This window comes from Vicia villosa, linkage group LG6, assembly GCF_029867415.1.
Source record: "Vicia villosa cultivar HV-30 ecotype Madison, WI linkage group LG6, Vvil1.0, whole genome shotgun sequence".
Classification (NCBI taxonomy): domain Eukaryota; kingdom Viridiplantae; phylum Streptophyta; class Magnoliopsida; order Fabales; family Fabaceae; genus Vicia; species Vicia villosa.
In genome coordinates, this window is record NC_081185.1 from 4,249,806 (window position 1) to 4,321,894 (window position 72,089).

Here is a 72,089-nt window from a genome sequence, read left to right on the forward strand (position 1 = left end):
TATCACTTATTCTTAAGAGTTATATCAATTGAAACATGAAAAAGTAGCTCGGAAGACTAAATTATCTGTTAGAAAACTTCATCACTTAGTATAAGGTAAGGTTCAAAAGGGTTGATCAAACCATAGGTGTGTTACGTGTTAGACAAGCGAGAATGTCAAATTTTCCACTTTGTTTAGGGTTTGCCAAATGTTAAACTCTATTAGTAATTAATACTATAAACTAATAATACCTAAATAACTCTATAATAAAATTAATTAGATATGAAATATGTTGCATATGTTATATATATAATTGAGAGTGTTATGTGATATGAGTGTAGAAATTAATGATGTTGTTTCCTTTTAATTGTTATATTTAATTAATGGTTAAATATGGTTGTCATCTCTCCAAATATTCTAACAATCATTTTTAGTCTAAAAAAATTTCTTTGAAAAACGGTTTTTTTAAACTTTTTCGTCTCCAATTTTAGACTAAATTGTTAACTTTCTATGACAAAATTTGTGGCTGTCGCTACCGCGAAAAATAACAGAGTCGCCACTAATATATTTATCCCATCAAGAGAAAGAATATCACTAAACCTCAAATGAGCAAGAACAAGGTCTCACAATCAGAGAAAAGGGTACAGAAGTCGGTTACGCGAGGAGAAGGTATTAACATCGCTCACGTCTGTGTTACAAAACTACTTACTTGCTAGAGGAATGAAGTGCATGAATAAACTAAGGTTTTTGATAATTATTGTGCTCTCCAGAGTTTTCTGAACTCTATGCCTACGTACCTCCATGGTGCAATGGAGAAGTCAGAGCGTCGTAGTTGTGACGAACATTTTCTGTTTTTTTTTTATGTTTGTTGTGTGTGTTTTAGTGGAAAATTGTCCTTATGAATTGTTGTTGGTTTGTGTTTTGGTTGGGAGAATAATCTCAAGTGAATCCCTTAAACAAATGAGACTTGAGTCTTTCCTCCCTCTTTATGAAGTTTCAATCGTTATTAGGTATTTTATTATGGATTAGAGATTTTAGTCTTATTATATGCACATGGAGGACATACAAACTAAAGGGACCTCATTCCTATTTGTTGTCATGAAATGATGTACCTAAAGTTGAGATAAAGGGAATCCTACTTAATATAGTCGTGCTTGGATACAACTTTAAATTCTACTTAATTCTTCTTAATCAATAGAGAATCTGGAGCATGGCAATCACCAAGCAAAAGATAGCAAGGAGTAGTCTCAAGTGTTTAATCAAACACCTAAGCACAAGTAAAATCAAACATAGAGGTAATGATCTCATCTTGAGTACTTAACAAGTCTCAAGGAACAAAAGCCAAGGCTTAGAGGTAATGATATCCTCTGGAGTACTTAACAAGCCTCGAGGAACAAACCTAGAGATGATGACCTCCTCTCGAGTAATTAACAAGTCTCGAGGACCAAACATAGAGATAAAGACCTCCTCTTGAGTACTTAACAAGTCTCTAGGAACAAAAGCCAAGGCTTAGAGGTAACGACCTCCTCTCAAGTACTTAACAAGCCTTGAGGAACAAACATAGAGATAATGACCTCCTCTCGAGTACTTAACAAGTCTCGAGGACCAAACATAGAGATAAAGACCTCCTATCGAGTACTTAACAAGTCTCGAGGAACAAAATCCAAGGCTTATAGGTAATGACCTCCTCTCGAGTACTTAACAAGCCTCGAGGAACAAACATAGAGATAATGATCTCCTCTTGAGTACTTAACAAGTCTCGAGGAACAAACATAGAGATAAAGACCTCCTTTCGAGTACTTAACAAGTCTCGAGGAACAAACATAGAGATAAAGACCTTCTCTCGCGTACTTAAGAAGTCTCAAGGCAAAAACATAGAGATAAATACCTCCTCTTGAGTACTTAACGAGTCTTGAGGAATAAATATAGAGATAAAGACCTCCTCTCGAGTACTTAACAAGTATCAAGGACCATCTACTCTTAATCAAGAGAGACCACACAAATGAAACCTAGTCAAACATAATTTAACAATCAAGCATTCATTATATGAAAAAAAGGTTCACATATTCATTAGAACGAGCAATTAGGTAAACACCTAAACAATCATGGCATAACCCAAGTATGTAGCTCAAAGGAGCTCACAACATCCCACATATCATCATGGTGTTCATCATTTACAAGAGGTTAATAAACCCACACCAAGTTTCATATATCATGGAAAAAGAGCACAAACATGTCCATCTTATGACACTAAACATTTAGAGCATCAAATCACATATAACATGACATTAATAAGTGTCCAAAGACAAAACCCCCAAGGCCTCTAGCCATCTCCTAAGAGTATCCACTTAACAAAGCAACATGAAGTTCATCAACTCAAACATACAAGTTAACTAGTTCAAAGGCGTTTAGGTGACAAACAAGCCCTAATCCTTATCATGCAATCAAATTCCCAAGCAAGAGGCACACATTTCATGTCATGGCAGAAACTTGAATACATAATCAGGTTTCAAAGTTTAGCAAAACTTAAAGTATACAACCATTACGCAACCAAGTCAAATAGTGTGAAAAAAATCAAAGATAGATTTTCTAAAGCAGATGTTACCAAGAAATTGCACATCAAAGAGCAGCTGAGAAAGATTGCTTATCCAGAAACCACATATTTGAAACCTCCTTTGGAACTAGTTAAAACCAAATGTTCCCTTAAAAAGGTAAAACCGACACAAGATAAAAATTCAACGAAGTGGCCACCTTCATATTTTGAACATATTGATTCACATTTTCCGGATTCTCCAACTTCAAAATCTTAAAAAAAAATATTCACAAGGGTGCTCGCATTAGCAAACCACCTCTTTCACCAATGACGAAAATAATGTTCATTGAAGAAATGTTGATTTTATGCACAAACACATTGAGCAGATTGTAAATGTTAAGGAGGATGGTAATTGCGGTTATCGAATTGTATCTGACTGCCTCGGTAGAGGAGAGGAGAATCATTGTCTTGTCCGCCAACAACTTTGGAAAGAGTTGACGATGCATAGAGAATTATACACATCGCTATACGGGAAAAAAGAATATTTGGGTGCAATTCACGACGCTCTTACTCCTTGTGTTAGCGGCCCACACCATTTTCAAAATGGATGCGCTTCCCAAAAATGAGTCATCTTATAGCAACTACATATAACAGGGTGTGTATCGATCTGAGAAGATATGGCCCACCTAAAGATCCTTCCGTGCACATGATGTCTATTGGGTGGATTTCAAAATCGCTATATTTTATTGTGGTATATTTGAAACCGAGGTGTCCTATACCAAGTACATCGTTGGAGTGGACGACAGATTCCACAAAAGAGGCAGAAACTTGGTCGAGTCAAGGATTGTAATCGATATTTTTTTTAATGTATTACTGTCAACGATGTAATATTGATAAAATTTAATACACAAATAATATAAATTTAGCAATGATGGCGACAATGTTGATTGTTTCGGTTAATAAATTTTTTATACAACTTCTATTTATGCTCACAAAAATTGTCTATTTTTAATTCAGGGGTGATTTCGGATATGCATATCCAGATAAACTCATACTAATTTTAAAATAAATACATCAGGCCACTTTTAGGATATGCATATCTGAAAACACTTTTTTCGCAAATAGTAGGGTTTATCCAAATATGCACCTCCGAAAAGTGCATGAATGACTGTATAAATTTTCTAAGGCCCAAGGTGATCCAAGACTTGTATAAATAGGATGTCTCTCATCCCATATTTTCTACAAAACACACCACAATTAGAAAATGAATATATTTCCTCACCTTGGATTTGTACATTTCAATGGTGAGAAGTCACCACTTCAATTTAGGGTCACCAAAGACACACCTCTCGCCGCTCTGATATCCAAATTGAATTCTCTCTTGCGATATCAAGAAAATCAAAGAGTTGTCAAGCTCGAGCATCGTTCACCCTCGTTTGACAGTGAAGAAAAGTTACAGTTCACCAACTTCGAACTGAAGACGGATGAAGATTTAGAGGTTATGTGGTGTACTTTTCGCTGTTATGCGACAAAGGGTCCGATTGAAAAGGATGCGAAGATTGCAAGATTCGTTGAAGATATTATCAATATGTTGCAACGTCTTGAACTACTCGTTTATAACAATATGTCATGTTAAATTTATGTTAATGATTATCTATGTAATGTTGAGTGTTTTATTTTAATGTCTAGTTGTTGTGGTTCCTAGATCTTGCTCATACTGACTTTCAAATTCTCAGCTGCCATCTTATTTCCTTTCACTCTTGACTTTTCTGTCCCTCATCCTTAAGGATTCATGACTATTACAATTAAAAACAAATTACAAAACTTACTAATGATTAAGGATAAATTGCTAAGTTGCTTCCCTAATGCCGAATTAATCTATAATATGGAATTGCTTCCCTAGTCAGAAAACTATTGGCTCCTGTTGGAACATACAAATCAAATTAAGGTTTCTTTAATGGGGAAAATGATCAATTGAAGAAGATGAAGATTAAAGAATGAATAGAAAAATAGAGAGAGAGTAATTGAGGGTGAGATAGTGAATTGGCATTAACCACAACACAGGAGTAGTGAGCTCCTTATATAGTACAAGTTACAAAATGATTGGAATGATTTAAAACACCCTAAAACAAACAGAAAAACAGTTGGGCTTCAGTGTAACCGGTTACGGCAAACAGCGTAACCGGTTACGCAAACGCAACATCTACAGTAAATCTGTTTTACGGGTTCGTAACCGATTACGGTAACAGGCGTAACCGGTTACGCCAACTGAAGTGCTAAAAACAGCAGTTTCAACAGCTCCAACTCAAATAATCTCCTCTTGAAACTCGGCCAATAACAAAAACTATAAAGAATCCAAGTCAAGCCAACGAGTTCGAGAACTATTGAACAATAGATTAACTGAATTTCCTAGCTTTTGAATTCTACCAATTCAAACATAACAACTTTGAACATTCAAGTATCTCCACAATGTGTCACAACAGTAGCATCAAACATATAGATACAAACATATAGGTACAAAATATACTTTCATTCATTTCCTTTGAAGAATGTTGAGATAGTACAAAACAAATGTACAATTATACATTGATTCTAATCATGTTACAATCCAAATGCTATATATGTAAACAGAGAAGTTTGCCAAATTCAAAAAAAGAATAAAAACAAAGTTGGTTCCTAAATTAAAAGGAACCAAACATACTAATTAATCTATACCAACTTATAGTAACAATTGTTGGCGGATATCAAAACCTCATAGCCCTTGCTACATGGACACTTGAAAGTAAGACTTAAACATTTTTCAGCCCACTCTACTCTCACAGCTTCTTCAACATCTTCCCCCAATTCATCCTACAAAACACAATAAATTCATCATAAGGCATATGCATAGTTCTAATTTGCTAACACATCGCAACCGCGCATTGCAACTATATTAGTCCATATATCAAGAATCAAACTTCACATATCATGATAACAGCAATTAATTATGCTCATGGAAAAAAGATACTATAACTTTCCTTCGAAAAATGTTCGCAAAATGTGGCAAAAACCACAATTTAAAATCGATTAAAGACCTAAATATATTGAAGATAACTATAGAAGGCCAATCACAATCCGTGATCAAAACATCAATAACATTGCATTGTAGCAAGATAAGCATCAATAACTTGTGATAGTTCTAAGTTGTGTTCTGCGATATAATGATTTCTAAGGCCTCCGCAATGACATTGCAATAGCGATTGCGGCTGCCTTTATCCCCCATTTTACCGCAATTGCGACCCAAGCATAATTTAAAATCGATTAAAGACCTAAATATATCGAAGCTAACAACAGAAGACCAATCAGAAACATATACTTGAGATAGGACTTTGTTCTCTTCAACCACAATAGAAAACAAATTCATCAAAAAACAACACTTAATCTCTCAAGCATATGCATAGTTTTAACTCAAAAACACATCGCAACCGCAATTGCAATTATATTCGTCAATCTCGTTTGAAATTTTCTACTATATATGATAACAGCAATTTATTATGCTTATGGGAAAAATGTACTATAAATTTCCTTCGAAAATTCACAAAATGCAGCAACATAAGCATCAATAACTTGTGATAGTTCTAAACTGTTTTATGAACTCGCGACCACAAATTTATAATCGACAACAGAAGACTAATCACAGCCAAGATCAAAATATTTACCTGAGATAGGACTTTGTCCTCTTCAACCACAGGAGATTGCTCTTTCTCTTCTTGTTCCTCTTCTTGTTGTTGTTGTTCTTCTTCCACTTCTTCATCTTCTTCTTTCATAACCTCATCCCACCATTGTTTCATTTCTTTCAAACGATCCTTCATCCTTTTAAGCCTCTGCAATCAATCACAAAAACAGCGAAAACCCATGATTCCAAATCCAAAAAAATCACATTTTTTCCAAAGAATTAAACCAAACAAAGAAAACCCATGATTCCAAATCCAAAAAAATTGAATTTTTCCATCAAAGAAAACCCTAAAATCCATAAAAGATTAAACTTTCACAAAGAAACATAACAGTTAAACCTACCATTGAATCAGCGGGTGCTGATTCTTCCGAACTCAAAGCACGAGAAACCGATTTAGCATCAGCAGACAAACACCTCCTCAAGTTGGGATGCAGAGGAGGCAAACCAGCCCCTTTCACCATTGGAGTCACAGCAGACTGCTCCGGATTAGAAATGCAGCGGCGGAGAACATTGCCATGGAGACTGAAAGGAAGTGTAATGGCAGAGAAGCCATTACGGGTGAAATCCTCCTGGTCGAAAGAATGCTTCTTGGCGGATCGTTCGAGGGTTGAAGATGAAGGCGGTGAGCGGCGTTTGGTTGAAGAAGAATGCTGTTTGTGATGGTGGTGGTGGGTTGAGGTGGAAGAGCTGTTGGGATTCAGCATTGAGTAAAGATCGTTGTTTTCTTGTTGGTTGTGAGAATTTGGGATCAAAATGTGATCTTCTTGATTCTGAAGATGATGATGAAGATCACCCATTGTTTTGAATTCTGGATTTTTCGTTTTCGCTCTGTGAAGTTTTGATTTTTTTTTTTCTCTGTGAGTGTGAGTGGGAAAGAGGATTGAAAAAAGAGGGAAAATTGGGGTTAAATAAGGGGGGTTTTGATGTGATGGTTTGTGGCGGTTTTCGGTTCTAACGGTTTTTGGTGGGGTAGTTGAAATTTTTGTTTACAATAATATTAAGTAAACGATTTTTTCATGAAACAAAAATTAAATTTGAGCATTTATTAATATTCTCTTAAGGCGTTGTTTGTTTTATGGAGAATATTAAATATTAAATTAAATATATTCTTTTAAAGAGACCACACTTAAGGAGAGTATAAGGTACATGTTGAAGTTAAATCTATCATATGGAAGATTTGGAAAGAAAAAAAAAATACAAATTGGCCTCCAAAGTTTGCAAACAATGAAGGTAGGCATCTCTCTAACAGAAATTCAAGAGAAATAACCTGTCTGACTGTTAGAAAAGAATGTGTATCTATTCACCAAATCCCTTTAGACATGTTGGCACTAACGTCAATATTATTTATCATCGCCTTAGCTCTCGACACCACTGTCAAATTGGTAATACGAAAAAGGAAAAGATAAGAGAAACAAGGAGAATAGCCGCAATGAAAAGGTCAAGAAGCTGAAGGTGGCGAGATTCATAAGCGAGATTAAATATCCCACTCGACTCGTCAATATTGTAAAGGTGAGAAAGTATGTGGGAAAATGGAGAATATGTGTGGATTTCACTGATCTTAACTCGGCTTGCCATAAAGCTCTTTTCCCACTATACATCATAAATATGTTAATTGATGCTTCATAAGGGTATAAGACATTAAGCTTCATATAAACTTACTCGAGTTATAACCATATCAAGCTGCGTTAGTTGGAAGCCCCCAAAACAACCTTCGTGATCAACAATTGTAACTACTTATATGAGGTGATGACATTTGGCCTCAAGAACGTCGATGTACCTATTATAGGTTGATTGAAATAGTATTCGCATAATATATAGGGAGAAACCTTGAAATATACATAGACGACATGATCGTAAATACTTAGCTAAAATTTTGAATTTAGTCCGGAGATATAACATGTGCCTAAACCAAACAAAATGCTCGTTTAACATCCATGCAGGTAAACTCTTAGGTTTTATATTAACATGAAGAGGGATAAAGCCTAACCTTGACATGTTCTGAACTATAATCGACATAAGGATCCCATCCATGATGAAAAGTTTGGTACCTTCAAAAGCATCTAATCACTCTTAAAAGAGCATCAACATTGGTATGAGTTCATCTATCATGATTGGCATCAACATTGGTACTTACAATTGTGAAGAAGATAAATGTCTAAATATATGCTATTATATATTTTCATCTAATCATTGTATCTATCTTGATGCATCTTTCCCTATAGTAATTTGATTTAGATTTATTCTCTTTCTTCTTTTTGATAATGTAAAAAGGGGAATATGAAGTATGGTTGTTTTTGTTCATTTTTATTTCAGGATACCAAAGCTTGAATTGCAAAACAAAGAGGAGAGATATACAAGATAATGGGAGTATCAAATGTCGGAAAAAAAATCCCATCCATATATTTTGTCATCATAAAAAAAAGAATACTATGAAGAAGATATAAATCCTCTATTGAAAGTAATTTTGATGACAACAACAATTATCAAAGAAGATGAAGAATAAAAGTGGGATGCCAAAATATCTTTCAAAGATGAGGATATCCAAGAGAATAATCACGCTAATGGATTATCATTAAGATTCATTACAATTCATGATATAATACTTTAAATGCTCAGAAATCTCATATGACCAATCCATAAAAAACATGCTTGCATCTTCTTACATGATCATATTTGAAGCAATGCATTTTAAAACTCATTTTTTTTAGCAAAATTAATGATGGTATTTAAATACCATATATCATAATTTGATTATTGCTCCCAAGTATCCCTAGCTCAACAAGCTTCTATTCAACTTCTCCTTTGTTTCGCTTCAATTTCGATAGACAATGACTTTATATCCTATACCTCTCCTCATGTGTTTCAATCTCAATCAAATTGTCGTTTGCATCACACTCTCTAGTAAACATGACCATCCAAATGTAAAATGAAAAAGATATGAAAGTATAAGAGGGAACTACGATAAAAATTCGTTGGTAAAATGTTGAATTTGTAAACATAAGCGAATTGGTAGACGAGAATAATTGTTACAAGAAATGATTACTAAGTGAATAAGCAATGAAAATTAGAAAAAATGATCATATATTTATAAACTAAAAATACATCGTTATATATATTGTAAGATCGACTAAACAAACTTTTTAAACTATTAAAGAAAGATTCATTATATTCTTTCTACCAAATTATATTTTTCACATATTTTCATTCATTAAAATTGTCGTGTATCGATTTATTTTTTACTAAACTAAATTGTCGTGGATTGAAATATTCTCTTTAAATATTTCATCATTATCCATAACTTTTTTTAATATCAAAATTTTTTTAATTTAAAATTATTTCAAATTAAAAAAATCTTCGTGTTTTAGCAAACATTAAATATAGTTGACCACCATATTGAAAATATAAAATGTCTTGAAAACTATTATTCGTATATCGCAACTATATTTTGCATTACTGATTTTTCATTTCCTAATTCTATTTTTAAGTTATAGAAAAAAAGTAAACAAATTAACCAAATAAAATCTATTTCTTAATATATAACAAAAAAAAAAAACTGTTTCCTTGACAGAATTAATTAAAATACTTGATTTGTTAAATTGCCTAAGAAATATACTAGTATGTATTTAGTCTATATTATAGATTAATACATTTGTTATTAGTAAATTCCAAAATTTGTTATTTAACAAACCAATTTATTTATTTTTGTTATTAATAAACTTAAAAACTGAAAAATATTTTCATATTTAAAACTGAGTATTTTTAATTTCCAATTACAATTTGAATCCATTTCAGAATTCAGATTCTTCACACAAAAGATAATAGCAAAACCATAACAGTGACTTCACCTAAACCAAAATCAATTAAGTGATTAAACTAATAAGCACTTTTTTTAATTCAATTTTATTCTCAGCTTCTTCTTCATCTTCATTCATTCAATTTCAATTTCCTACCATGGGAATGCGTAGTACTTCTCCTCCTATTTCGTCTTCTTCTTCATCTTCTTCCTGTTGCTCTCGTTTCTGGTCATCGGCGCTCCGATCCAAACGCTTGGTATCTCCGGCGGAGAAGGCAGCTCGCGATAGCTCCGGCCATGGTCTCTCCCGTCGGCTCGGTGTATTCGACCTTATCCTCCTCGGGATCGGAGCTTCCATCGGAGCCGGTATCTTCGTCGTCACCGGCACCGTTGCTCATGACGCCGGACCTGGTATGAGCTGAATTTTGATTGAACACGTGTTGAATTATTTGTCGTTAATATTATTATTACGTGAAATTGTGATTGAATGTAAATATTTATGCAGATTGAAGTATTGGATTATTTATTTTAATTATTTTATGTTGATTTTTAATTTTATTGAATTTTCTTCTGTAATAGTGTATGCAGTATTTTGAGCTGAAAGTGAACTCTACACTAGAAATCACACACATGACACTAGTTATGAAACACAGACACCAGACACGATACTGATACTGACACATTATTGATTGTGATAATAATTTGAGAAAATGAGAGTAGTGTCGGATATTGACATTAGTCGTACACTAGACATGTCTTAAATCTGAAGTGTCGTTGCTGCATAGTATATGAGTCATTTACAACACAAATACCTAGCCCCTAGGGGTTGGTCGGTTGGTGAAGACTTGAGACCTGAGAGTGTGCTCCTCTTAAGGTTTCAGGTTCGAATTCTGGTAAGTGCTAACAATTCCTGTGTTAGGTCAGTCCATACAGAGATTTGCTTTGGCTTTAAACGAGTCCCGGGTTGGTCTTTATCGGATTAGTCGGTTCTATACCGAGTTGGTATTCAAATTCTAAAAGTAGAGGTAAAAGAATTGGAGGATGGGTTGGCTAAAAGGATATTGATTAGAACTTGTAATGGTTATTTTTGTTATTACAGTTCTGAACTTTGTAGCTTATTCATGGTTTTTTTATGTTGTAGGGGTAACAATAAGTTTTATACTTGCTGGAGCATCCTGTGTTATAAATGCACTCTGTTATGCTGAGCTAGCTTCTCGATTCCCTGCTGTTGTTGGAGGAGCGTATCTATACACCTATACGGCTTTTAACGAACTTACTGCCTTTCTTGTTTTTTCACAATTAATGCTTGACTATCATATTGGGGCAGCTAGCATAGCAAGAAGCTTAGCAAGTTATATAATATCGTTTCTTGAAATCTTCCCTGTTTTCAAAGATAACATTCCAAACTGGATTGGACATGGTGAAAACATAGGAAACGTGCTATCCATCAATGCCTTAGCTCCGGTTCTCTTAATGCTTCTCACTTTAATTCTCTGTCTTGGTGTTAAAGAATCATCAACTGTGAATTCGTTTATGACAGTAACCAAGGTTTGATTTCCATCTCATAAATTAGCAGAGTATATATAACATTGACCAGAGTGTTAATGCTGCGCTTGAGAACGGACTCACGAGTCATTTTACTGTCTTCTGCAGGTAATCATTGTTATTGTTGTCATTGTTGCTGGAGCTTTTGAGGTTGATGTTTCCAACTGGTCTCCTTTTGCTCCACATGGTGTAAGAAGTATCTTGACTGGAGCTACTGTCGTCTTTTTTGCATACGTTGGATTTGACGCGGTTGCCAATTCAGCTGAAGAATCTAAGAAGCCACAGGTTTGTTGTCTTGACATTTCTTATGTGGTTTTTGAATTTTCCAGATGTTATGTCTGTTGTCTAATGTTTCTGTTTATGTCTTTCCACCAATTATTTGATATAAGTAGTAGCTATTCGGATTTTAAATAATAGTTATCAGTTACCATTAAGTCATCTTGTTAATTGTAAATGTAATAGTACATCTGAACAGCCATCTAACATCAACTATCTTGCAATAATATATCATCTGCTGAGTCTGATTTAAACTCATGCTGTGTGTTCATTACGATTTTCGTCCTCTTTCTATTTTCGCAAATTAGTTCACGATATCTTCTTTTTATCTTTTTAATTTTTGACTTTTCAGCGGGATTTGCCAATAGGCATTATTGGAAGCCTCTTGGTATGTATTGCACTGTACATTGGAGTATGCTTAGTAATTACTGGAATGGTTCCATTCAATCTTCTAGGAGAAGACGCTCCTTTGGCTGAAGCTTTTAAATCTAAAGGACTAAAGTTCGTTTCTATTCTGATTAGTATTGGCGCAATTGCTGGACTTACAACGGCACTCCTTGTTGGCCTCTATGTTCAGGTAAATAATGTCTGGATATTGATTGATATGCCTAATGGCATGTGCTAATGTACATACATAACATGACTTTTCTTTCTGATGAGCAGTCTCGGCTATATCTTGGGCTTGGTAGGGACGGTTTACTACCCGCACTATTTGCTAAAGTTCACCCCAGACGCCACACCCCTATTAATTCTCAGATTTGGGCTGGCTGTGTTGCCAGTATTATGGCTGGGCTGCTTAATGTGCACACGCTATCACACATTCTTTCCGTTGGTACTCTGGTAAGAGTCAATTTCTAGTATCATGATAGTGTGGTTGTCAACCAATATATTTTATCTCATCTTGCATAATAAGTAGTATTGATATATGAACCCCAAATTCTTCAAAATTGCTAAAGTATGCATGTTCTATACCAATATGTGTGCGTGCTTACGTATTGATAGGAGTAACGTCAATTATTTATCTTTAAAATGACATTGTGACATTAATATATTCACTTATTTATTTCAGACCGGCTATTCAGTTGTCTCGGCCTGCGTTGTAGTACTTCGTTGGAAGGATAAGACAAATAGCCAAGTATCACCTTCAGCTAAGCGAGAAGGTGTATTTTTCCTCGTTGTTGTTGCTCTTTCGGGATTTACTGCAGGGCTCTTGTTCCGTTATGAAGTTTCAATTATCTTTGTGATCGTGGCTATAGTTGTTGCAATTGGTGCTTCTATTGCTCTTCTCTTCCGCCAGGTCAGTGTTATATATATATGTTTTTTAGTTTAATTAACTACCTATTGACTGAACTACTTCGAATTCGAATTCCAAAATGGCCATGTTAGAAATCAATTTAATATACCACTGATCTGTTAATAATTAATGTCCTATTCGGTTCTTTCGCAAAGTATATAATACTGTAGTTAGTTTTAATTGAATCATGTCATTGGTAAAAAAGGGAAAAATGAAGAAGTACATTAATATTTTGAATTTGATTTAATATATGGAAGTTCAGAATACACGTCGCAACATGAAGAAAACAAGTGGTCTCTTCACGAGCAGGAGGGTACGGCATGGCTTCATAAGGAGAAGATTAAGTACTGAGGTTAACTCATACTCAAGAACGAGAATTCAAATTTATTATATAGAGATCGATAACAAACACAATATGTATTGTATGTGTCAAACCATCCAAACAGAAAAGCACTCTCAGAGCCAACAGTTTTGCAACGCTTATGGGAAATAATAACTAAACTTTTTTTGCAACTGAGCGTTCGTTCATATCGAGTTTTGAAGTTGATTTCTCTCATTAATTATGTTCTATTTTCATCATTTTGTTATCTAGGTTTATGGAGATTCAGTAGCGTTTTCTTGCCCAGGAGTTCCTATTGTGCCAAATATTTGCATCTTCTTTAACATGTTCTTATTTGGCCAGGTACGTCCATCATCTCTCCTTTATGAAATTTTCGCCAAAATGATATTATATATTTTAAGTTGAATATTTTATGAACTTTTGTTTACAGTTACATCATGAAGCATGGGTGAGATTTGTGATTCTAAGTTTTGTTATGGTTGGTGTTTATGCAATATATGGCCAATATCATGGAGACCCCAATGCAGATGAAACTATTATTTATCACGAAGCTCCAGCGGAATAAGCTCAATGAGTAATCAGTTCGAATGTTGAACAATTTTTTTTGGGCGTGGGAGAGGACGGTGTTTGTTAAAATCTATGGAGCCAATAATCTATTTGGGTATACTCAGGTTAAATTGTGGCGAAAAATTGGTCCATGTAATCGACTACATTGGGATAAGGCTTGGTTATTGTTAGGTTAGATTGTATATGAGACTGTCAGAAAACATAATCTTTCCCATTAAGAGATCCTCCCTTTCTCCCCCAACATGTGTAATATATATCATGTATCTCTTGTTTACAACTTGATTAAAAAGAGAAATTCATCATGTGCAACTTGATTAAAAATTTGTTGTATGTCATGAGTGGATGCATCATCATCACAAATTTGTTGTGGTAGCATGATTAAACACAAGCTGCTAATGATCACCCACTTGTCACAACATAAAGGTTGTTATGTGGGTCATATAATAACTCAATAATTGATCCATTGATATTGTTCTTGTGAACACAATAATAGATTAAGAGTGTGAGAGTTGTGTTATATATGACTTTGCACCTTATTGGTTACCACCATTATCATCCAAACTTGGCATCTTATGCATGTAGTTTTCAATTTTGGATGGATTTGGTACATATTTCTTTTTGGATTTCTGTGATAAAGTCAGGTGAAAATTAAGTTATATTATAGCCCTTCAACCTTTTGAAGACAAGATTGTGTCTTCTGACCATAGCGAACAAAACGAATCGGGTCAAGAAACAGAAGCACTCAAAGCAACATCGATCGATAATTAGTTGTATGCGAAAATCAAAAAATGGAAGTAATACTACAACAAATTAACAGAAACTGAACTTAATCAGTTATGGGAAGCATAAAATGAACAAAACGAATCGGGTCAAGAAACATAAGCAATGAAAGCAATATTGATCGATATTTAGTTGTATGTGAAAATCAATAAGTGGAAGTAATGCCACAACAAAATAACAGAATTTGAACTTAATCGGTTACGCCGAAGCATAAAATGAAAATCAAATAATCAAAAGCGAAGAGAAAGCTCAATGAAACAAGAATTAATAAAACCTTTTGATGAACAAATGGAATACAACAATGGAGTTTACAATTCACCTAACATTGTTGTCTCCAAACATTTTCTGACCTTTTGATCTTTCAATTGATACAGTTTTCTGCAGCCGAATCTGAGCTTTGAACTTGGCTATAAATTCACTAGCTTTCTTATCAACCTCCGAGTCCAATCCTGATTCATTGACATACTCGGACACCCTATCATCGTCCGAGCTACCCTGGATGCTCTTATCAGAGTCTTCTTTATACACGTTCTTCAATGGTTCTGGTTTATCTCTCTTACGATGGCTCGAAAACGTACCCTCGTTATGATTAGGAATATAACAATCGAGAGTTTTCTTACTGATCCCTTTCAATATCGAATCGGGTTCTCTACTTTTCGGCTTCTTTAGAACAACCTTATCATCATCAGCTTGCTTGCTAGATATTTCATCATTTTTTTTCGTTCCGGAAGTCAATCCATTGACTCTTCTTGTTCTAACCGATTTCCCCTTCGCTAGAGCTTTTGCTAAGCTTGTAGGCTTGTCTGAGTCCAAGTGCAAACGATGCATCACCGACTCTTCGTAGCGAGGTGGTGGATCGTCATCTACAATTCCACTTTTACCCTTCAAGTCATCATGAAGCAAGCTGTTGATACTATATCCACGATCTTCAAATGGTTGCAACGAAGTTTCTACGTTTCTTCTAGCTGAAGATGACGGTGAACTTGAAGAAGAAGAAGAGGAAGAAGAAGATCCATGCAAGCTCTTCTTTTCCCCTAAGCCTTCTTGCAGCGAGTTCATATTCTCCGATGAAACTGAATCTAAGGAAGAACGCATACTCGTGTTACTCGTATGGGACGAGAAAGATCCCATAGACTGCAAAGACCGTGAACTACGTGATTCAAGTTGAATTTCATCAACCGATATTGGCCTGAAATTCGAAGGATGAGGAACAACAGCATATCTCCCTCTAGTTTCCATCGTTTCGTTTCTTGAAGACACCTGCGAAATCATCTTCACCAAATCCATTTCCTCGAAATCCATATCTTCAGAAACAGGCACAAAGGAATTCTTCTTTTGTCCTAAATCTTCGACATGGAAATCCACATTTTCGGACGCATGCGCATAGGAAGTGTTCTTCTGCTCCATATCTTTGTCTCGGGAATTCATATTTTCTGAAGTATGCAAAGGGAAACTCTCTTTTTGTACCATACCATCTTCCTCTTGGAAGTCTATAGTGGCCGAAGAAATTCCGGTGTCGGAAGAAAATGATCGTGCAGACTGGAAAGACGAACCATGCGACTCAAATTGAGTTTCATCAGCAGACATTGTCCTGAAATTCGCAGGATAAACACCATCAGCGTGTTTCCCTTTCGTCGCCATCCTTCTGTTTCTCAAAGAACGGCCCTCGGAAACCTTTTTTCCCAAATCTCTTCTTTGAATCCTTTGTTCCTTATCTTCCTCTTCGAAAACCATATTTTCCGGAGCAGGCACAAAGGAAGTCTTCCTCCGTCTCACGTCTTTGTCTTGAAAATTCTTCATTTCTGAAGCATGCACAAATGAAGACTCCTTTCGTATCATTTCGTCCTCTTCGAAAATCATATTTTCCTGAGCAGGTACAAAGGAAACCTTCCTCCGTCTCACGTCATTGTCTTGAAAATTCTTCATTTCCGAAGCATGCTCAAACGAAGACTCTTTTCGTGTCATTTCCTCCTCTTGAAAGTTCACATTATCCGACGCAATCGAATCAAACGAAGAATAGACACCGGCATGAGAAAAGAATGACGCTGTATTCGATCCAAGTCCATCAAATTTAGTGTCATCAACCGAAATAGAACTAAACTGCGAAGAACCATTAACATTGCCATAAACTTTCTCCCTTTCCATCCTTCCGAACCTCGAATTCCAATCAATATGCGAAGCTATTCCACCACCAACACCACCAACGGCAGCATCATTAAATTCTTTCTCCAAATTAGTAGGGTCCATATCTCCAAACTCCCTATCTTCACTCATATCTAGCCTCTTAGCCGAACGAATCGAACCTAAACTCAAATCACTCGCATTCTCATCTACATATCTTAAACCATCCACTTCACTTTCAACCAATTTCAAACTCCGAACCGGTAATCCAAGAGGCTTATGACCAACAACCTCACCACATTCACCATTCCCATAGTACGGTTGAGCAACAACAACAGGCTCACTATAATAATACTCAGAACTCCAAGATTGAACCACATTTGTTCCATTTCCATCATCAAATCTAACCGAATTACCGGAATAACCGAAATTATCATCAGAATTACCCAATTTTTGAGTATTGTACTGTTCATCAAAAACACCGACAGTACTATTACTATTACTATTACCCTCAAAATACTGAGAATCATTCCAATGCATCATCATCTTATTCTCCTCAAATCCATTTTCAATTTCAGACTCATCACCAAAAATAGTTGAAGCAGGAAAAAACTTGGAAACATAACTAGGTGTTGTGGAATTGTTACTATTACTACTATCACCACTAGGTTGAGTTTCTAAATTAGTCTCTAATTCAGCATTTCTTCTACTAAACAGACCATAAGCAACAACAATGCCAATGAACAGAAGATGAAGAAGCTCCCAAAGCTTGGTGAGTATGGTTTGGTTCAAAAACTCAGGAGCTTGTGAGGGAAAAAATAGAAGAACAACAACAAAAATTGCTAAAAATAGAAACTTTATAACGAAATCTGAACAAGAGTTACCTTTTCTGACTGGTTTTGGTTGGATCTGTAAATGGGGTTTTGGGATAGGGGTTGGATCCGCCATTGATGAGGTTTCAGAGAAATGGGTGTTGGTTGGGATTTGTGAATTTGTGAAATTGTGAAATGGGAATGAAAATTGAAGAAAAGAAGAGACTTTGGTTGAGGGACAAAAATGGAAGAACAAACATTTAAGGTAAATGTTAGTGGTTGGTACGATGTGGTAGAATTCAAAAAGTGTCTTTGTCAATAATTACCGTTTATTTAGAATGACGAAATTGCCCTTGTGTTGGTTTGAGTTTTACTATAATTGGAATATTATTTGAGAACGGTTTTTGGGTTATTAAAGACTATGGTGTTAAGTTATTTTTTATACTTGAATGAGTTGAGATGGGTCATGGAGAAAAGAATCTTGTTGTTAATTAACCGTTAAGTAATCAATTGTTTGATGTTGTATTGTTGTATGGTTACCAAACTAAGTAATGTAATTACTATATAATTTTTGAATGATAATGTAAAGAAGATCTAGTAGGATCTTTCAACACTTTATTTTCAATGTAAAATTGATACTTAAAAGAGAGAGATATGTTGGAAAGGAATCTCATTGAAATTGTATGTTGTAGTAGTTGTGACATGTTAAATTTTTTTTAGATGAATTTTGATATTTATTGTGCTCTTCCTCTTATAATAGAGTTGAATTATATGTTGGTGTGAGATGATAAATTATGCAACATAAATTATATAACTAATGCGTGAATAATTTCTCTATTGCATCGTAAAATGAAGAAAAATAATCGTTGTAAATACTCTCTCGACTTATGAATGGGCAAAGACTCGTTATACCTTGTTTATTCAATTAACCCAATAATTATCTTGCTATTTCCAAATGATTACAATTTAATTAGACTAATCATTAGGCAAACATCTTTTATTAATAAATTCAATCAAATCTTTTATCTCCACTTTTTATCTACTTTCTTCTTTACTTTCTTATTTCTTATTCACCTATTCAACACTCTTATTTGATCTTCTAAGTTATTTATCAATATTTTTTTTTCCAAAAACTAACTTCACAATATCTTCATATAATTCTCATAATTACCCTTAAAGTTATGGTGATGTTGAGGAAACCAACCCAAAAGCTCCTTATAACTCTTCATCCTTTTCTTTTATTTTAGTAGGTGTTGATGCTTCGAACCATCTCGAGGCTTATTATCTGATTCAAAATCACATCACATTGCATCCTTCCAAATTCAAAATGGCTACTAGAATAACTTTTCTTGAATCTTATTTATGTTCAAAAAATTACGACAACCGTTCAGTGACATATAATTAGTTTAAAAAATTATTGAATTAATCAAAGTAGACAGAGTTATTCTCCTTAATAAGAAAAACATGTAAGTGTTCAAGATGTCACCATTTTCTTACTTGCATTGGGAGACATTAGACTTTACCAACAGGTGGACATCAATGAAAGATAATATGTTCAAGAATGTGGACATCAATGACTTTAGTCTTTGCCTGATAGTTGGTTTGTATACCGAATAATCAACTCAAAATAGGTATCCATTGAATATAATACACCTTCATGCTACCAAACCAACAACTATGAGTAAAACTCCATTTGCTTCCAAGATTGGTAATATTATAATTTCTTCAGGGAAATCCGATAAAATGAGAACATATCTATGAAGGAGAGAGGAAGACAATATTATAAGATTTCTACAGAAAATATAGATCTATTCGCTTATGTGCCCTTAGATATCATGACGAATGGTGTGCAGATTGAAGTGTTCTGAAGACAAAGAGCTATGATGAATGTAATAGCTTAGACACAATGAATTAGATTGCGTGTTGAGATTGTAATTTCTTGTGTTGAAGCAGGTTGCTCGAAGAAAGAAGGTTGTGTTGAAATAGTCTAGCCTAGCGTGTGTTGAAATGTCGAAGGAGTTGCCTCGACAGGTACTTCGACTTAGGCCTAATTTTGTAGTGTTAGCAAAATTTGGTGTTTTGGGATTTTATGTTTTGTGATTTGCCTTAGGGATAAAGTAACATAAAACTATAAATAGAGGGAATAACTCATATTCGTACACACTTACATTCACAGAATTTTACAGTTGCAAAGTGAATAAGATTTTCCACTGTTTGTGAGTAGATAAACTCTGCAGAAAATATTCTTCTTTCTCCTATTATTTTTTTAAACCCTAATAAACTTTTCTTCCCAAATTTTATTTCTTGTTTCTTTCATTGTCATTGTGTAGCGATAAGGAATTACTCAAAGTTTTGGGTTTAATTCCTATAGTTTTTGAAGAAAATGATTTTAGGTGACACATAATTCACATTCCTTTTTAATGTGTATTTCTTACCTTCAAAAGGATTTATATCATGGTTTTTAACCCTACTATGCTTTATTTGATGAGGATTAACATATATGTATGGATTAGAAATTAATGGCTTGTGCCATAATTATTATTATTTACTACCATGTGATGATTTGTATTAGAATATAAGATGATTCCATGTTAAGTTGATGATGTACTTTTTGATGATGATACTGTAATGATGATGATGTTGTTTGCATACTAATGATACTGTTTGAATAACGCTGATGTTAAAATGATGACGACGATGATGATATTTACTTATTATAAGAAATTTATGTATGATTAATCGTTATAAAAAATCTAACATTGTTATTAGTTTTTAGGTATCCTTGTTGATGTTAGAAGAATCAAGCATTTATGAGGCACAATTATGGAACCTAAATTTGAATGACCCATATAAAGAAATTTACATCGTGAATTCCAGATTATGAGAACTTAGTATTGCAGTACGATAATGGAAACCAATTGAGTAAAGATTTTGAAGTACATAATCGTTAACAATTTGATTAAGTGACATTGATCAGGGACTAATCTAGAAAGCGATTGAATGAAGGGCCTAATTTTTTTGATAGATAGTATTTTCTTGACTAAATTAGTATGATGTTTTTATCAATTGTTGTTGTGTGGTAGTGAGCATTTGATATGATATATGCTTGATGTTGTTTATTTATCCTTATTGTTATTATATCTTTTCCTATATGATTTGAATTAAAACTCTCACTCATGCAATATCAATAAGTAATAATTGTTGGTAGAATGAAATGTGTGACTTCAACAAAGTTATAGTTTTATTATCACTAAAAAAATGTTATAGTTTTAGATAATGATATTATATGTTGAGAAGCTTGCAGTTATGTTCATTGTTACTTCAAACTTTATCCACATCACTTGAGATTTTAAGATTTTTATTAATAAATATTGAAAAGAACATTTTGTTGTTATAGTTAACATTGTGGTATCTTTATTGGAATATTAATTAGAGGAAATTTTTTATTTATTTATTTTATTTTTTAATTTTCATCTATTTGAATCAAACTGGTTATGTAAATATCAATAAATAAGCAATTTTAGAATATGAGGTATCACATGTATCCACATTTGTATATTTATGAGTATAAATTCAAACTACAAGTATAAATGCATTTACAAATATAAATAAAAACAAATGAATTAAACAACATATTATATACAATCTCATTTGAAGTGAGATAACTTTCTTTCTTCTCCATTTATATTGAGCTTCTTTTCTTCTAAGTTGATTCTAACAAAAGTATATTTTAGTGTCTCAAATCATTCGTGAGATATTCTTTGTACCATTTAGCTGCATCGGTTGGTATACGCTTGAGAGTATTATTAAAATCAATATGATAAAGACCCCAATTTCCAGAATAACCCGACTGAAATTCAAATGTATCAAATGCTGCCCATAAAAAGTAACCTTGAACATTTACGCCATCACTATCAATTCCAACATAGAAAATTAGCGAAGATCAGTTTCTTATAAAATCGAGTTATAAAGTATGTTGTTTCATATTAAACTATATTTCATAGTGATGTTTATTTGGACTCATTACTTCAAATTTATTTATATTTATTTTATTTTTTGTATTAAATATTATATGAACCAAAAATTATAAATATTTATAATGAATGATAAAATTTTCAGTAACAAACAATAATTAAAGAAAATCGTGTGAAATTTATGTTTCTAAAATTTAAAAAGTATTGCATAATCATTCAATTATGCCTTAGCATGATGTCACATTTTTTTATCACTCTCTAAATTATATAAACATAATATAATATTTCTATAGCAATATGATTGAATAACTATAGCAAATTATTTTGTACTTTCAATGCACAATTATTGATCTCTATTATAAAAATATTGTTAAAATTTATGATAGATAAAGACAATGAAATATATAAACAATATTTACAAAAGCAACATTAGATCATACATAGATAAAACAAACACAAATATTTAATAGGTAAAATGGATAGATTCAATTTTTAAAAATAGTTAATTATATCATGATATTTATTTATTATCCATAGAATTATAAGAATAAGTAAAAATGACTTACTCAATTGCTGCCTTGGTAGCATTTAAATGTGCAGCAACGTAAGCAATTCGGTGTTCGTCCTTCAATGGATTTGGGATTTTTGAAGAAGCAATACCTACATAAATAGGATTTCACAAAAAGGATATTGATTAATCTCTTTTGTAGCATACATTATAGCTATTAATTATAAATATGAAAAATGCACTACTAACCATTTTCAGTAATGTACATTTTTGGATTTTTATACTTTTTCTTAATGTAGACTAAAAAATTATATAATCCTTCGGGATAGACATTGTTCCAACCATATTCATCCTATATAATATCAACATTGAATAAGTAAAAGTATAATAATTATGTTATTCCTCAAACAAATTTCATTCTTTTAAATTTTTATAATTATTTTCTTACCTTGTAGCCAAGAATCTTTCCTTCTACATTAGAAGCTGCAAGTAAAGAAATTATGACCAGAAAATAGTTAAAAGCTAACTATTATAATTTATAATAATCTTACATGTCACATAAATAAAATATGATTGGTAGAATTTATGGTGTCAATTTTAATGACCATTTATTAGGATGGTTTATTTGGATAGAATTTTTTCGCGGTAAAGTAAAATTTAGTTGGACCAAAAACTTACCTTCTGAAACTGCTAGTGCATCAAAATTGTCATACATAATTTTGGTTCTATTTGTTTCATGTCTAGCAAAACGAGATGTGTAATAATTGATTCCAATAAAGTCTGTGCTCCCTTTTAACATGTGTTTCTCCTTTTTAGTGAATTTTGGTAGTCTATTCCCCACAATCTCTTTCATTATTGTTGGATAATCTCCATAGACTATTGGGTCTAAAATCCTACATGTTAGAATAAAATATAGCTAAATAAAAGTTTTGACATGTAAACGTATTAACAATTAAAAGATGATGTAAAAGATTAACGAAACATAACATTAAATTAGTGATAAAGCACTCAAGGTATTATGTTTGCAGGGTTAGTAAAATGAACTAACCATCCCCAATAGAAATCCATTAATCTTTGAGCAGCAACAACATCCTCTAATTTTGAACTATAGGGAACATATCTTCCTGATGAAAGAGCTAGTCCAATTTCTCCCCCTTGTTGTGCCTATATTAAACATTCATTGATAAATAACAATATTGTAAAATTCTTTTTTTTTTATATATTTTAAATAATTAATGAAGATAGTTTTCAGTATCAATATGTTATTTTACTAAATTAATTAATTATACTAATTGTTAATATAATTATTTATTTTTATCGTAGGTTTGTATTACATTCACTAACGTTGTTGTGGAACTCAAATGTTAACCTACATATATTTTGAGATAATGTTTATGATAATTTTTAGATAAGTGTCCAAAATTTTTCTTACTTGGAATTTTGTTTTGTATAACTTTGATGCTGTAGCATGAGCAAGAAGAAAGTTATGAAGTAAAGTATATGTCTGAGTACATATTTTAGTATTTTTGCATGCCTCATCAGTTGATATATTATCAGTATTGAGCATGAATTGAAATATAGATGTGACTTCCGCCTCATTGATTGTAATCCAATGCTTTACTCGATCTCCATATGTTTTGAATAAGAGCTCACTGTAGTTCTTGTAATATTTCCTGAAATTCATTTATTTATACATAAATAAATATAAGCACAGATGTCAGTTCCACAGTCTTTGTGCGTATTAACTTTAAGATTAAATCAATTTATTAAAAATAATACATTTAAATATGCTAATATGATAAAAAAAATAGAAATTTACACAATAGATTGATTTAAGAAGCCACCGTATTTTTGTTTAAGAGCTAATGGATAGTCAAAGTGCATGATACCCACAAAAGGTTCAATACCTACACATATAAATAAAAAACGGATATCATGTAAAGTAAAAAAAATTATGTATTGCAAAAAAAGTTCTCACCGAATCTAACTATAAAAATTAATATTATATCTTTCAAGTCGTACCATTTTTGAGTAATTCATCAATCAAGTTGTTGTAAAAGTTGACGCCTTCTTGATTTATACCTCCTTTCAAAGTTCCATCTATATAAACAACCATTAAAATTAAAAATAAATATAAGTGTATTAGTATTATTAAGAATTTTTTTTTAATATTATTGGTTATTAGGTTGTGATTATTATTATTTAATTGCTAAGTTTAACTAGGAACAAAAGGATATTGACAGGTGTTTGATGATGTTGTCCATATGTTTTATGGACAAAGGTTATTTTTCTTTGTTGATAAAGTATTTTGATGACACGTAAGCAAAACTATATATTTTTTTAATATCAAGGATGATATAAACCATAGTAAAAAGTTGAATAATGATTGAGAATTAATATTTTATGAAGGATTTATGAAAAAAAATCCATACAAATATATTTAATTTATGAAATAAATTTGTTCTTAAGAGTCAATTGTCATATTAGCATAAATGCACACAACATATGACCTATTATATGCATTCAAATTGAATAATGATGAAAAGAAATAACAAATCAAACATTGAAAATGGATAAAAAAAAACTTAAGGAATAAATTTAAAATATAAGAATAAGTTAATGGAATAAAAATAATTTTTTTTACTTAAATATCAAAAGTATATAAGTAAAATAATCAAAATGTTTAACATGTGTACCTTAATGAAATCAAATGTATAATACTTATAATTTAAGATATAAGAAAGGAATGGAAGAAACTAAAGAGACTAAAGTGTCTATTGTTTATATCTTAAGAAGCAAAAATGGAACAGATAACATAACAAATTAAAATAATAACTAAAACAACTTAAATGACCAAAATTATAATTTAAATTTTTTTATAACCATAGCCTAACTAAAGCACCTTGTTTAATTTCCAAATTCAAACTTTGTGGAATATTTTCTTCCCAACAAGTATTAATAAAACTTATTGCCAGAATCAAATATGAAGAAGAAACCAAAATAATATAATATTCAAAACACTAATTAAGTGGTAAACTAAAAAATAGAAAAAAAAATTCTAATTGCGAAAAATACATATTAAATATTTGAAGTTATATAGCTTACACCTACTTATATTTTAGAAAGAGTATGTCAATAAATTATAAATTTTAATATGTAGCTTTTTAACAACCTTTTTTTAAAAAACATCCGAACATATGTTTATCGATTATAATAGAATATTTTAATTTGAAAATTTTACCTGGCATCACTCTACTCCAAGAAATGGACATTCTGTAAGAATTTATTCCAAGTCTTTTTAAATGTTGGACATCCTCCTACAATACCATAAAATAAAAATGATAAAATAAATTCAAAAATTAATTAAAGCCAGGTGTATAGTATATTTTTCCTTATTAATTTTGATTGCCAATTTATTATATCCATTGAGTAATTTACAAACTAAAAATCTACAATCACTAATAAAATTGGTGTTGTTTCTCATAATGAGAAAGATTAATGGACCCAACTCTCATTAAAATACAAACTATTAGTAATGCTTAATATTCAACAATAAAATAAAAAGTAAATAAATTCACATTTAATGAACTCACCTTATATCGCTTGTAATGTTCAATTTTTGATGGAAATTTTTCAACGTCTAAAAATATACCTGTTTGTTAAGAAAAAATGAACAGGATTTATAACTACTAACCTTAGAATTATATACTAAGATGAATAGAAATAATTTATGAAAATAATACATAGAACAAAGTTCAAATTTTATAAAAGATGGTTATAAAATGACCATGTCACAGTTATTAAAAATAATTTCTATAACTTTGTTAATTTTTTTTTTTTTTAAAAAAAAATGAGATATCATTAATCAAAAACGATAAGTACAAGGCGATCTCAAATGATCCAGCCTAGAATCAAACTACCTAGCCCTTTACATCATCAAAATGGCTAAATGTTTTCTATATTTCTTTTTTATCCAACTCCTATAAACTATTGTATCTATGAGATCCCTCTCCACTTTTTCTTTACTAACAGACTTCCCAAACACGACATCGTTTCTATACCGCCACAAACTGTAAATAGTTTCAGTAAGCGCGCATTTAAGAATACTAGTCCTCAACCTTTCCCTTACTTGCCCATTCAAGTTCCTCCTTCCAGTCATTTGGCTTGTGATCAACATGGATCCAATGCAGGATTTTCCTATTGATGATTTAATTTTTGTAATATTTTAATAATCTAAAAATTTGTTGAATGTCACTATCCTAAAAGACAACTAATTTAAATTTTAAATTTACTTTAAACTATTTAAATATTAAAAAAATAAATAATATTAAATGATGAATGCTGCGTACCATATACCCAACAAAACATTAAGGTGCAAAAGTTATCAACAATATTTTCTTACTATAAATATATATATAAAACTAAGGCATTGATTTTAAATCGTATGGTTATTATTAAAAGTTCTCAGTTCTCATAAAAACTAAAATTCTTATTTGATACGTATATATATATATATATATATATATATATATATATATATATATATATATATATATATATATATATATATATATATATATATATATATATATATATATGGCATATCATATGAGAATGCCATATTTATATGAGAACGTGAGAATGAATCTGAACCATTGAATTTAAAAATAAATGGTGGAGATTATGTGTGAATCTTTTTTTCTCTCTCCTACATCATTTATTTCAAAATGTAGGAGAGAGAAAAAAAATTCACCCATAATCTCATATATATATATATATATATATATATATATATATTACCTTTATTTTGTTGAACTATATCATCCCATATTCCAAGTCCTCTTCCTCCTTCATGACCTCCTCCTTCAATCTAAATTTATCAAAAAATTATTAATAATAAATTAATTTTGATATTTACCTTAGTATTTTAACAAGAGTTATTATTATATATTTAGATGTATATGACTTTTTAGCATGTACCTGAAGGGCAGATGATCCAGTACCAAACAAAAATCCACGTGGAAATGATTCTCGATTTGGAAATTTTGAAGAGTTTAGAAATTTCAATATTGAGTCATATGGTTTAGTTGTAGTTGCTTCTTCAATCTATATAAATTCAACAATATTGAAATATTAATTAATTATTATATATACTCAAATAAAATAATTAAAACTCAAGTAATATTATTGTGTTTATGGATAATTAATTAACTTAATCTTCCACACCTGTAAAGTAGATATGTTATATTGTGCCAACTTCAGCTTGGGAAGAAGATCTGCAAAAGTAACATTATGTGATCAATTATGAAAATGAAAAATGTTAGTTAATGCATATTAAAAAGTAAATATCTTAAATTACCGTAACAGCAATTATCAAGATTTATTTTTACAACATCATTTTTTATTTTATTTATAAAATTTAATTTGTTGTATAATTATTATATTGGACAAATAAATATTTAAAATGACTGGAAGATTTGATTTTTTTATAATTTTAAATATTTAAATTAAGTAGATCATTGTCTTAAAACACAAAAAATACATACACCCTTGTGCTTGAGTGGGAATATTGAAAAGCAAAACAAGAGACAATATTGCAAGAATATTTTTAGAAATTTTCGAAGATGGTAGAATCTCCATTTTCTACGTACAAAGAAAAGAATGTGTGAATTTGATATAAAATTCATAATTTTACTTTATTTATAGCGGAGAAAAAACAAATATAGATTTCCACCCTTTTGACTTAAATAAGATGAATTTCTATTTTTTAAGAACCAGACTAGCTTTATAATATATTCCACCAAAAATTTGTTATTGTGTTGTTGAAAATATCTTTGACTTATTTTGACAACAACTTTGATCTTTATGAAAACAAATCTTTCTCAACAAAACGATATTTTTAGTTAGTATTTTTTTTATATAGAATATAATTTATTTGTTACTAGTATACATTTTTATATTAAAAATACAATTGCATTGATAACTTTTTTCTTAAGCAAATATATATAAATAATTGACTAATTAATAAACTTATTCATTCACACTTACCCATCATCATCATCATCATTAATTTTTTTTAGTTTGCATAACCTTTGTTTAAAAAACAAATAAGATGGTGAATGAATGTCATCTTAACTTGTGTTATTTCTATTTTTATTTGTAGTAATATAATATTAAATTTGTAATTACTTATTACTTTAATTAATATTACTTTATGTCAGGAAAATTAACTTCACTTATATATTTTGTTAAATAATTATAGAATTTGAAGTACTAAAGTTTAACCTATTGAGTATATAACTCAATTAAGAGATTATGATTATCATATAATACAACAACAATAACCAAGCCTTATCCCACTAAGTGTGGTCGGCTATATGGATCAACTTGGAATATAATGCTTTCATCTAAATCGTTAGCCTCAAGATCTTTCTTAATAACTTGTCTTATAATCTTTTATGGCCTTTCTCCCCCTAATTCTTTGACTTCTTTCCATCTGATATACTCTTACAACAAAATCACTACAAAATAATAGGTGAATTGTGGCGGTTTAAAAAGTGTTATTGGTTTCAACCGCCACAATTATCGAAAATGGCGTTTTTCACCTACGTGGTAAATTTAGCTATTGCTACATATAAAATGGCGGTTTCGTATCAACCTTCATGCAAACCTCGTAATATACTTAATATATAATGGTGGTTTTTGTTTGAAAATAATGGCAGCTTAAACTTCCATAATCTTTATTATTTTCTATTTTAGAAAGTGAATTATGGCTTTTTAAACCACTATATTTTTACATTTTTCATAAAAGAAATTTATACACAAGCAGTATTTAGTGGGCCATCATCTTCAAGTTTTTTAAAAGGGTTAATACCTATTTTCCTTCCTGCCATATAGGCGACATTTGAAAAACCCCCCTGCAAAAAAAAAAGTTGCAAGAATTTCCCTAACATTTCAAGATTCTCTCATTTTAAACCTTCGTCAGATCCAGTCAGCAAAAAAGCTGATGTGGCATATACTTTTTTTATTTTATTTATTTTTTTAATGATGTGGATGTCCAGGTGGCTTTTTATTTTATTTATTTGTTAATTTTAAATGCCACATGTACTAAATCTTATTTTTATTTTTGTTTAATATAATAAAACATGTTAAAAATATGTTGGAGGTGGGAGTTGAACTCACACCCTTCCACTTACAGTATGCAACGCCTGGCCACTAGACTGGATGATTCAAGTTGTTACATATTTACATTTAATTGTTCTTATAGTATCAACTAAATATTTGCATTTAATTACTAATTATATACAACTATATATATATATATATATATATATATATATATATATATATATATATATATATATACATACTATATTTACGTATAATATATAATAATAATATATTACGCTAAATAATAATAATATATATACTATATATATATAAATAATAAATATTTACTATATATATAATAAATAATAATATTTACTATATTTTATGTTATATATATATATATATATATATATATATATATATATAATAAATAATAATATTTACGTTTTATATACTATATATATATATAAAATAAATAATAATATTTACGGTTATATATATTTACATTATAAAGTAATATATTAGTTAATAGTTAATATTTAAATTAATAATTATTAGTTAATAGTTAACGTTATTAATACATATTTAGTTAAATTACAAAACCAATACTGTAGCTATTTAAATAAATTAAAAATAAACTAAACTAATTATATTAATACATATTAACTAATTATAATTTAAAAAAAAATATTGTTGCAAAAAAAATATTGTTGTAAATATAAAACGTAAAATATAGTATGTAAAACATATAAATTATAATATATAAACCATAGTATTAAAAAATCTATAGTAAATACTATATAAAATATATATTAAAAAAGTTACATTAAATAGTATTTAATTAGTTGTATATAATTATTAATTAAATGCAAATATTTAGTTGTACACTATAAGAATAGTTAAACGCAACTAAGTTACAACTTGAAGCTCTCAGCCTAGTGGTTAGGCGCTGCACTAATATGGAAAGGGGTATGGGTTCAACTCCCAGCTCCAACATATTTTTAACATATTTTCATGTATTAACCAAAAATAACAATAATATTAAGTACATGTGGCATTTAAATTAAAAAATAAATAAAATAAAAAGCTACGTGGATATCCACATCATTAATAAAAAATAAAAAAAGTACATGCCACATCAGCTTTTTTGCTGACTGGATCTGACGAAGGTTTAAAATGAGAGAATCTTGAAATGTTAGGGAAATTCTTGCAACTTTTTTTTTTGCAAGGGGGTTTTTCAAATGTCGCCTATATGGCAGGGGGGAAAATAGGTATTAACCCTTTTAAAAAAAGACAAAATATTATTTACTACACATCAAACATAAGACATCACCCAAACATAAGACACATAAAGGGATTAAAAATCTACTATTCTACTATCTATTCATTAATCTATTCATTAATAATAGATTGACCAAATTGCCTAAATTACCCTTTCATCAAAATTTATTTGCACTAATAAAAGGTCATTTTTGTAACTAACAAATTAAGTATTCACTCTTTCAACTTTATTGAATGGATGCCCCAAGTGTTAGCTTTTCATTGGTCCGAATTAAATAACATTTTCCCTACAACTTTATTGCATGAATGATGACATCACATGTAAGCCATGGATGATGGAAGTCATATTTAAATTTCTTTTACATTTCATTTTCCCACACTTTCTTACTTTCATTTTAATTTTTCTTAATTTATTTATTATCACAAAAAATATTAATAATCTATTTTTAAATTTTAATCTTACTAAAAATTTCAAATTTCTTTCGCATTTCATTTTTCCATACTTTCATTTTAATTTTTCAACATTTATCTATTATCGCAAAAAATATTAATAATCGATCATTTAATTATTATTCCCAAAAATATTTAATTATTTCACGGGCCACTATCAACTCAATATTTATTTTTTTTTAATCGATGATTATGTAACACCCCAAATCTACCCGATAAATTATACGGAAAATCAGAGTATAAATTCCAAACAAGTTCATTTGAGGTATCACATATTCGTCATCTCAAAAACATTTACGGCTTACTTGCCTTCATATAGATACATAGCACAAGAATTTAAAACGATAATCAAATCATTACAAAAAAATCACTTTGTTTAAATTCAATAATTAACTCGCAGCGGAATCAACAAACTTCATAACTATTCAAATCAAGTCGTAGCATCATTGCACGGTAACTTTAAGTTACAATTTAAACCAAAACCATATAAAAATTCAGCAAAAGAATTAATAAATAAAACAATCGTTTTATCCCCCGAGTGCTACGTATCAGAGCAAGACACCAACTCGACTAACAACAACTAAAGACTTCATAAAATCACTTTAAAACTTCCACCGCTATCTTGAGTACCTGTCCGTTTCCCATGGTAGGGAAACATCATTCAGAAAGGGTGAGATATCAAACAATATAAACATGGTGATGATAAATAGTATATTCAGGTTCAAGTTATAATAATTATCGCTTTGCGATATAATCGTTACCGTCTAGTTTACTTCACCATTTCAATCAACAACACAAGTCACAATATCTCACATAAGATAATATTCAAAGTTCACTACGCCGTACAAGGGCTTTTACAGCGCTTATTTTGGTCTTTTAGAGCGCTTAAAAGCGCTGTTAAAGGCTGCGCTGGCGTAGCCTACAAAAGCGCTTCTAAAAGCGCTCTGGTAGGCCCCCCCTATAAGAGCGCTTTTCTGGAAAAAGCGCTCTCGTAGGTCCCCCTATAAGAGCGTTTTCCTGGAAAAAGCGCTCTCGTAGGCCCCCCTTTAAGAGCGCTTTTTCCAGAAAAGAGCTCTTATAGCCCCCCTGTGAGAGTTAAAAAAAAAAAAGCAACATACGAAAGCGCTTTTGGAAAAGCGCTCTTATAGGGTGGCCTTTAAGAGCGCTTTTTTAGGAAAAAGCGCTCTTAAAGCCCACCCTATAAGAGCGCTTTTACATAAGCGCTTTCGTATGTTGCGTTTTTTTTTAATTCTTTTTTATTAATCTTTGGCAGCGCTTTTACTTAGAAGCGCTTTAGTAGGTTTGTGAGGTTTTTTAATGTGCAGCCTGTAATTTAATCCTCCCAGTCGACCTGTAATATTTTCGACCTGTAATTTATTTTCGACCTGTAATTTATTTTCGACGATATTATTTCAGCCATCAGTAAGACAATATATATACCAAAATAATATCCAAAATTATATATATACATCATATATTACAACATCAATAATGTTATATAAAATTGTAAGTAAATCGACACAAATCCTACATGAAAAAGTGCTTAATGTAAAAATGACTCAAATCCTCTTTTATTTCTTCCAACTTAAGTTTCGGGTATGTAGCGGCACGGAATTCGTCAAGGTACTACAAAAAAAAAAAAAAATGAATGATACATTTAGTTAAATGTAATAAGTTATATGAAATTATCTTAAGTTATAAATTCATACCGTGAGTGGAATCTCTAATTGATTTGCCTGAAGGATTTCTTTTATATACCTCAATACAAAGTATCCGCAATCGTAACTGTTTCGCTGTTGCGGACACTACATAGAAAAACAAATAAGATTCTATAGTTGTGCATTGTTTTATCAAGTAGCATAAATATATTATAAGCAACATTGTGAAAAATAATGTACCTGCACTTGGATCCAAGTAATGTTGCTAGATTTAGTTCGGGATACCTGTGCGTCCCGTTGACTTCGGAACACTTGTATTGATCTAATTAACAAATATATAAAAGCATATGTTTAGATCAATCCCACAAATAAGTAAATATATATATAAATATACACGAATATATATTTAGAACGATCCCACTTACAAATCAACGATGTCCTTCATGGCCTGATAATTGGTCCATTCACCGTTTACCGAATTCAGATAATACACGACTTCCCTTATAGGGTTGATAGCAAGCAGCAACCAGTGTGCTCTATAAATAAAAACAATAGGTTATATGAAAATTTTGCTATACACAAAAGAAACAGAGATTAGATGAACAAAGAATGAGAAACTAACCCTACTGGTCGGGTATTATACGCCCAAAGATGCAGACATTCTGTGTTGCCGGTGGACATGAATCTATCGACTAATCGCTGTCTAACTGATTCCCGTTCCGAAGCAATTGCCATTCCGCTGCAGTGGGCGGAAGACACGAAACGGAATCTGTTAGACAACGGAGTCCCGCGCAACACTCTGTCATACAACAACCTTAAATAAAAACATAACAAACATTAGATTATTTTCATTGAAATGTGTAAATAAATTATATTGTGAGACTAATTAAATAATATATCGGATGAGGGAATATTACCGGATGTATGAGTGCATGTTATTGACGCCTAGTTGATCATGCTTAAAAATCTCCTCCAAGTCATCAAGTTCAATAAGTGACTTGAATTCAATACCGAAGACACTCTCATCCATAACGATTTCACGTAAAGCACCGTCCTTCAAATCGGACATATCAACCATTGTTGCGAGCGTCGACCGGTACCGAGGCACAAAAGCACCGCCTTTTTTTCCCGCTGGCTTCGGAGGACCAGTGGGTGGTACGGTACGAACATGCTGCGTCACTTGTTGTGACTCCCGAGCGGATGCCTAAAAATCATATAAGTTAGGTAAAATATAAAATCATGCAGATTTAGATTCAGATTAATTATTAACACTTTAAATGTACCTCTTTTAGTGATGCAACAGACTCCTCCTCCTGTAAAATCCCTTTACCCTTATTTGCGGGTTTTATAGGAGCAACCTAAAATTAAAATGTAAAAAATAGTTAATAAACGGTTTAGAATTGACATTCGAAAACTAAATGATTTCTTAATCGTTTTCAATATACCTCATCACTAATGACAATGAGCTCCGAGGGCCATGCAACAAATGATCCTATTGCATCTCGCAGCAATGTCGTCTCTGAGACCAAGTCAGGTACCGGTAGCATCGCATCATGATCTACTACAACATCCACCGATACTTTCAGGTGTCCATCCGGGAGCGGTCTATGGTGAAGTAAATCTCCCATAGTGTTGTGCACTTTTCCCTTGCCAACTAGGCGATAACACGGTGCCGATAAGAATAGTTGGCAAGAAGAAATGCCCTAAACCAATAGTAAATATAAAGTCATTATCGTTAACAAAATAGAACAATTTGTAAGGAAATAGAACAATTTGTAAGAAATACCTCGGGAAATTTTCTTTGACCGTTGAAACTAGCTTTATCACTAGTTTCTCTCACCGATGCAGTATTGCACTTTTCTCTCATATACAAATCTTTATCTTTTTGCAATGCAGAGACTTGTGCTTGCAATTCCGCCAACTTTTGCAACACTTCTTCATTTGAAGGATTTCTTCTCCTAGGATTCTTGTAATAAGAGGTTGGAGTCACACCATGACCCTTACCCCTCACCCGACCGGGATACTCAGGAGCATGTAGGGCTCTACTAAGTACGCTCCTATCATCATGATCCTCACCGGTGGACACCGATTGCGACAAGGTCTCCTGTAATTCATTTATATTTCAATAATTATTAGTGGAGATAAAAAATCATTTATATATTAAAAAACATTTGATTTAAATAAAGACACAGTATTATACTTACACATTCAGTATACACTCTCTGAACTTCGGGATCGACGGCTTGATTCTTGCCCACCCGAGCTTCCCTCCACAACACATGTACAGGAAGTGAGGTTTCCTCACTTTTAGACTCCTCCAACTATGCATTGACACAAATCGCAAAATCGTCAAATAAAACACATTTAGACAATTAATTAAAACGCATTTCTATTTACTTACAATTTTATCCTCCAAGCGTGCATATCCCATACGCCCTTTTTTGTATGGATATGCGGGTTTTGATGCTCTCGCGCTATTTGTGACACTCCTTTTCCGAAAAGCTTCATCTCTTTGATTTACAAACTTAACCCAATCTTCTTCATCAATGAAGATCTTATACTTTAGTGGTCTTCCCGGCGCCTCTTCAAGAAAGTTTCCATCTTTATCCTTAAGATAGTTATTTGTCAAAAAAGCTTTCCACCCTCTATATCTTTTTCCGGCCAAACTAAGTATGTACTTTTTACGCTCATCTGGTATGTCAAAGGTCCTCTGCAAAAAAACATACGCATAGTGTGTTAGTATAAGTAATGTAAACAATTTATCGTCAATATAATAACAACAACCATATATGGTATATACCTGAAGCTCTTCCCAAATCGCCTTTTTTTTATTATCCAAGTCGTCACTCTTCATATTCCATTTAGCTACGGAGATTGGAATATGCATACGAACAAGTGTACCAATGTAACTTGTCAACTTTGCAGAATTAGGACCAATTGGTTGGTTTTCAGAATTCCATTCCAAAGGGTATACTAATCCTTGGTCTCTATGTCGTATGATTCCCTTCATAATCGTGATGCCTCGTGCAACTTCTTTTGCTTCAGTATCAGGTGGAGCATTTGTATCCGGAGCATCTCTTTCTTGTGAGTTTTCTTGTGAGTTTGCAGGTGGAGCATCTTTATCTGAAGCCATTGAACCTGTATCAAACAAAGTAAAGCACATTAGTACACTATTAATAAGCTTACAATCTATACAAGTCAAACCATGCATGAACAAGTGTATCGGAAACGAAATCGGTACAAATCAAAATGAGCGTCAAAAAAGAAAGTTGTCGGAATTGAACGAAATTTACATGGCTATGGTAAAACGTCCCCACGGACTCAAAAATAAAGTCGGTTTTCCGAAATTCAGACCCTAAGCCCGACTTTTGATTACGGGCAGAAGCAAAACCGATAAAAAAACAGTCCCGAAATGTAAAGATAAGTGCATGAGCAGCTCCGGAATCGTCAAAATAGTATATTTACATGTAAAGAAGTCGACAAACGGATACATGGTTCAAAACAAATTAGTCGGTAAAAATTGAATAAAATAATCGGTACAAATTGAATAAAACAATCGGTACAAATTGAATAAAACAAATTGAATAAGTACTATACTATTGAATAAAACAATCGGTACAAAGTGAATAAAACTATTACCTTTATCACTAACGTCTCTTTCTTTTCTTGGTAGGATTGTGTTCAACGCGTCTCTTAACAACGCGGACGGTTGGATTAATCCAAATACCCTCATTATGATCATTTCTAGTACAAGATTCATTCTCATTTTGATCGCTTCTTGTACAAGAATCAATGCCAACACCAATATCACCTTGATCTTCAATGTTTTCATCAACTATTTTGTTAGATAAAAGCACTATAGACCATTTCGTACTTGAAGGATCATTGACATAGAACACTTGTTTAGCTTGAGAGGCTAGAATGAAAGGCTCATCTTTGTACCCTACCCTATTGAGATCCACTTGCAAAAATCCTGACTTATCCATTCGTATGCCACTATTATTTTCAACCCACTTGCAACCGAATACAGGAATCTGAAACTTCGCGTAATCAAACACCAAAATGCGCTCGATAACCCCAAAATATGACAAATTTGCAAATTTCGGATTTAAGTCATTCGCACTTGATATGTGCATTGCTCCAGCCACCAAGGTAACACCACTATTTTGCATAGTACTTTTATCATCCTGTTCTTTGGTATAAAATGTGTATCCATTAATTGCGTATGCGCTATAAGAAAGCACAATTACAGTTGGACCATAGGCTAAGCATCTCAACCTTTCTGTTACTGAAGCAGGATCTGAACGATACTTTGAATAAATATGATCCCTAAACCACGGTATGAAACTTCGATTGTGCTCTCGTACTATCCAGTTCTCATTTCTATTTGGATTTAAATCTCGGAGAACAATCTTGTGCATTTCAACATACGGCTCAACCTCAATCTCATTGTGCAGAACATACAAGTGCGCTTGATCCCGTTCGACCATTGATACTGGCACAACTTTATTTCCAATTAGCCTTTTTCCTTCTTTTTTTTCGACAATATGAGACTTAGGGAGTCCAATAGATTGAACATTTGACAGATATTCAGTACAAAACTGTTGAAAGAGTATTGTGGTGTACTTTTCGTTATTATCGTATCCACAGGGATTATTGCGATATCACCGCCATTCTATAGCCTATTTTGTCTTGAGTTAATGTTACTTTAAATTTGGGTTTGCAAAAGATCATTCAACACTTTTAGTAGCAAGAGTAAAGTAATGAAAGTTCTAAGTTAAAGAAAATGTATCAAGATAAGATTTTATCGACCTAAATTTGTATGTCTACTTATAAATATACGTATATGAACATGGTAACGATCAACATAATTACGTATCGACGCCTATATCATCCGTGTCCGCAATGATATAGTTAGATTTACCGTATTGTTTAACCGACGATTTCTCCATCCTTTAAACAATACAAATAACGTTTTAAAACCGATACTAAGTAAACATCAAACGTTAAATCCATGTCTGCAATTTATAGTTTGATGGATGATAAAGTTAGATCTAGATACAAATATTGATGTCTCAAACACTTATACCAAAGAAAAAGCTTTAATAAACAAACTAAACCATCTATATTGATCATCACTTGTTCATACACATATATTCACAAGAAAAACCTACAAAAGGCTAGGAAGATTACATCTTATCTTGATACAAAAGAGATTTAGCTATCCATGAGAATGGTAGCTTGCTCAAGAAGTAGAGGATGAAGATCAACAAGCATCAAAGGCGATTAATCGACGATCAAAGCTTCCAATCTTCAATTCTTAGTTTGCTACAGTGATTAGGGTTTATGAGCTCTTAAGGAAAATGATGATCTCTCCAAAAATCAGAATTACTCTTTATATAGTAAAACCATTTTCTGTCCAGGGCGCGTCGCGCCCTCTAGCGCGCTTCGCGCCATTACACTTAAGAAAGTTAAACCGCCCATGCGCGTGACGCACGCAACTCTCTGCTTTGAAGCTCCAAAATATCTTGCCAAGGGCGCGACGCGCCCACATCTCCGCGCGACGCGCGCTTACTTCTGCCAGGCACTCTCTTGCAAAGCTCAAAACAAGCTCCAAACTTCCCCAAAATTGGCTAAAACCTACAAAATCATAACTAAAACACATATTAACATAAAAGGAAAGCTTAATATTATAAACTATAAATAATTATCTAAAACTTCAGGGAATTGTACGAATATCCGATAAAAACGGTCGAAAGGTGCCATTAATTAAACTAAATATAAACACAATTTGGCACCTAACAACTCTCCCCAACTTAAACTCTTGTTTGTCCTCAAACAAAACAATGATAAATTACCGGGAACACAAAATATCACAAATGAAACAACAAGGTAGAAACAAGAACAATTGAATGGTTCAAATTCCAAAAGTACACAAAGATCAATCCTTACCAGTTTTCATCAAAGTACCATGATAACAATGCTAATCCTGTATACAAATTCTATGTCAGAAATTCCACAAAGCAAAAGAAGTTCAAGAATGAATCACACCTACGTATTTCTCTACTGAGAGAACAAAAATGGAGGATCCTAACACTCACCAGACAATGACGCAAACATACCGAATTAATTATAAACTCATCTAAGCATAAGACATATAAAAAGTGTATAAGCATGAATCACTAAGGACTTTCGGGTTGTAGCTTGGCTTGGTTAACAAGGAAGTGTCATATCTCACGGCCATTGAAACGAAAGTGTCAAAACCTAAGAGAGCATTCAAATTCAATTATCACAGCCTAAACAACCAAGTTCACCACATTATTCATTACTTGCTCAAGGGTCACAGAATTCTTTTCTTTCTTTCTTTTTTATTATTATTATTATTATTTTTTTTTCTTTATTATATACATAAATATATATACCCCTTGAGCACTAACTTTTGATTTATCCTCACCAATGTACACCTTTATTTTATTCTCCCCAACTTGTATATTACCAAGACATTACTAAGAATGCTCCCTATTCTAAGGCAAAAAAAAAAGGAATCAATCCTTATCATATCAAATGGAAACAGTTCTAGGTAGAAAGAAAAGAAAGTCATCAAGATTCTATCAAAAATCGGTATAGAGATCTATATACAACATAAGCTTAACCGATAAGAATCTTGGCAAACGGCTCAAAGTGGTTAGCAAAAACTCACACACTCACCGGGTAGGTTACATTTGGATTGGAAGTTTTTTCTCATAGTGCAGAACAAAACGCCTTGATCACTTTCATGCTTAACACAATTTAATAATAATGCAAGATTAATCATAATAAAAACGAGTTAAAACGCACATTGCTGGTATCCAGCACAATTTATATATATACACAATGGGAAGTCTCCTCACAACTACAACTAGGCTAAAGTGATTCACAATTGAACTAATTTTATCCACAGAAATTAATGACAACTAATTTGTACAATTAAAAGCATCAGAATCAAAGGTACTTGATAAATAAAACGATAAAGGATGTACCTTGCGCGTACAGTTTTCAACTTATATCATCACCACTCAAATTGTGTTGCATCATCCAAATTCATCGTGGCAACAAAAATTCGTGTTCCAGCTAATTAATCATCAGGACAACTTATCAAACCATTATTTCTAAAATATAAACACTAAACTAAAATAAACTACTTAAAAATAAATAAATGCAAAAATAAAATAAACTGAACTTATATAAAATAAAAACCACACCAAACAGGTGTTAACTATCCAAAGGCGTAAACTTAGCCTTTCAAAGTACCTCATCCAAAAGGATGGAACAAAACTATAAACATTAAAAACAAAATAACTAAAAATTGTTCTAACATAAAACTAAAAACAATAAAAATAAAACAGTAAAACAAAACTACTCCTCATCAGAAGTATCCTCATCAGCATCAGCCATCCCCTCCTCAGGATCTGGCCTGCCCTCAGGCCATGAAGCATAAGCAGATAAATCATCCCGGGTACCAACAGGCTGCTGCAGAGAAAGCTGCCGGATAGAATCCTGCAAAAACATAAACGCTCTCTGATGCGCCATATGCATCTGATAGTTCCAATCACTTGCATCACCATACTGTGGACCAGCAGGCGGTGCAGCAGCAACCGGAACAGCTTGAGAAGCATCGGGAAGGTCAGATGCACCAGCAGCAACACCAAAAGGACGACCTCCAGGCAAACAGTACCTGTTAGCAAAAATATCATCTATAATACCATCCATGGGAATCCTACCACCAGGTGGAAACCGGACATCAGCCTTCCTGCACAAACCCATTATTAAACCAGGAAAAATTAACCTACATTTCACCCCATCTCCATGAAGAGTCCCATTCAGGGCGACTCTTTTCAGCTCATTCGCCACAATCCTGGACACATCAATATTATCACCATTCAGAATACCCTGAACCAAACCTGCCGTATCAATGGTGAGGGAAGAAGTGTGACTCTGTGGCCTAATGTTGTAAAGGACCACCGAAGTCACCAACTGAGCCTCATCCGTCAACTGACTACGAGTAAAAGTCTTTGGCAGCCCCGCTTTGGTCAGAGTATAGGTGAAACCAGTCCTGCAAATCCTCTCCCTAATACTCTCCACGTCCCAGTTCCCTCTATTCAATCTGGGATGGTACTGGCATTCTTCTACCAAAGCAAGAGGGTTATCCAGAAAATCAAAAATAGCCTCTTTGCTAAAATCAATGGCCTTACCTCTCACCCATGTTTTAAACGGGTAAGCTTCAGTACCTGACCAACCGCTCGGAGGCAAGGCGTTTGCGTAGAATTCTCTGACAATTTCCACCTGATAGAATTTTGGTGGAGTGAATAACTTGTCCCAGCATGTTTCAGACAAAGCAGTCCACGCCCTTTGGAAGAGGCCGTGGTCAATAGGAACCACCGTGCGTTCACTCCACACAACTCGACTTTCAAGCTCATGGTACCTCGCCTCTTGCTCCGGACCTAGAAACTTCGTCCGATCAAACCTGCCAGCTTGTGAGGAAGATCCCTCACCAGATCCAGTCTTCTTTCTCTTTAAAAAGGGTGCCATTCCTGCACAAATTAAATCAAACAAAACACACAAATTGAAACAAAGTTAGCATAACCTCTATTTTAATAGCCTACATCAATCACATTCATCATCAATCACAAAACAGACCCTATACAACTACTCAAACTGCATAAAAATTTTTTCAAAGATGAACCCAGGGCGCGACGCGCGCTGAACAGGGCGCGACGCGCGCTCTGCGAAACCCAGAAAAATTCTTCAGAAATCTGCAAAACAGGAGAGGAGAACAAGTTTCTCCTCCCTTCTAAAGGTTCCAGCACACAATATATACATCAATAACATGTTTTCTACCCTAGTTTTTCAAAATTATTCAAAATATTCCTAAATCTAAAAAAAGAAAACTAACAACTAAAACTAGTTTAATGGAAAGAAAGGAGAAAAAGAACATACCTCAGATGATTGATGACAGTAGAGAGACGAGTAATAGTGAGGATAAATGCAAGAATTGAAATTTTTTTGGTGTGTGTGTGTTTGGTTTCTTGGCACAAAGAGGAATGGAGGCTATGACCTCCAAAAACCCTAAAACTTCCTTCTGAACACGAAACCGGGTCGGGCCCAGCATGGGTGGGCCCAAATCAAAATTATTTTTTTTTCAAAAATATACACAGTGCGCGACGCGCGCAGACTCGGCGCGACGCGCCCTCATCTCTGCCTGGAAGGGGTCCTTGAGTTCACATAGCGCGCGACGCGCGCATATGGGTGCGACGCGCGCTATACCAGAAACAGCAGAAAAACTGCATTGTTTCAGCACGCCCAAAAATACCGGTAGATCGTTTCTGGCTCGACGACAACTCAAAAATCCCACCAGCAAAAAGAACACAAATACAAGTGAATATATACAACTTGGGGTGCCTCCCAAGAGCGCTTTGTTTAACGTCGGTCAGCTCGACGGTCAAAGGCAATCAAGGATCGCCAAACGATAAAACGCAAGTTTCACGATTAAAATCGCTTCCTCGATACACCTTCAACCTCTGACCATTTACTACCCACTCTTGGTTTGATTTTTGGTCCTCTATCACAATAGCCCCTTGGCTTCTCACTTCTTTGACCAAAAATGGTCCGGACCATTTAGACTTCAACTTTCCCGGAAAAAGTCTTAACCGGGAATTGAAGAGTAAAACTAATTGCCCTACCTTAAAGTCCTTCATTCTAACCTTACTATCATGATAGAATTTGGTCTTTTCCTTGTAAATCGAATTGGACTTATAGGCATGCAATCTCATCTCTTCCAACTCATTAAGTTGGATTTTTCTTCTCTCTCCACACAACTTGTGGTCAAAATTCAAAAGCTTCAAGGCCCAATATGCCTTATGCTCTAGTTCTACGGGAAGGTGGCAACTTTTACCATACACCATTTGGAATGGTGTCAGACCGATCGGTGCTTTGAAAGCGGTCCGATACGCCCACAAGGTTTCATCTAACTTCATCGACCAATCCTTCCTAGAGCTAGACACAGTTTTCTCAAGAATTCTCTTAATCTCTCTATTGGTCCTCTCAACTTGCCCATTAGTTTGTGGATGATATGGAGTAGCTACCTTGTGCTTTACTCCATATTGCTCCAACACTTTCTCAAGCGGGGCATTACAAAAATGAGATCCACCATCACTAATTATCACTCTTGGCGAGCCAAACCGCGAAAATATATTTTTCTTCAAAAACTTTATCACGGTCTTACCATCCGCTTTGGGTGAAGCAATCGCTTCCACCCACTTAGACACGTAATCAACAGCTACCAAGATGTATTCATTTGACATTGAGGAAGGGAATGGTCCAACAAAATCAATGCCCCAACAATCGAATACCTCTACTTCTACAATACTTTGGAGGGGCATTTCCTCTCTTTTCCCTATTCCACCAGTTCGTTGACAACTGTCGCATGAGGCAACATGGTGGTAAGCATCTTTGAACAAAGTAGGCCACCAAAATCCCGATTGAAGGACTTTTGTGGCCGGACGCAAACCATTAAAATGACCACCATAAGGCGAATTGTGGCAATGCCACAAAATGCTTTTTGCTTCCTCATCCGCGACACATCTTCTCAAAAGATTGTCACTACTCAACTTAAACAAATGAGGATCATCCCAAACATAAAAGTTAGCATCGTTTAAAAACTTTTTTCTTTGATTCCAAATTAGATCCTCCGGTATCCAGCCAGATGCTTTGTGATTAGCCATATCTGCGAACCAGGGTCTAACTTCTTGTACCATGTACAGTTTTTCATCTGGGAATTCTTCCCTCACTTCTTTTTCATTGTTTGTCACCTCGGTATTCACTAACCGAGACAAATGATCCGCAATCAAATTTTCTGTACCTTTCTTATCTTTCACTTCAAGATCAAATTCTTGAAGCAAAAGAATCCACCGAATAAGCCTCTGTTTTGAATCAGGCTTGGTGAGAAGATATTTGATTGCGGCATGATCAGTATAACACACCACTTTAGAACCAATGAGGTAAGAGCGAAACTTTTCCAATGCAAATACAATTGCGAGCAATTCTTTTTCGGTAGTGGCATAGTTAACCTGTGCCTCATTTAAAACTTTGCTCGCATAATGAATAGCATGGAATTGTTTGTTCTTCCTTTGGCCTAAGACTGCACCAACCGCATAGTCACTCGCATCGCACATGAGTTCAAACTCAAGCGACCAATTAGGAGCGACAATTATGGGTGTGGTGGTCAAATTTGCTTTAAGTTCTAGGAAAGCTTTTAGACATGATTCATCAAAATTAAATTCCATACCTTTGTTGAGCAAATTACTCAAAGGCTTTGCAACCTTGGAAAAATCCTTGATGAATCTTCTATAGAACCCAGCATGTCCCAAGAAGCTCCTGATGCCTTTCACATTCACCGGAGGGGGAAGTTTTTCAATAACCTCGATTTTTGCCGGATCAACCTCAAGCCCCTTTGAAGAAACCTTGTGGCCAAGAACAATCCCATCCGTCACCATGAAAGTGCATTTCTCCCAGTTGAGAACCAAATTTGTTTCAATGCATCTCTCCATTACCACATCAAGGTTCTTTAAGCACAAGTCGAATGACGACCCGTACACAGAAAAATCATCCATGAACACCTCAATGCTTTTCTCGATCAAATCAGAGAAGATAGCTTGCATGCACCTTTGAAATGTTGCAGGAGCATTACATAGTCCAAATGGCATTCTTCGGTATGCGAAAACGCCAAAAGGACATGTAAAAGCAGTTTTCTCGTGGTCCGCCGGATTCACTGATATTTGATTGTATCCCGAATAACCATCCAAGAAACAATAGAAATTTCTTCCGGCTAACCTCTCTAACATTTGATCCATAAAAGGTAATGGAAAGTGATCTTTTCTTGTTGCTTGGTTCAACCTCCTATAATCAATACACATTCGCCACCCGGTCACCGATCTCGAAGGAATCAACTCGTTCTTCTCATTTCTCACAACCGTCAATCCACCCTTCTTAGGAACCACATGCACCGGGCTCACCCATTCGCTATCGGAGATGGGATAAATCATCCCCGCCTCTAATAACTTCACAACCTCTTTTCTAACAACTTCTTTCATGGTTGGATTCAATCACCTTTGAGGTTGTGCTACGGGCCGAAAATCATCTTCTAACATAATCTTATGCATACAATAGGCTGGACTAATACCCTTCAAGTCGGATAAAACCCATCCTATTGCTTCTTGATTCTTTACCAACACTTCCTTCAATCGATGCTCTTCCTTGCTAGACAAACCATTATTAATGATAACCGGCTTAGTAGAATTGTCACCGAGAAACACGTATTTCAAGTGAGATGGTAACACATTCAACTCCACCTTTTGCTCTTCAACTTTAGGTTCATCCTTCAACTCTTCAATTTGAGTTTCAAATGGATTCATCTCATCACAAGCCTCTAAATTTCTCAAGCAATCTTCAATTTCTTTCTCTTGATCTGTGGTGAGAACTTCAAGAGCTTCCATTAAAGTCTTCTCAAGAGGATTCGACAAGTGCATTTGATTCTCCACTTTCATAATAGCCCTTTCGGTAGCATCGATTCTAAAACAATCATCATCATCACTCGGATGCTTGATGGCTTCAAAGAGATCAAGACATAATTCTTCATCTTGGTACCTTAATTTCATTAAGCCATCATCAATATCTATCATCATTCGGGCCGTCTTCATAAAAGGCCTTCCTAAGATCAATGGAATCTCAGGATCTTCTTCCATGTCTATGACGATAAAATCAACAGGATACCAAAATTTGTCAACCTTGACAAGCAAGTCTTCCGCAACTCCATGAGGATGAGCTGTGGATTTATCTGCTAATGATAACGTCATTCTTGTCGGTTTCAAATCATTGATTCCTAATCTTCTCACCATTGACAGAGGGATTAAATTAATGCTAGAACCGGTATCCACCAAACCTTTGCCTATGTGGACATTTCCAATAGACACCGGTAAGGTTACCCGCCCAGGATCATTTGATTTTATCGGAGTAGTGCGTTGAATTAACGCATTACAACAGGAGCTCACCGTTACTACCTCCGAATCCAAGAATATTCTCTTCTTAGTGATGATGTCTTTGATGAATTTTGCATACATCGGCATTTGCTCTAATGCTTCGGAAAAAGGAACATTAATTTGCAACTTGCTAAAAATATCCAAGAACCGAGCATAGTGCTTTGCATCTTCTTTCTTTGACGGACCTGGAGGGTAAGGTAATTTCTTCACTAGTATAGAATCATCCACCTTCTTCTTTCCCTTTTCACTCACACTCAATTTTTTTCTCTCTTTTTCTACAACTTTCTCAAGAGTTTCTTTTTCCACTAATTCTTTCTCTTTCTCATTTTCAACTAAATCACCCTCAACATTTTTTTCTACTTCAATCACCCTATCTTTTTCACTCTCAACAATTTCCTCCTCAACTATTTCTCCTACACCCATATCAATATTTCTACCACTACGAGTTAGAATTGACTTACAATGCTCACGAGGATTTTCTTGTGTAGTAGCCGGAAAAGGACCTTTGTTTTGATCGGCAAGTTGCTTTGACAATTGCCCGACTTGAGTTTCAAGGTTCTTTATTGCGGCATCCATACTCTTTTGGCTTGCAATTTGCAATTGCATGAATTGGCTAAGAGTGTCCTCGATTGAAAGCTTTGTTTGTTGAGGTTGTTGATTGTAACCGCCTTGATAAGGATTTTGACGATTCGATGGGCCCGCTTCCGGCCTCCATCCTTGTTGATAACCTTGATTACCTCTTTGTTGGTAACCTTGGTTATTGTTGTAAGGTTGTTGTTGTTGTCTCCCACCATATCCTTGATTAGGATTAGACACATAATTCACCTCTTCACCCGGTGGAGGACAAAAACCTGTTTGATGGTCACCCCTACACAATTCACAACACATCACATGTTGATTTTTAGAAGGGCTCCCATTTATCTCTTTGATTTGTTAAGGGAGTTTTGACATTTGTTGAGTGAGCAATTCTACTTGTTGTGTCAATAACTTGTTTTGAGCAAGTATTGCATCACTAGTATTCAATTCAAGAACTCCCGGTTTTCTTTGCAATGCACTACGGTTGTGTTGCCCTTGATGATCATTCAAAGCCATTCTATCAATGATAGCAATCGCTTCTGCAGCAGTTTTTGACATCAACGAACCACCCGCGGTAGCATCTAAAAGAGTTTTTGGTTGAGGTTGGAGTCCATTTCTAAAGATATGGATTTGAGACAAGTCATCAAACCCATGACCTTTGCATTTTCTAACCATGGACTTGAACCTCTCCCATGCTTCATTGAGAGATTCATTCGAACCTTGAGAGAACACCGCAATAGAAGTTTTCGCTTCCATGAACCTATTGTGAGGAAAGAACCGATCCAAGAACTTCTCTTCTAACTCGTTCCAATTTGTCATGACATTATTTGGTTGATCAAGGTACCATTCCTTAGCTTTTCCAATTAAGGAATGAGGAAAAAGTCTCCTGAACACCTGTTCTTCTTGGTCTTCCGGAGCACCAATTGTTCCGGCGATCTCGTAGAACTTTGTTAGATGAGTAAATGGATCCTCGTGATCTGCCCCTGTGAACGGATTTTGGTATAATAATTGAAGTAACCCCGTCTTCATCTCGGAGTTTCTTCCATTGGCCTGATCACGAGCAAATTGTGCATTGAGCCGAGGGCTATTAACACAAGGCCCTCGAACTGGAACATTAGGGATCTCTCCTGCCATTTCTCCCTCAACTAAGTTTTCAACCGGAGTTGAAGAAGAAGATGCCTCTTGTTGTTGTCTTCTTTCCCTAGCTAGTTGTCTCCTCCTACGAGTTTTGCTATTCTCTCTACGAGCAGTCCTCTCAATCTCAGGATCAAAAAGGAGTTGATCTGCAGGTACACGTCCTCGCATAAACTGTTATCTGAAAAACTAACCAAGCAAATTAACAAACACAAGGAAAATAAATTTAGAAACAAGATATTAATTATAAGACTCAATTCAAAACAAACTATTGCAATGCTTGCAATATCTAAACAACAATCCCCGGCAACGGCGCCATTTTGTTGAAAGAGTATTGTGGTGTACTTTTCGTTATTATCGTATCCACAGGGATTATTGCGATATCACCGCCGTTCTATAGCCTATTTTGTCTTGAGTTAATGTTACTTTAAATTTGGGTTTGCAAAAGATCATTCAACACTTTTAGTAGCAAGAGTAAAGTAATGAAAGTTCTAAGTTAAAGAAAATGTATCAAGATAAGATTTTATCGACCTAAATTTGTATGTCTACTTATAAATATACGTATATGAACATGGTAACGATCAACATAATTACATATCGACGCCTATATCATCCGTGTCCGCAATGATATAGTTAGATTTACCGTATTGTTTAACCGACGATTTCTCCATCCTTTAAACAATACAAATAACGTTTTAAAACCGATACTAAGTAAACATCAAACGCTAAATCCATGTCTGCAATTTATAGTTTGATGGATGATAAAGTTAGATCTAGATACAAATATTGATGTCTCAAACACTTATACCAAAGAAAAAGCTTTAATAAACAAACTAAACCATCTATATTGATCATCACTTGTTCATACACATATATTCACAAGAAAAACCTACAAAAGGCTAGGAAGATTACATCTTATCTTGATACAAAAGAGATTTAGCTATCCATGAGAATGGTAGCTTGCTCAAGAAGTAGAGGATGAAGATCAACAAGCATCAAAGGCGATTAATCGACGATCAAAGCTTCCAATCTTCAATTCTTAGTTTGCTACAGTGATTAGGGTTTATGAGCTCTTAAGGAAAATGATGATCTCTCCAAAAATCAGAATTACTCTTTATATAGTAAAACCATTTTCTGTCCAGGGTGCGTCGCGCCCTCCAGCGCGCTTCGCGCCATTACACTTAAGAAAGTTAAACCGCCCATGCGCGTGACGCGCGCAACTCTCTGCTTTGAAGCTCCAAAATATCTTGCCAAGGGCGCGACGCGCCCACATCTCCGCGCGACGCGCGCTTACTTCTGCCAGGCACTCTCTTGCAAAGCTCAAAACAAGCTCCAAACTTCCCCAAAATTGGCTAAAACCTACAAAATCATAACTAAAACACATATTAACATAAAAGGAAAGCTTAATATTATAAACTATAAATAATTATCTAAAACTTCAGGGAATTGTACGAATATCCGATAAAAACGGTCGAAAGGTGCCATTAATTAAACTAAATATAAACACAATTTGGCACCTAACAAAAACTCAACCGCTTCTTCAACAACGTATCGTTCCGCAATACAGCCCTCCGGTCGACTTCTGTTTTTCACGTACCCTTTTAATATTTTCATATAACGTTCAGCAGGGTACATCCATCTCATATAAGCTGGTCCGCACAATTGTGTCTCTTTCACAAGATGCACGACTAGATGAACCATTATGTCAAAAAACGAGGGAGGAAAATACATTTCAAGATCACATAAAGTAACAACTATCTCTTTTTGCAATGTTGGTAAGATCTCGGGATCGACCACCTCACTGCAAATTGACCTGAAGAAGAAACACAGCTTAGTTATTGCGCTTCTTACTTTTTCTGGAAGAATAGAACGTATACCTATTGGTAAAAAATGTTCCATTATAACATGACAATCATGCGTCTTCAAACTCTTTAACTTGAGGTCTTTCATGGACACAAGTCTTCTAATATCTGAAGAGTAGCCTTCTGGAACTTTAACTTCACTGAGAAACTTACACAATGTTTTCTTCTCCTTTCTAGATAGAGTGTAAACAGCAGGTGGCAGATATGTTCGTCTTCCTTTCGTCACGGGTCCCAATTCAGTTCTCATTCCCATGTTTACCATGTCCTTCCTTATGTTAAGGCCATCCTTAGACTTTCCTTGTATATTGAGTAACGTACCTATGACGCTGTCAAATACATTTTTTTCAATATGCATAACATCCAGGAAATGTCTTACGTACAACGACTTCCAATATGGAAGTTCAAAAAAAATTGACTTCTTCTTCCACCCACCCTTGACAAGTGAATGTGCAAAAGGCTTGCCAAACTGAGTGCTCACATCTTTCACCTTTTCAAAAATTTGATCACCTGACAAAAAAGGCGAGGCTGTACCGTGTTCGGCCTTTCCGTTGAATGCTTTTCTCCACCCACGGTAGTGATGATTAGAATTTAAGAATCTACGATGGCCGAGAAAGACATTCTTCTGACAAAGCTCCAATCGTGTCGTATCGGTTTCATCTTCACAAACGGGACACGCCTTTTGACCTTTATTGCTGTACCCGGATAGATTTCCGTATGCTGGAAAATCATTAATTGTTCCAAACAACATCGCCCTCAAGTTGAAACTTTCCTTCCTATACCCATCGTAAACCTCCACACCGTTCTCCCACAAAAACTTTAAATCTTCGATTAAGGGTGCCAAGTATACATCTATGTCATTCCCTGGTTGTTTAGGCCCAGAAATTAGCATAGATAACATCATGTACTTACGCTTCATACATAGCCACGGAGGTAGGTTATAGATCATAAGAATCACATGCCATGTGCTATGCGAGATACTTTGAATACCATGCGGGTTCATTCCATCAGTAGACAATGACAACCGAAGGTTTCTTGCTTCTTTTCCAAATTCAGGATATTCAGTATCAACTTTCATCCATTGTGATGAGTCTGCCGGATGTCGCAACTTTCCATCAATAATTCTTTCATCTGCATGCCAAGTCAAGTGTCTTGAATCGGTCTCACTACGATACATGCGTCTAAATCTCGGAATTATAGGAAAATACCATAAGACTTTAGCAGGAGACAACTTTTTCTTATATCGAGGGGCACCACATTTAGGACACTCATTCAACGCTGCATACTCGTTTCGAAACAAAACGCAATCGTTTGGACATGCATGTATCTTATCATAGCTCATGCCAATAGAGGACAACATCTTTTTGGCTTCATACGTTCGATTGGGAAGAACATTATCCTCTGGTAGCATATCTTTCATAAGGGCTAATAACTCTGTGAAACTTTTATCCGACCATCCATTGTCCGCCTTTAAGTTGTACAACTTTAACACCGCAGACAATCTTGTGAATTTTGAACAACCATCATACAACGGTTTCTCTGCATCGCTTACCAACCTCTCAAACATTTTGGGACAATCCGCAAGATCTTCTTCAAGCGCTTCTTCAATCTCTTCGACTCGATCGCAATCGTATGTGTCTGTGCAATCGTCGTTTGAAGCATACTTCCTATTACAACTCGACCCAGCATTCCCGTTACTTTTCTCACCATGCATTGTCCAACATGTATAACTTCTATCAATTCCAAACCGTAGTAAATGGGATCCCAACTGTTTCCCGTCAACCTTATCCCCATAACAGCAACCCAAGCAAGGACACGGCATTCGAAGCGGGTCTTCGGAGTGCTTAACCGCAAACTCAACGAATTCCCATACCCCTTTCTCGTACTCTTTCGACAATCGGTTTGATCTCATCCATGTCTTATCCATGACTTAATTAAGCTAAACAAATGCTTCTTGGTTTCTCTATCAGGTACTAAGGAATTCTGTCAAGATAATAAATAGCTATCATCATAATAGAATACCTAATCAGAATACCCGATTTCTTAAAGAAGACATTACCTTATTTCAAGGTAATATAAGTCCACAAACCAAAAAATTGGTTGAGAGACACTAAATTGATATTAAATAGAACCATAAACAATAAACTATAAGCAGAAAATAACAAACTATAAGCAAGAAGAAAGGGATAGTAACCTGAATTAGACTTGATGTGGGAGATGGTAGGTTTGAATCGGCGTTGTACAAGTAGAAACCAGAGACTTCAAAGTAACTGTAAAATTAAACACACACACACACGATGCAGTTAAATACAAATATTATAAAAGTGAAGGAAGTATATGCAAACTGTAGCATATTCAACTATTTATTCAATACCATTATTAAGACCAAAAACTACCCTCTACAGAGGAATAAGAATATATTAGGATTCTAGTTCTACAAAACATTAGTTAGTGGTTGCATTTGTGAAAGCATTTATGAACTGCCTTCAAAATATATGGTTGTTGTGTCTCAATGTCTTCAAGTATTAATAAAAAGAGATAATACTAGTACTGCTAAGCCTCAAACTGAGACTTATCTATAATGAAACAGTGTGCAATTCTCATTAAAAAAACCCTATAAATAGTACCATAAAATATAATAGAAGTAGACAAATCTCACTTTCAATTTCAAAAAGTAAGAGTGGCTGAGCATAGATAGGATAAGGATGGCCACGGTTCAGTCAATAATATTTTATAAGAAGTTTAATTATCAAATACCACTAGGTGGAATAACTTAAACACGTACAGGAAGATGACTGACCAAAATTTATTAACTCAAATAAGTGCTTTTTATTTTATCAAATAAGTGATTTTTTAATAGTCACTAAATCACGAAAGTAACGAGAATTAACATATCTTTTCCATGCATGCATGCTTTGAATTAATAAGAATGTTATTCTATCGTTAATTTCAAAGGATACTATTAAATCTTAATAATCAATAAGATAGCACTCAAAATATCTTCACTAATTTGTCGGTGTCGTGTTGTATTTACACACAACATAACCTACAATCACTCAAATTATCTTCACTCTTTTATGAATATATTTCAACAAGAATCCAATTTCCAAACCAAATATAATCCGGGAATTTTCAAAAAAGAGTCATTAAAATGCAATCCTATCAATTACTATTTCTCTTCCCTAAATGCACCTGGACATGTTATAATATCATCAAGTGTAACAAGAAAATTAGTAAGTAAGCGTCCGGTTCATTCACCATAGATGCATGTTTCGGCATAACCGATCCGATTGTCATATTTCGGCATGATATCTCAACTTCACCACTCAATCGACACTAGTAAAAATAACTATAATGTTTCAGCTTAATTGAAAATGATTAAAACCTAAGCAGTATGAATAAGAAGTATGAAGAGAACACTAGAATACAGAATCCTCTCTCAGCATATTCAAAAACCTAAGCAGTATGAATAAGAAGCAGAAGAGAACACTAGAATACAGAATGATATGAACCAGATGATTCAATATGAATAAGAAGCAGAAGAGACAACATAGAAATTACCTAAAGGGATGCAGCAAACCAGAGGCGGAGGGAGAACGGAGAACGACACTGAAGCGGCGGAGACGACAATGCACTGAAGCGGCGGAGACGGCTGAAGGTCGTGGCAGGTCGTGGCGGAGGTCGTGGCGGAGGATTGAAATTGATTTAGGGAAGAAATTGATTTAGGGATTCTGTGTTATGTCGCGAAGGAGAAAGATACTGAGAAGCGCTTCTGAAATTAATTGGGGCAAGTTTAATTTGTTTTATTTTAAAACACCTACGAGGGCGCTTCTGAAAAGCGCTTTAGAAGGGCCACCTATGCCAGCGCTTTCTCTTAAAAAGCGCTTTTGTAACCCCCCCTTTAAGAGCGCTTTCAAAAGCGCTTTCATATCCCCCACTATAAGACCCCTATAAGAGCGCTTTTGAAAAGCGCTGTCATACCCCCCCCCCTTTAAGAGCGCTTTTAGAAAGCGCTTTCATAGCCCCCCCCCTATAAGAGCGCTTTTGAAAAGCGCTTTCATTACCCCCCCCCCTTTAAGAGCGCTTTTTTAGCGTGTTTTTTTATTTTGTTTTTGGTGCAACCTATAACAGCGCTTTTTACTAGAAGCGCTTTAGTAGGTGTGCTGCTAAAACTTAAATTTGGCGTAGTGGTTCACAACAAGTCACATAAATTCACGCATCAAAAACACATAACATCATAATCACACAAATGAAATGCGACTCTAACAAATGCACATGCATGTGGTACCCAGGGCTTCAGCCCCCATCGCCAATTGCCAGATAATAGAGGCATCAAAACAGGCATAAGCCTTCGTCGCTGTTTGCCAATCCAGGCCGTCGCTAAAACATGCAAATCATGAGACACTGATGAAATGCAACAAATCAAAAACATCGCAAAACAACGTCACGAGGCATACGCCTATATCACAAACACGTCGCCAAACATCATGACAAAGGCATTCGCCTACATCGCCAAAATATATCAATAATTATTGATAAACAATCGTCACCTTAAATCCTGCGCTTCTCAATAATTCACAAAAACTCATCGCAACATCGCAATATATCACACGACAACTCAAAAACATTAATTCATCACAAATAATTCACGCAAACATCGCCATACTTCACAAAACTCACAAAAACACGTCATGTCGCAACATCACCAAAAACACCGCAAGCACAACGATTATCGAATTCTTCTCGAACACTCCTAATATTATTCTATATTATTAACTTGTAAAAAATTATAACGATATATAATTATAACTCGACAGAGTTTCCAAGGAACTCTAAACAATTCTACAATAATCCCTACACCTCTAAAGTGACCAAAAATCCTCTACTGATAACTCTCACATATAAGAGTAACTCTTATAGTAACTCTTATAAACCTAATGGTCTGACTTAAGTAATAATAGAACAACTCTAAACGGTCAAATACCTTCAATTTTAATCTTTACAGCTTATCAGACTTAACTCTAAATATCTCGGAAACACTCTGACAATCCTATTGACAACTCTAACATGGTAGAAAATAATTTAAGTTAGCAAATTAACCCCAATATTTATCTCCCACTCAACTCCTAAATTATTTTATTATTATTATTATTATTATTATTATTATTATTATTATTATTATTATTATTATTATTATTATTATTATTATTATTATAAAACAAGTGATATCCACTAAATTGAATTACCCAGTAAGTAACGTGGATATATGACTTTAGCTACAGTACGTTTTAAATTACTATGCCTATACAGTACCTGAATTCCAATTATAATCATATATTAGCATATGGGAATACAATTCATGAATGTTTGTTACTCCAACATATGAACGACTGAACATCACCGTAGGAGGCACAACAGTAGACTTACACTAATTATATATGATGATAAACCAATACACATATATATGAATCAAACGCTACACTAAATATATATACGTATCAAATTCAAAGATATAAATTTAGCAAATTCACATAACAATTAATCACACACAAAGATATATTAAAATTCCCTAAACCCTACATACGGTCCATCATATCACCGTTTATAGAGCAAGAACCCCACCCTTACCTTGGATTGGAGATTACTCTATAATTCTACCGATAGAAGCCTTCTATCCTTAGCTTCTAACCCTTGCCTCTTTTAATCAGAATCAAAAGCTGAATTTTTTCCCAAATATGCAGCTACAGTGAGATGATGATATCTCGCAAGTCAGACCTTATTTTGAAGATCCCAACGGTCAAAAGTTAGATATAGGTGTTGCGAACCTACCCACAAAATTTGGCGACGATCCAACGGTTAACGAATCGGAGATCTTTGATTTAGTGAGACTGCTGCATGAAAAACGGGAATGAGCTGTTTCTCTCCTCTTTTCTCTCTTCTCTACAACTTCCCATGACCAATTTCCCAAGACTTTTTCTCTTCTATAATCCTTATCTTAACCTAATTTCATTAAACCTATTGGGCCTAACATTCACCCCCCACCTTTTACTACCACCATCACTTAATTAAGTCCATATAACAAATCTAGTATTTCTTCAATACTATTTCTACAACTTAATCAATTAATTAATCGACTAATTAATCATAAAACCCATGTCAACAATTCTCAACACTCCACAAATTCAACAATTAAATTCGAAATAATTTGAAAGTATTTAATTAAATAATTAATTAAATACCGGGTGTTACAGATTACACATTTTCTCTATCTTAATTAAAATTTCAAATTTCTCTCACATTTTTTCACACTTTCTTACTTTCATTTTAATTTTTTTCTCTATTTATTTATTTATTTATTTATTTATTTATTATCTCACGGGTCACTATCAACATAATGTCTATTTTATTTTAATCAATCATTGTCTTTATTTGAGAGATAATATCTTTATTTTTATTTTTTTCTCCATCTCACAATTTTTTATCATTATTTAATACAATTAAATTTCCATGATTATTGTTTATTTTACATTTGTTTTTAAATATATTTTATATCGCATCAAATTATTTTTTTATTTCACGGGTCATTATCAACATAGTAGCTATTTTATTTTAATCAACAATTACTATTAATTGAGAGATAGTTTTTATTTTTAAATGTTAATATTTCATTTTTATTATCTCCATCTTATAGTATTTTTTATATGATTATTTAATATAAATGAATTTATATGATCATTTTTCATTTATAATTAAACCATAGTGATCTATATCATTTTCTTTTAATTGTTGTTGGACCGTCAATTATTAAATTACCTGACCCAATTTTGCTATTGTGTTCTTAACCTATCTTAAACATTTTTTTGTGGATCATTGTTTTCTATATAATTATTGTTAAATTTACAATTAAGTAAATTATTTCATATTTTTCATTTATATTTAAAATTTTACATTTGCATTTGTTAAAATTTTATTTTTTCTCCAACTCACATGTAATTTTTTATATGGTTCTTTATTACACACAAAATTAGCACATGAATAAGATAATAATGTTTAATCTTAAGGGCCAATTTCAATACAATGCCTATTTTATTTTAAATTAAACAATAATGACTTTTATTTGAAAACTAAAGTATTTATTTTCAAATTTCAAAACGATTCCTATGGATATTAGGTTTTCAAAGAATTGGGAGTATAACAGAGCAATCAATAAAACTCTAACTCTATTCAAATAAAACAATTCCTTTTAATTATGCATATTGCTTATAATTCCTTTTATTTATATTATTCATATAATTACAAAAATACTACACCAGAAAAAAAATCACCCGTGCGGAAGCACGGGTCTCTGACTAGTATAAGTTTAAATATTGAACTTTCTATACATCAAACACTAACTAATACTAAGGAAACATGGATACATAGAAATTCACACAAAAATGACGGGACAGTAAAGAAAAGTGAACGGAACCATGATGAGATGGAAGAACTTGAGAAAAAGTATAGGGATCTGCATCTCCAGCAGCAGCAGGAGCAGTAAGATTATATATTAATTCACACTAGTACAAAAACATCAATATAAATTTAAAATTTACACCCAATATACTAAAAACGGGTGTAAATCAAAAATGCAGTGGCAATTTTGTAAATAACATGTCATTTTAAACATTATCAGGTACCAATATACACCCTATTTTCTAAAAACGGGTTTAAATTAAAAATATTATTATAATCAAAGTTCATTTACTCCCTTTAAACAAAAAACGGGTGTAAATTTATATGAAAAAAAATTGTTTAAATTTATAACTCAAAATATATAATCTATGTAGCATATTAATAAATAATTTAAATATTATTATTAAATTAATGAATGAATATTAATGGGTCTAAATTTATTTATTAGGTGAATAAAATAGTTTAAACATTATTAAAAAACTATTTATAAGATGAAACATTATCCTTTAAACATAATTCTTTAAATTTATTAACATAATAAAATACTTTCTCTATTTTCTATTAAACTCTTTCACGAAACTCATTTTCAACTCTTTCAGAAAACCCATTTTTCAATCTAACTCTGTTACACTCATGCATTTCGCGCGACCATGGCAATTTCGGGATTCAGCGAGTTTGATTGGAAAAAGAGGTTGATTTCGGATTTCTGCGAAGTTTGATTTCGGGCTTCACGAAATCCTTTCTCTAAACCACACTCGGTCGAACAATACCCTTGCTGTGACGACACCATTCGCTCACTGAAAAACGAAGATCTCTTCTTCGCCCACTCTCATTTCACCAAAACATTTACGACAACGAAGCTGAGAGGAAACTACTGCAGTGACGACAACGAAGCTGAGAGGAAACTATTCCGCAATGACGACAACGAAGCTGAGAGGAAACCATTTCACAGTGACGACGTTGATAAGAAGAATTAGGGTTTTATACTTTGAGCACATTGGTAGCTGAAGAATTAGGGTTTTATACTCACAAACTAGTTCCTATTGCTATGTGTAATTTTGTTTGAAATGAATTTATTTTACACTCACAAATCTGAAATGACATTGGTTGCTGAATTTTGTTTGAAATGGTGCGGATTCATTGTTTAGGTCCAAACAAATTGTATCGATTAAAGCTCCTTCTTCTTTCAACCAACCCCTGCATCTTTAGCATCACATTTTGAGGTGAGTGTTTTGGCTAAGTTTCTAACACATAGAAAGTGTCTTCTATTTCATAAATAGTACTAATTATACTGTGTTATAGAAGCCATGTTTAAGTGTATCAGAGGCTTTCCTTCCTCTCGTTTGTATCGCGCGCGAGAGTGTGATTGTCGTGCAATTTGTTGTTTGTTTGTTTGTGTTGTAGTTGTCATCTTAAATTTTATTGCTACATAGCTTTGAAAAATGGAAGGGATTCTCGTGTTCACGTCACACACTGACACATGTCAGACACTAGAAACCGTTTTTATTTGAAGTTTTGATCAATGCTATCAAATAGTAGCGTTATGACTACTACGGCGGATATACATGGCAGTTTCTGGAATCACCGCTGTAATACCCTACCAATATGCGTCTAGAATCATATCAGTAAAATATTAATAACTGGTACTGAGTACAAACAAAAGCTAGGAATAATGACATAAATTGCATACATTTATAAATCATCTCGAAGATGGATACAATGAATATGTCTACACAGTAATAATAATATACGGCGGAAGAAAAGATTAGGCACGGTCTTCACGACATCCGATCAAGGCTCTTGATCCAAGCATCTAGCAAAACCCGATCTTGCATGGTACCTGAAAAATAATAAGATGAATGGGGTGAGATTACTAAATCTCAGTGAGTTCCCCTATCTTATGGGTCCTCTCGGCTCTACAGGGTACATGCATCATCTATAGATCCATCTCAGATCCTAAGGTTTACTCACTATCCAGTACAGGAAAGCCTAACGACTCGTAGCTCCACAATTTAGTGTCCACTGACCACCCGATTGGACACTCTGAAAGCATATCGCATGTTCAGACATTAGGTATATGTTTCCTGCAGGATAGGTCTTCCAGATTTACAAGCCTATATACTCTCAGAACAAGACCCAGAAGTATACCTTTTAAATCTACAAGGTAATTAATTCATAAAGACTATAAGGAATCCTGGATTTGACATTGAATCGCATCGCACGATTCAACTTATCGAAACCAAGGAATCAACTCCGAATCGCATCACACGATTCGAATCCTCAATAATATGGACCGTAGGGAAACATGGATTCTCATCGAATTGCATCGCACAATTCAACTCATCAAACCCATGGAATCAACTCCGAATCGCATCACACGATTCGAATCCTCAATAATGAGAACGATAAGGGGAAGGTATTGGTTCGCATCCCCGGGAGTTCATCCCCGAAGAATACTCCTGAACTACAGAGCACCAATCAATCCCGAGCGTCACACCCGAGAAGGACCTTCATATATGGCCTGGGAGCATCCTTGGACATCGCATCACAAGGACAACCACATATAAGTAACAAGTATCGCACCGGTTACTACCCTCATGCCCATTATGTAACCCTTCGCCATGGCACAACCTTGTTAGTTGACCTCCGTTAATCCTTCATAATATACATTCTAAGGATTACCTCACCATTATGTTTATTGAGTAAACATCCTTTTAACACTTATGTTAATTGTATAACCTTTCATCTCTTGGTCCATATAACTCAATCTCTCATTACATGACTTAATTATCTTTAATTAATCATGTATTATACTTAGGTTAGTTTATATAAACCCAAGAGTCAATCATACATGTAACATACTAATATTTCAACAAGTTTTACTTTATTAAACAAGATACAAAATATACATTTGGATTTTAGTAATATTTAGAAGTATGATAGAGTTATGGAAGCTTAGGCATCTCATAGCCCTTTCCGTTAGCTTTCCAACGATATAAAATTTGTGTCTATCGGATATACGATGCAAAAGTTATGTATTTATGAAGTTTAAAAAAAGTTGCCCAAACAGTGATGTAACGGGTTACATGAATCATGTAACCGGTTACATGACCCAAAAACTGCGTTTTTCACCCTTTTTCACACATGTAACCGGTTACATCAACCATGTAACCGGTTACATCGCTGACAGACCCAAAATTCTGCATTTTAATGGTGTTCTTCCATACCAATTCCATTCCAAACCATTCAAAACTTCTAATATCATTCCAAAACCATACAATTTCATTTATATAGCAGAAATAAGCTACACATGCATAATCTAACAACATGAAATTCATAAATTTCTCATCAATCCCCAAAACCCCAATTCATGTCAAAATTCTCAATTCTCCTACCCCAAGTTCCTATCTATGGAACTCACCTTGAATAGGGACGAGATTCTGGTGCAGAGACAAGCTTGAAACTATGAAGAACTCAAGGATTGGATTGCATGCAAGAGATAAAGTTAAGTTTGGTGTTGGTTCCTCCCACTTTTCTCCTTTCACGTTTTCCCTTCTACTTCTCAACTTCAAATCTTGTTTCATAATGAGAACAAATATCTATATCACATAAGTCCTTATGTTATTCATTTAAAATTGGAAGTAACCATAAGACCATCCAACTATGCAATATTAACCAAATTGCCATTTGGTTCAATTCTAACAGATCCTTAGAATTTCTAGCAAATTCTCTTAACAATTATTAATTATCCATAGGTCTCATGCTTAGAGAAATAGGGGTGTTACAACCGCTATTATAATGACGCCACAAAGCTATCTGTACTTATTAATCTGTTTAATTTGAATCATATACTTGGTCTCTCTAATCAGTAAAAACTACAAATGTAATCGATTATTATTGTGATTGTTGTTCCAAAGTGTCTTGTATCATTTATATATAACAGTGTGTTTTTTTACTGAGAGTTCTCACATCTATTAATATTGTGTAAGAAATACGGTTGCGGAGCAGTGGGCTGTGCTGCAAGCCGGCAATGATAAGTTATGGGCTGAGATGCAAGCCTGCTATGATATGGAGGCAGAGAGGGAACACAAAGTAGCGGAGCAGTGGGCTACGCTGCAAGCTGGCAATGATATGTTATGGGCTGAGATGCAAGCCTGCTATGATAGGGAGGCAGAGATGGGACGCAAAGTAGCAGCTGAGCTGCAAGCCATCAATGATAGGGAGGTGGAGAGGGATCATCAAGTCCGTCTCATTCACATCTTGGTCATGAATATGCACTCATGGATGGTTAGAAACTTAGGCATGCCTCCTGATTATTCTGATGACGATTGAGCTTCAAGTACTACCCTTTGTTTCTCTTGCTTTTATCCTTTACATTGAGGACAATGTATGATTTAAGTGTGGGGAGGAATTTCCCGCTTTTTAGTTAGATTTACTGTTTTAGTTAGGATTTCCCTGCTTTTTAATTTATGTTTTTTTGTGACTTTTTCTATTTAGTTGTTATTGTGTCATTGCATTTGTTGTCGAGTAATTTATTCGTGTGATATATGCATATGTTGTCCGTTTCCCCACTTCTTGAACCAAATTATTTTTTTTGAAAAAGCTTATGATTAGTAGTTCACTAAGGAAGTATATCGGTTTCAAAGAAGGAAAGGCTAAGGTTAAGGACACTGAGAAATTTTTAACAAAATCGGTTTTGTCCACCTAAAGTCTCCCAAGTCCCAAAGTTTTCACCTTGTATCATAGTCTTTGGATCCTCTTTGCAGTAATATGAGTAGCTTATTTATATAGTCATACATAATTTAGATTCACATACTAAAGTTGGGTTAGCCAAAAAAATTTGCAAAAATAAAAAAATAAATTAAAAAAGGGCGGTAAAAGACAACTGCACCACTAAGTTTGGTAACCCTCATCCGTTTACTTAACCCAACGGTGGTTGCACCCCAATGTACACAAAAAATTAAATGAACCGTGCTTTTTGTATGCTCATGATCAACATCATTGTGCAAGCATGAACAAATAAATAAAAAAATTTCTTCGGTTATTACTTACGTGTGTGCGATGATTGTTCTTATATTAAATGCTTTAATGTGATTGTCCCGAATGAAAGAATATGGTAAAGAGACTTAGGTACAAAGCCATGGTTTGAATTAGCATGTTAGGCAAGAGACTTTAGTCTGCAATTCGCGGTTTGTGTTTCTACAATATCATTGGTGTTAACTTCAAGTGATTCTCTTGACCCTCTGTTTGATTCATCTCTGAATTCTTCACAATTAATGAGAAAGACTCCAACCCCCACATCCTCTAGGTCAAATCATAATAACATAGCCATAGTAACTTATCAACCATCATTTCTATCCACTTAACCTTTCTTTCCCAACCTCTAGATCTTCAGCACAACAGACTTAGAGTCATCACATTGATGAACCTGAATATGTTGTGTCTGCTGAAATTCAACCCGAAACTCACCTAAAAAATTAACCATAAACTGAACCTCTTTCTGATCCTTAACCCTCATCCCCCTTCAGAGAAGCTGCTCATGTGGCACAAGCTGGCACATAACACCTCTCTGGAACTAGCCATGATCCCACTCACACAGTTGTTTCCCCACCCCTCCCTCTACCTCACTTATAGAAAACTTAAATCAATCCACCCCTCTATATTCTTTCTCAAATGGTGAATTCTATTGTAAGGTCAAGTGGCTAGTCTATTATAGTCTATAACAAACTCTAATAAGTGAGATTTTCACTGCAAATCCGCAGGTATTCCTGCGGACACGTGTTCCGTAAAAAAATTTATTTTATTTAATAAAGTCGGAGAAAAATTCACAAATATACCTGCAGATTTATTTCCACAAGAATACTGAGTAATTAGTGTATACTTTGATTTACAAAGTAAGAACACAAGTAAAAAAGACATCAATTGATACAACTAAACGAATAAAAAAAACAAATGATAAAAAAGTAAGAAGAAGAAATTCAAGCCATATTCTGTAGCCATTATGGCTTACATTGAAAAGTTAATCATTTATCTGTCCATATTTAAATCAATCATTTATTCAGATACCCAAATAAAAATATAGATAATAAATTAAAAATATAGAAAAGTTACAAATATACATACACACATTTGAGATACCCAAATAACAACAAATATGCATAGATAAGACAAACTTAATAAGTTTTGAAGCTTAGCATTCAAGGGTTCTCAATATGAAATAATGCTTTGAGATCTTGATTCATGAGTTTCTCTAATGAAATTTCTCTCAGAGGAATTTTTAATGGTGTGAGCTTAGTAACAAAACATTGTGAGACACATTTCATTGTTGGTCGATAGCAAGGATTGAGATTTAAGCAGGCAAATGCTACCACAGCAACATGAATTATGTCAAGTAAAACTATGGAATTATTTGGAAGTAAGAGACGTTTGTCTAATACATCACACAACTTCATGTTTTGAGTTGATGCCAATTGAAGTGATGACAATATACCTTCAGGGTGTCTTCCTACTAAAGTTTCAAGTGCTACTACTCCAAAACTATACACATCACATTTTTCACTCACAATTGTAGTATAGGCAAGTTCTGCAGATTGAGGAAAAAAAAGCTTGAGTATACCAACAGGTTGAAAGAAAATATTAATTGAAAAAAGTGCAACGAATAATTTACCGGGGGCTATATATCCAATAGTTCCAGAAACTGTTGTTTGATTGGATGAATCGTGTTGAAGGAATCGAGCTGTTCCAAAATCAGAAACACTAGGCTGCCACTCGGAGTTTAGCAAGATATTTTTAGTAGAAACATCTCTGTGCACTATTGGATTTGGACATTCATGATGGAGATATGAGAGACCAAATGCAATTCCTTTAACAACGCTAACCCTCTTTTTCCAATCGAATTCCTTGCCTTTCACGTCATCGTATAAGATAGATGACAAGCTTCCATTTTCCATGTACTGGTAGATCAAAAACATGATTCTTTTGTGCAAGCAAAATCCATGAAGCTTTACAATATGTCGATGCTTTATTTCTAATAATACTTCCACTTCATTTCTAAAACTCTCATCAGAAGTTGGCACCTCGTCTTCATAACCTTGGAGTTTCTTTATAGCCACAAATTTTCCACTTTGTAATTGTGCTTTGTAAACACTTCCATATGTTCCTTTTCCAATGCAATATTTCATGTCAAAGTCTTCTGTTGCTTTAATAATATCATCATATGCTATTTTTCCATCATAATTCCATATACAAAACAAATCTCCATTTTTTGTTGTCTTTGCATTTTCTGACTTATTCTTAGTAGAATCATGTCCAAGTTTGAAGCAAATGATAAGTGAGAAGGCTAGGAGTAGAATAATAAGGGTAGGAAGAGCAATAACAATATGTCTTCTTACTTTATTATTACTTTTCTTGGGAGGTGGACAAGGGTGGAATTTGAAGTGGACTTTCTTGTATAAAAAGTTAGTACATACATCCTTGTTACCTATTATTGCATAAGGATCAACACAAAATGGAATGGGACCATTCAAATAATTGTAGGAAATATTTACACTAGCAACATTACAAATGGATTGAGGAATTTTTCCTTTGAGATTATTATTCCTTAAAACAAGTTGTTGAAAATGTCCTATTTGAAAAGGGATTTCGCCGCTAATGAGGTTGTGACTAAGGTCGATGGAGGTTTTGTAATGTGTCAAAGCAAAGAAATTGGAAGGAAGGGGACCAAGAAGGAAATTGTGGGATATGTCAAGGATTTCTAATTGAGAGAGATTTGTTAGCGAGATTGGAAATATTCCACCAAAGAAATTGTTATTTAACAACAACACTTGTAATTTAGTCATTTGATCGAAGTTGGATGGGAGGAAACCAGTGAGAAAATTATACGAGATGTCAAGGTATACTAAGCGTGTGAGATTCGTAACGAAAATGAGAAAATTACTATTGAATCTATTGTGAGATATATCTAATTTTGTGAGATTTTTCAAGAAACTCAGCTCAAAAGGAATTGAACCTTGAATGTAGTTGTTAGAAATGTCTAAATATTGTAATTGCCTAAGATTCTCTATGGAAGGAAGTATCTCACCTTTGATTCTATTATTAGATAGATTTAATGTTGTGAGATTTTTTAGAAACCACCACTCAAGAGGAATGGAACCATCAATTTTGTTAAAAGAGATGTCTAAGTACTTTAATTGTCTAAGATTTTCAATTGAAGGAGGTAAATCACCTATAAGAGAGTTTCCCGACAAATCAAGATGAGTTAGTCCACTTCCTATGATAGAAATAGGAAAACTCCCATGAAAGAAGTTATGAGATAGATTTAATGCAACAAGATTTTGAATGAATCTCAACTCATAAGGTATTGAACCTTCCAAATTGTTGTTAGAAATATATAACTTCTCTAATTGTTTAAGATTTCCTATTGAAGAAGGTAACTCACCTACAAGAGAATTGTGAGAGAGATCTAGATGAATGAGTTTGGTTAGATTTTTTAGTGAATGGGGAATTTGACCATTGATTCTATTGTAAGATAGATTTAATGTAGTGAGATTTTGAATGATTCCCAACTCATGTGGAATGAAACTTTGAAGGATGTTGGAAGAGATATCCAAGTGTGTTAATGTTACAAGTTTGCTTAAAGAATAAGGTATCTCACCTACAAGATAGTTGTCAGACAGATCAAGACGAGTGAGTTTCGAGAGAATACCTATTTCTTTTGGAATATTTCCTCGTAGTCCAATTGACCTCAAAACAAGGCTTTCTAAATTGTGGAAAACCGACATATTTAGGGTTGCAAAGTAAATATCCGATGTTGGTACAAAATCTATATTGATTTCTTTTATGCTTCCAACTTTGTTGCAAAATATGCTACCCCAATTGCATCGATTAGAGATGTTCATGTGTGCACTAGAAGTGTTCCACCATCCACTTTCCAAAATAGCATTTGCTTCCATTTGAATTTGAGATGTTAGTGTAGCAGATCGAGTCCCCATGATGTAACCCCAAATAAGAAGAAAGACCATCCACATTTTTGGAGCACAGAAATTTTTAACTAAAGATTTTCTTAAGTTCATTATTATGAAATCTAATGAATTGCATTTAATGCTCTAAGATGCATTTATAGGGTTGTGTTGACCAATTCACTAGTATAATTTAAAATTTTAAAGCAACTTCCTAGCAACAAGCTTTGTGGAATTATTGGGTATGCGGGCCCCCAATGAATGAATATTCAAACATATTTCCACACTCTAGATATATTATATCTAATTAAATTATGATAATTAAAAATATTATTTTAAATTTAGATCTACGGTAGTTTAGTGTGATCTAACATTATTATATTTTAAAATTTGTTCATAATTTGCTTGATATTTTATGATGTATAGGTGTTATTCAAACACTCTTTAATATAATCATTTTTAATATTATTTCATATAGTTTTACCATATATTAACATAACATCATCCTCATTTTTTTTTTTGTTAAACATCCTAATATTGAATACACTTACTATATTTTCGTACTGATTCTTAATCGCTCAAACATTTTGTTTCGTACAATATCACAAGTTTTACTAATGTTTGATAAAATTTTCTCTTTATCTTGAACAATATATTTGTGTCACATAATTTTTTTGAAATCCTTCTCCACTTCAATCACTCGACTTTAGCTCGATCGTTTACATCTCTATTTATTTCTCCATCATTTTATATTAGGAGTAAAAAAATTGATTATGTTATGCTGTCGACCACATAAAATTTTATCAAATCTCAATGATAAGGATCAATTACATAATGACAAATCAAGCTTAATTTGTAAATCATTTTTATGCCTCCTAATTTTTTTTAATAAACTATGATTCTCCTGATTAACTTTGCTTTCTAGCTTTATTTGTGTGTTTAACCCACTAATTCATCACAAAAAAAGAGTCCAAAAACAAATCCAAACCGTTGGACCTTAACTGAAACTTATTATTCTAAATCATTTTCTTCATATCATTGTAAATATTTTTTGTCATAAGCTTTTAAATCTATTTTTATGAAGTTAAATATTCAATGTAGTCCATCTACTACAAATGTAAAGACTTTTCTTCTCATTGAGTATCTCTATAACTTATCTGTCTACCAAGTCATCTCTTGACATGGTCCAATATTGTGTATAAGTTTTCTTTGGTGATCAAGTTATTATTGGTCAACGGATTACCTCTTGGGTCTTATATGTGAAAATTCATTTTAATTTTTTAAAAATGCAAGTATAATTTAGTCTCTAACAAATTAAATTTGTATAAATTAGTTTTTATCTTGAAACTTTGGTTGATAAGTGACACACAAAACAATGTGTAACATAATATTATTAGGGATGTAATGGGTAGAGTTTGGGCAGGATACTATATTATTCGTCCTCATATCTGCAATTTGAAAAAAGCTTCGTACCCGAGCTCATACTTGTGTGGGCATCAATGTTCATATCCATAACCGTATTCTATGAATACCTCAATACTCGTACATGTACCCGTTTATCCACATTTGTAGTGAAATTAAATCGATTAGTTACAAAATATCATATAATTTAAAGTTTTTTAACAATATTAAAATATTATGAATGTTATTGTTGAGTTAAGAAATAAATAAACACTTTTATTAATAGTGATATATTTTTAAAAATTTGACAAACATGCATTTTTATATAATAATATTAGTGGCATTATATAAATATGTAATGCGGATATGGGGCGGGTGGATAGTAAGATATCCGTGCCCCCACCCATATCTGCTTATTTTAATGAGTAATTATCCGTGTCTGTGCTTATGCCTATTTTGCGGGTTTTACACTATCTGTTGTGGACATTTTTTATATGTACTCATAGGGTATGAGCCAAATTGTCATCCCTAAAGATTATCTAAAATTATTGATGAAAAATAAACCGAATAAAAAATAAAAGGGCAAAAATTGGTAAATTCAATTTGGTCCAATCGTCATCTACGTCTGGATGGTTGTAGCCCACATGGAAAAAATTCACTAATTATAGGTAGGCAATAGTACGTGATGGTCTTATTGAACTCTTCTATTTCAGTAATTTTATTATTATTATTATTATTAGTGAATTTCAACTCAGACTCTCCCATAAATTTGAGATTTCCTCACTGTCACCCAAATATTCTACCTAATGTTTGTAAGAACCATTTTTTTATGATGTGAAACGCTTCACAAATAACAATATATACCAAAAACTTTGTCTCTTTTCTTAAGAAACGTGGTTGGGCTTAACTCATCCTTACAAAACTGACTTATAGGGTGAGACTTGCCCTCACTTATAAGCACATGTTCAGGTCATATATTATCCGACGTGGGACTCTTAACACACTCCTCACGTTCAGGACTAGACAATTGGAGCGTGAAAATAAATGGCGGGTGGCCCACGTCCAGGACTAGACAACTGAAGCGTGAAAATAAATGGCGGGTGACCCGATAGCGAAAACCATAGAAGGTGGTCCACCGGATCTTAAACGAGGCTCTGATACCAAGTTAAGAAATGTGGTTGGGCCTAACTCATCCCTTCAAAATCGGCTTATAGGCTGAGGATTGTCCCCACTTATAAAGACATGTTCAGACCATATATTATTCGATGTGAGACTCTTAACATCTTTTACAAATATGAATGACTACCAAGGATATAGTTTTACAAATCACAATACAAAATACTCAACTCAAGAACTTATATTTCCTATAAATTCTCTTCAAGCATATCTTTAAATACGTAGGATGATCTCTTTATATACACTAAGATTCAAATGGGTATATCCGTGCTCGTTTGTCCGACTTTTTTAATACGCGCATGTTGTACCCTAAATTTTGCCCCGACTTTTTATCTACATCATTTACATTTAGTATTCTTATTTTATCTCAAAAATCCAAAAAAATTATATGTAGTACTCATTTGCATCATTCTCATTCAAAAAATTGAAAAAAATATATATACATTCATTTCATAACATCATTTTAGAATTAATGGTTTTTGTCTATTCTTATTAATATTTTGGGATTTATAATTTTTATTTTAAATTCAATTTAAATTTAAATTGAGTTTTTAATTAAAATTAGTAAATCAATTTTATCATGTTATTTTGTTATTACTTGTTTTATTTTCTTTTATAGGTACAATTCAATAAAAGTGAAGATTATCTTTTGGTCCAATAAAGAGGAAAGATCTATTTGATTCCAGTTGGCCCATTTGCAAGTCATTGATCCAAGCCAACAAGTCAAACCATGAAGCCAATCTTTTGAGCCACATAAGCCAATTTTCGTTCAAGTCAGGAGGTGAAATTGGGCCCACAGAAAAATATTCCACTCGGTTATCACGCTTCCTGCATTCTTTGTTCCATACCAACATTTTTCACTACAGACAAAAGTTGACAAAATATCTTTCCAGCTCATCACCAATTCCTCACGCGTTTTCACCCCAATTTCCCTGAAAAAGTGGATCTGATTCTCTCCTCTGCTCACGCGTTTTTTCTCACACTACTACAACGAACTTTTGATTCCAAATCCTCTTAGAAATTCCTCTTCTAACCTCACTCACTCTCACCTATATAAGGACCTCACTGCATCAGTAAAAAAGAGAGGAAGAAAAAGCATCGAAACTCTGCCAAAATTGAATCGAAACTTCCTCCAATCCATGTAAACTCCAAATATCACCATCCTCATTCATCCTTTGAAACCGTTCCACCTTCATACGTCCAAACTCACCTCCAAATCAACTCCATAAATCTGCAAATCTCCATTTCAACATTTTAACCATAAAATCACCTTCATAAAACTAACCGATCTGCAATAATCATCATCAAACCAAAGCTCCATACACAAAATCTTCATAACATCAACACACACACGACAAACACCTCCAAATTCACCATCACAGTAACTTTCGCAGCAACATCAAACTGAGCTTCAACTCACATCCGTCAAATCTCATCACTGATCCATCGCAACACCGACGCGAACTCTTCAGTTCTCTGCAGATCCGAGGCGCTTGTCATTACCGTTTCTTCAACATCAACGCACCTGTGACGAGACGAGCGATTCATACAAACAACAATCAGAACGCAGTCAATCGTTTCCGACGGTAACTCTTACTCTACTTTTCTCACTTTTGATATTGAATCGGATATGCTTGCTGAAACAAATGCTTGGAAGTTTAGGTGTCGTTGTTATTCTTGCGTGATTTTTCATGAATTTTGTAATGATATTGCTATGAATATTTGAGGAGGTGAGTGTTGTTGATTGTTGTTTGAACCGAGAAAGAATGGATCGATTAGAAGAAAGCAGAGGGAGAGTGTTTTTGTTTTTATGGTTCTGATTGTGGAGAAACAGAGGAATTCTGGAAACAGAGGTGAGAGAGAGGCCGAGTAAGATAGATGAATGATAGGAGGCGGAATACCCCATGTAGATCTTAGGGTTTCTTTAGTTAAGTGTGTTTTGGACCGAAATAATGAAAGCCCAATCGGATTTAATGTCTACACCCTTACACCAATGCTCACACACATCTTTTGGACTGATTGTGTTTATTTTCTTTGGGCCTCAGCTTAATGGGCCAGCGAACCACATTGCTATACACCCCATTTTATCATCTCTTGCCCATTTAATTTTGTTTGTGAATTTAGTTTATACACCATTTCATTTTTCTTTAATTTCTAACTTTAAAAATACAAAAATATGTTTTAGGATTTAATTAATTAGATTTTTTATATAAAATACCAAAAATATGTTAGTTTTATTTCTCATATTAAAAACACTAAAATATGTTGCTTATTTTAATTTCTTTTAGATTTAATATGTTTATTTCTAGTTTCCTTTAGTTAATCTTGTTTAATATTGTCAATATTTCCTTATCATTTTGCATGCATCATTTTCTATATCCGTACTAACATTTGTTTGATTTTTGTGAGGTACTACCATCTTTGAGGATTTTATAGTGGACATTCATAATTCATTTTAATTTTTGTATATATTATCCTTTTATTTTTCGATTGGGTTGTAATAATTCGTAGTTTATATTCACCCCCATTTATTAAGTGTGTAATCCCCATCCCCGAAGCCTTGTAATAATTTTACCGCTTTCCTTTACCGCTTTATTTTATTATTGCTTGCATGCTTTTAACCGTTTTTCAAAATAAAAGAATATTAGGTTCTTAGCCGTTTTCTACCATAAGTCGATTGCACTTCACGCATCGCCATCAACCGTACTTACACGTGCACACTTGCACGTACACCCTTATTTTACTCCTATGTTCATTCCTTTATGTTTGAACCCTTATGCTTGTTTGTATGGATTTTACCTGTATGAGCTTGTATGTTTTCATTCACTTCACCCCTGCATTACTTGGTCCATATACCAAGCCCCCAACCAACTCTTTGTAAGTCGAGTGCCTTGCGCACCGCCATCGACCTGTTTTTCAAAACTCTTTTTCATAATAAAACCTTGACTTTTGTTGAGTGATCTTCTTTAAAACTCTTTTGTGCACTTGCACTCCTTTTCTTTTAAAACTGTTTTAAAAACCTTTTTTCAAAACTTTTGAGCAGAACTACAAATGCTCTGACTTCTCCATTGCACTGAGGAGGTATGTAGGCACAAGATTTTACATCTTGCCGAGCAAACTTTTGTAAATAATCTTTTTCTTTTGTAAATAACCTTTTCTTTTCTTATTTATTTCTTTTTAGCAAACAAAACCGCTTTAACTTTCAAACACAGATTTTCAAAAGGTTCCTGTGGAGTACCACAGATGTGAGGGGTGCTAACACCTTCCCCTTACATAACCAACCCCCGTATCCAGATTTCTTTTGTGGTTTTTTCGAGTTTTTTCCCTTTCCTCTTTTGGAATTAAAAAAGTTCGGTGGCGACTCTTGCTTTTAACGATTTAAGTTAACCAAATGACTTAAACTCAAATTTTTGCCGCTACAGAAAAGTGGCGACTCTGCTGGGGACTATCTCTAAGTGGGTTTAGCCTATTTTGTTTATCTGTGTGTTTATGTTATTGCCATTTGTTTGCTTTTTGTATATATTTTTATGTGGTTACTTGGGTGATACTTTGTGATATGAGATAAAGTTCTAACCCGGACTTTTGTGAGTAACTTGAGATAGGAGGTGGTAAGACCAATAGTTGCATGTCAGGAGCGATCCTTAACATGAGCATCATATGGTGGAACCCCAATCAGTGGAGGCCTCATAGAAGGTAGTAGATGTTGTTACGAGCTATCGTAAGAA

The 72,089-nt window shown here is 33.7% G+C and overlaps 5 protein-coding genes across 6 annotated transcripts; 1 reads left to right on the plus strand and 4 right to left on the minus strand.

Moving 5' to 3' along the window:
• Nucleotides 1-5,044: 5,044 nt before the first annotated feature.
• On the minus strand, nucleotides 5,045-7,116 carry LOC131611144 (DNA polymerase delta subunit 3-like). Its single transcript, XM_058883248.1, has 3 exons — nucleotides 6,569-7,116; nucleotides 6,211-6,375; nucleotides 5,045-5,362 (listed from the first exon to the last, which is right to left on the minus strand). Exons 1-3 carry the CDS (start codon nucleotides 7,022-7,024, stop codon nucleotides 5,222-5,224), a joined length of 762 nt encoding a protein of 253 aa, XP_058739231.1. The 5' UTR covers nucleotides 7,025-7,116; the 3' UTR covers nucleotides 5,045-5,221.
• A 2,896-nt stretch (nucleotides 7,117-10,012) lies between these two features.
• Nucleotides 10,013-14,344, plus strand: LOC131608771 (cationic amino acid transporter 9, chloroplastic). Of its 2 annotated transcripts, XM_058880304.1 has the most exons (9): nucleotides 10,013-10,431; nucleotides 11,162-11,568; nucleotides 11,674-11,850; nucleotides 12,194-12,418; nucleotides 12,505-12,681; nucleotides 12,911-13,138; nucleotides 13,398-13,487; nucleotides 13,728-13,817; nucleotides 13,906-14,344. In XM_058880304.1, exons 1-9 carry the CDS (start codon nucleotides 10,179-10,181, stop codon nucleotides 14,038-14,040), a joined length of 1,782 nt encoding a protein of 593 aa, XP_058736287.1. In that variant the 5' UTR covers nucleotides 10,013-10,178; the 3' UTR covers nucleotides 14,041-14,344. The 2 variants fall into 2 exon arrangements, with proteins under 2 accessions (XP_058736287.1, XP_058736288.1); XM_058880305.1 differs by lacking the exon at nucleotides 13,398-13,487 and having other exon boundaries at nucleotides 10,015-10,431.
• Nucleotides 14,345-14,911: 567 nt separating this feature from the next.
• On the minus strand, nucleotides 14,912-18,106 carry LOC131608769 (uncharacterized). Its single transcript, XM_058880303.1, has one exon. It carries the CDS (start codon nucleotides 17,889-17,891, stop codon nucleotides 15,138-15,140), a length of 2,754 nt encoding a protein of 917 aa, XP_058736286.1. The 5' UTR covers nucleotides 17,892-18,106; the 3' UTR covers nucleotides 14,912-15,137.
• Nucleotides 18,107-21,485: 3,379 nt separating this feature from the next.
• On the minus strand, nucleotides 21,486-27,877 carry LOC131611145 (beta-glucosidase 13-like). Its single transcript, XM_058883249.1, has 15 exons — nucleotides 27,784-27,877; nucleotides 27,464-27,513; nucleotides 27,218-27,343; nucleotides 27,038-27,107; nucleotides 25,831-25,877; nucleotides 25,479-25,554; nucleotides 24,260-24,337; nucleotides 24,057-24,144; nucleotides 23,670-23,910; nucleotides 23,286-23,401; nucleotides 22,916-23,130; nucleotides 22,686-22,720; nucleotides 22,487-22,589; nucleotides 22,296-22,389; nucleotides 21,486-21,666 (listed from the first exon to the last, which is right to left on the minus strand). Exons 1-15 carry the CDS (start codon nucleotides 27,875-27,877, stop codon nucleotides 21,486-21,488), a joined length of 1,614 nt encoding a protein of 537 aa, XP_058739232.1.
• Nucleotides 27,878-62,475: 34,598 nt separating this feature from the next.
• On the minus strand, nucleotides 62,476-65,901 carry LOC131608772 (probable leucine-rich repeat receptor-like protein kinase At1g35710). The gene is made up of 2 exons (XM_058880306.1): nucleotides 63,498-65,901; nucleotides 62,476-63,413 (listed from the first exon to the last, which is right to left on the minus strand). Exons 1-2 carry the CDS (start codon nucleotides 65,899-65,901, stop codon nucleotides 63,028-63,030), a joined length of 2,790 nt encoding a protein of 929 aa, XP_058736289.1. The 3' UTR covers nucleotides 62,476-63,027.
• Between the last annotated feature and the right edge of the window lie 6,188 nt (nucleotides 65,902-72,089).

What these genes read in the sequence shown, in the direction of transcription:
- LOC131611144 (XM_058883248.1), bottom strand. Translation starts at nt 7,024, where the DNA reads ATGGGTGATCTTCATCATCATCTTCAGAATCAAGAAGATCACATTTTG. An exon ending in CAGCACCCGCTGATTCAATG is followed by an intron (nt 6,376 to 6,568) that starts GTAGGTTTAACT and finishes GATTGATTGCAG; the next exon opens with AGGCTTAAAAGGATGAAGGA. An exon ending in AGGACAAAGTCCTATCTCAG is followed by an intron (nt 5,363 to 6,210) that starts GTAAATATTTTG and finishes TGTGTTTTGTAG; the next exon opens with GATGAATTGGGGGAAGATGT.
- LOC131608771 (XM_058880304.1), top strand. Translation starts at nt 10,179, where the DNA reads ATGGGAATGCGTAGTACTTCTCCTCCTATTTCGTCTTCTTCTTCATCT. An exon ending in TTGTTGGCCTCTATGTTCAG is followed by an intron (nt 12,419 to 12,504) that starts GTAAATAATGTC and finishes TCTGATGAGCAG; the next exon opens with TCTCGGCTATATCTTGGGCT. An exon ending in TTGCTCTTCTCTTCCGCCAG is followed by an intron (nt 13,139 to 13,397) that starts GTCAGTGTTATA and finishes ATGGAAGTTCAG; the next exon opens with AATACACGTCGCAACATGAA.
- LOC131608769 (XM_058880303.1), bottom strand. Translation starts at nt 17,891, where the DNA reads ATGGCGGATCCAACCCCTATCCCAAAACCCCATTTACAGATCCAACCA.
- LOC131611145 (XM_058883249.1), bottom strand. Translation starts at nt 27,877, where the DNA reads ATGGAGATTCTACCATCTTCGAAAATTTCTAAAAATATTCTTGCAATA. An exon ending in ATAACATATCTACTTTACAG is followed by an intron (nt 27,344 to 27,463) that starts GTGTGGAAGATT and finishes GAATTTATATAG; the next exon opens with ATTGAAGAAGCAACTACAAC. An exon ending in GCTACCAAGGCAGCAATTGA is followed by an intron (nt 21,667 to 22,295) that starts GTAAGTCATTTT and finishes TGGAATTGATAG; the next exon opens with TGATGGCGTAAATGTTCAAG.
- LOC131608772 (XM_058880306.1), bottom strand. Translation starts at nt 65,901, where the DNA reads ATGAACTTAAGAAAATCTTTAGTTAAAAATTTCTGTGCTCCAAAAATG. An exon ending in TATTGGATATATAGCCCCCG is followed by an intron (nt 63,414 to 63,497) that starts GTAAATTATTCG and finishes CTCAATCTGCAG; the next exon opens with AACTTGCCTATACTACAATT.